Below are 72,089 nucleotides of genomic sequence, written 5' to 3' on the forward strand. Positions count from 1 at the left end.
AAAATCAACAGCTTCCCACAGTGTGAAAAAAGTGTTGGTTTTCAGTGGAAAAATGTGATGTGTCCATGTTGTTTTTGGGTCATTTCCTGTCACAGGCACTAGGCCTACCCAAACAATTGAGGTACTATTTGTATCAGAAGACTGGTGAAAGCATAGAATAGCTGAACATTTGTTATTACCAGTTGGATTTCACTGCATTTGTGCCTTTCAAATGTAAGCCAGTGTATAAGAAAGAAGACATTTTGAAACATACCCTCTAATACGGGTACCCACACATTCATTAGATGCGCAAACAACCACTGCTCCTAAACTCCATATCTTGTGCCCATTTCAGAAATACATAGTTTTCCTTGATACCATTTTTCTCTCTACATATTTCAACATATGAATTGGTCAATACTTTGTACACAATGAAAAACCATTGTACAGTGTATCTCAGTTCTTGGCTTCAGGAATCTGGGGTTCTTGGAGAACCTCAAATCCCGGATATCCCCTCAATCAAGGAAAATTGCTTTTGTAAATCGACCACTGTGACAAAAAGTTACAGATGAAAACATGGTCATAAATGGACAGAAGTATCCTGCTCACTATACAAATTTGTTTATTTCAACTCTTATTTTCCTCTGGGAAACATTGAGGGATCTACACATATGATCCCTAGCTGAATTCGGAATGCTGTCTACTTGCCAGAAATCTACAGCTTCCCTGGATCCCCAATGGGTTTTACACAGTTTTCCACCTCAAACTGGAAGTATGTTGAGAGCACACAAAATAGAAAAAATGACAAATCTGTTGTACAAAATTAGGTTTTTAATTCAGCTCTGCGTGCTCCTGAAACCTGGGAAGATGATGACTTTAGCATGGCAAACTGTTCGTTGATGCCCTCTGTATGATTTTTTTTTTTATCTGGAGCACTTTTTACCTATTTTTCTCCCAAACATAAATTGTTTGCTATATTTTGCATACTTTCTCGGGCCCTTCCAGGGGTATCCACAAACACCGGTAGCTTTAGAATCCAAGAAAGGTAGTAAAAAGGATGCAAATTTGGCATGGGTACCTTATGTGCAACAACCCAAATGGCCAAAAAAGGGCTCAGCACTGGAAGCGGGTGCAGGCCCAGCAGGTAAGGGATTAAGACTGGCACTTACAATAAAATACAAGAATGTCAACAGGTTTACAAAAAGATAGATACATTTGGTGCTTTGTTACACATATGTCATATATTGAAAATAAACATCAATGACAAGGTCACAAACTGCGAAAAAATGCAAAAATAATATGCAGTAGAAGTGATGTTGTGTATGATCAAAGCCCACACAAAGATGTATACAAATTGAGGCTAAAAGGACTGCTGCTTAGGACCTTCAAAGCCAAACTTCAAAGACATCTCTTTTTGCAAACACAAAGGATACATGGGGATATTATACTTCAACATGAAAAAGACACAAAAACGCAGCAATAAAGTATTATAGATGGTGAAAATATTCTATAGGCTAGTGTGTGGTAATATAATATTAACAGCAATCAACAAAGGCTCAGTTTGAAAGCCAGTTTGTGACAGCTTCTTGCCATGTGTTTTAGCTTCGACAAAAATGAGAGGTAAGAGCTGAAAAGGAAATCACATTTTACTTACAAAAGAGCAGTCAAAAAAGTCCAATTGCATAATAATAACAAATAGTTTTTTTATGACACGCTTTGAATCAAGGGTCTGTTGCTTCTAAATCCTGTAAATTCCAGATGCCGTCCATCACCCAATTTATTTAACAATTAATGTATTGTCCTAAGAAGGATGAAAAGGTGGGTGGCATTAGCAGCATGCTGTTCGCATCAGAGGGCAAAATAATGTAATTTGCACCTGTGACAGGCAATTTTGCACTCGTGCAGGGAAATTTTGCACCAATCTTGAAAAATATTTTCAGAAACCGACGTACAAAATACAGTTTTTGCATTGTTCAGCCACATTTTTATTCCAAACTGCAAAAGTACTGATTAGCTTACTGGTTATTCACAAACCGCACTATTGCAATTTTGAGTAGATTATCATCTTGCCGTTTTTATCTTCTCACTAATTCGAAAAGTTGCCAATCTCCCCAGAAACACCTGTACATCATTGTACAACAACTAAACTGGCTGGCTCTCTGCTATAAAATAAAGCTCCTACAATCTATTAAAATGGGTTAGCTTCGGCCAACCTCTCACAGGGGTCCCTATATATATTCTCTCAACCAACTTATGAACCGGCCACCAGCACCTTCATATAAAACTAAAGCCACCAATACAACAACGTTGCCCTTACGTGGCACATGAGTGACACACATACTAAGTAAGATTTAGGAAGCCACACAAGGCCACCTTGCATGGTCCTGCATGGCTTGATAAATCTAGAGTAACACAGCTCAAATTGTTACGTTGCATTACTCTGCCCCAGGAAAGCATTCCATGGGTGAAGAATGGGTGTTTCCAGGCATCCAACCATGGATTTTGGATCATTTCTAGATGTGCCAACACTGGTAAACCTGGAAATGAGTCAAAAAGCTACGCCTTCCCAGATGAAGGGTAACAAGGAGAAATATCTTTATTTCTCCTCATTATTTCCTCTTTGAAGAGGGAAATGCCTCAGAGGACAATCCTGCTTAGAACGCAGGAATGCAAAAACGCACATGGTGCAAGGGTGCCTATATTGGCGCTAGGCAGCACATTGTGCACCAGCGAAGGGAAAAGACCTGAATTTGCAGTATACATTTAAATGCCGCGCATTTGTGCCCTTTACCTATCACTCAGCGCAGCACGGTGGCTCACTCTGCTGCTGGATGTTTGATAACTGTGCCCATGGGTGTTTAAAATGCAAGGGTCACTCAATGCAAATATGTTTAGCTTTGTCTGTACAGTATTTCGAATGCCTGTTTATCCTTGCTCTCTTACTTTCCAAGCAAGGTATTCTTCCACATTTCAAGTTTTACCCTCATTTGTTCATGTGACTCCACCTATTGGTCTATCAAACAGATGTAATGGCTTGCCTTCTGTACAATTTTTTGTAGGGAAAGTTACTTCCCGTTTAAATGTAGAATAATATAAAAGAAAATATAAAAAATAATTGTGTACTCTGTAATGGTGCGAATGTTTCTGCTAAATTAGACTGATCCAATATAAAACTGTGTGGTAGTCACACCCGTTATGTGATATGGTCACAGATTTTAGCATAGAGCACTTTGTTCATGGAGCCATTTTTCCAGCGTCTTAACCTCTTGCAGAAAAAGATCGTATGTTTAGATGCGAACTAATTATTCTAGAATGACCTCCTGACTCTTATGCCTCATTCCGACTAATTGGAGGTAGTATGTATCAGAAGTGCCCAGTTTCAGCTGTTAAATCCACCTCAGTTACCAGCCACCAAATGTTTTCAAGCTCCGAATGGGGAATAACCATACTCCATGCAATTTTCTCTTCCTGGCAAAATATGTAATTCTGTGTGGTGATATCTCTTCCAGAGGCATCAATTCATATGATTCCTGGTCAGGCCTTTGTTTAAACTCTGATGAGGAATGTGAAAAATTCCTTAGACAGAATAAAATGTCATCATATTAAGGACGTTTTGGTAAATTGTCCATCTTCTAGTTAAAAATAAGGTGTGGAATATTTTTAAAGATATGTAGGTTACAAAACCAAGAGGTTAGGTCTGAATTAGCAAATTTTTCCTAAAATCTAAATTGTGGTGCTTGAAGATTTTTCAGTCGGTAAAAAAAAGGTTTGTTGTATCGAGAAACATGATGAGGCTAATTGTGATGTATTGGGTCATTGTGGATATTGCGGTTTTTCAAATGTTTGTAAACTGAGGGATAACTCTACTACCCAAGCCTGTACATTCTGTCTCTGTCATTGAGTCATAAAAGAAAAGACCCCTGAGGCTGTACGCATAATTTTGGAACCTTATGATAAAATGACAAATGATGGAGCTGATAGACAGCCTCCCCAAATTGGCAAATTGACAAAGGGTACTGCAGCATTCTTGGAATTGCGGCTTGGCATCAGACAGTAAAATGTGTGAAGATGGAGAGGGACTAGCTTTAGGTAGTAACCTAACAGTAACCACCAGTAACCTTTTTGGCAGAGGCCTGCTGATTCTCTCATCCTATCAGAAGGTGTCGACCGTGGTCTCCTTTTCTATGCAGAAGGAAATACCCAGCCTGGGCCTGCCTCTTCATCTCTTGCAGTGGTACTGCTGCCAAAGGGTGATGGATGCCAGGTGCAAAATCTTCATTTATTTTTATGCTCTTGCTTTGGGTGCTCCAATTTTAGACACCTTTGTCACTACCTGCTGAGGAAACCATCACCTAAAACAAAAACTGCGGGGGATATTCTCAAGAACGTGTGATAACCATTGCAAAAGTAACAACGCAACTTTCAACATCGCAATCTATCACGGGAAAATTACGCTGTGTTATCTAAGCATTCACAACATGGCGGTACCATGCGATAGTCACCAGATAACACATCAAATGAACGTGTTAAAATCAATGGGACGCCACAAAAATTTGAAACACAAACCCAAAAAAACTTGCGATGAGGACAATCGCGATACAAAAATCAGCAAAAACCAGCAACAGGCCTGCAATTCACACACGTCAGGTAGCAAAAATAACCATAAAAGTAGAAAAAAATAAAATAAACAAATGCCAAACCACAGCGAAGCACAATGGATGTTGCCGGATTAAGTACGGAGGAGAACCAGAACCCCACAAGCTCCCCGGAGGACCTGCCTGGGTCCTCGGGGTCAGGGAAGGCCAAGGAGAAGAAGAGTGTTCTGTCCACAGGAAAACATGCACCTGATAATGGAGGTGGTAGAACACCATCAACAACTGTTCGTCTCCTCCACTGTGTCATTGGCAACCAAAAATGGACCATGGCAGTCCATTATGGACAAGGTGAATGCCGCCAGAGTGCTGAAGAGGACAATGGAAGAGGTCATGAGGTGCTGGTTTGATGTCAAGCGCAAAACCAAGCTGAAACTCGCCAACAACCGAAAGGCAAAAATGCAGACTGGAGGTGGGAGTCCTGCGACACAGGAGGAGCTGGTTGATATGGAGGAAATGGTGTCCACAGTCATCAGTGGGGAGGCGGTGGCAGGAGTTGGGGGACCGGACACTGCTCAACATGACCGGACACAGCAGCACCAGGGTGAGTAACGACCAGGGACTGGGGGGACGGGGGGAGATGGGCACAATGGCATAATGGCACACATGTACAATTGAGTAAAGCACACCTGTGGACAAACAATGCCCCATCCCCCAACTCCCACCAAGAGACCAATGTACCCAAGTATTCAAAATCTCAGCACTGCATAAGCCCAGAAGTCACATTTCTTCACATTTATTTACAGAACATTTTAAACTTTGAAATTGTACATTTAGCTTCTTTATATATACTTTATGAATCTGTTAATATGATTTAATTTTCAAAGCAATCGTAGACTCCCTGTGTAGGCTTCACCGACACCCAGAGGCATCCCTGCACTTCAAAAGCATGCCTCTAGAAGTTTTTCCCTACTTCAAAGGCACAACGCTGTATAGAAGAAAGACCTCAACACCACCAACTCAGTACAACTCTGGACCTGTGGATACTCTGCCAAAGGAATAACTTCTGTGCTGCTAAAAGGACTTCCACTCTGCTGGACTGCTGCTCTAAAATAACTGCTGCCCGGCTGTGCTGACCTGCTGCCGTCTTATCTCATGACTGGGTGACAAGGACTAGACCTGCATCATTTAAAACCAGAATACAGGGAGAATCCAGGGCCTAGTTGGCTGATCTCCTGATCTGAAGCCTTAGGGACATAACAGGCTTCCAAGAAGCCTGGATCTGCACATAAAACTCTGCCACCTGTAATTGTACCCTGCCAAGCTCCCTCCGCAGCTCTCAAAATGTTGTTTATGTGCAGGTGCTGCGCAGCCCCCTTCCTCTTTTAAATAAGATATGGCCCTGAAGGATGAGGTCTCGGGGCAAGGACCCCTCCTATTTTTAATAAAATGTAACCCCGGGGATGTGGTCCCGTACAGAGCTCCTCCCCTTTTAAATAACATAGAGTTTTCTGTGGGCACCCTGGATGGGCACAAGGGCGCCACCTCTAATTAAGAAAGGTCTTGGTGGATGGGGTCTCTGCAGCCACAATGGGCTCAGGGAGAAGGGCTGTATGCCTCCTCCCCTGTTTAATTGAATTCTGTCCCGGAGATAGGGTTCTGGGGTCTATTAAGGCTTGGAGAAGGGGCTACACGCCCCTACCCTTAATATATATGTTTTAGCCCCGGGGGATGGCGAACTCTACGCCACGGGCGCCAAATGCTAGTGCCATCGTCATGCACTGGTATTTAGCCCACATATTATATCACTCATGACATCTTCTGTGCCATCATTGATAATATCACTGCAAAGAAACTATTGATGACAAAACGGTGCATAGTGTGGGTGTGAGCTATAATTACCTTTACACACAAGTTATAGATTCTAGAGATAACTATAACTATAACTTTTGAATTACTGTACTTTTTTTAGGTTAAAAGATTGTGTTGTTACTGAACATTTCACTTATATATACTGTTTCGTTAATCTTTGTTTTTTAACCACAGTGCATTTCAAGTTGTTATTTATTTTTTATTGATAAAGTTTTATGGAGAGTGAACATGACCCTAGAGGGTATCAGAACATGAACAGGAGAGGAAGGCAGGATATAGGTGTGAAAACAAAAACTCATCGCATATATGAATGAAGAACAACAGTATAGTACGTTGGCCCTCCATATAGAGTCATCAATGTAGTAGTCACAATCAATACAAGAATAATAGGCAGGTATACAGTCAATAAAACAGAAAGTGTTATCAGTAAAACATAAGGTGATTATCTTAGGGCAAAAATGTGTTAATCAGAAGTGTTTTCTCTTCTTTTTTGAAGGACGAGATTAGGCAGACATATGGCAGACATATGGTGGCAGAGAGCTCTAAATCTTTTGAGCGTCACCTGAGAAGGCTCTGTAGCACATTTCCTTTTTGTGGAAAATCTGTAGTTTCATAATCAGGGAGCTTGACTTTTGCAAGGATCTGGATCCCCCGATAATTCTATCTTTTGTACCAAATATCTAGGGGTCTTGAAATGCAGGGATTTATGGGTCATGCAAGCAATCTTTAGTTGTATTCTTGCCTCATAAGGGAGCCAGTTCAGTGGTGTTGGAGCCAGGGATATGTGATTGTTTCTTTTTGTTCCAGAGAAAAGTCTGGGAGCAGTGCTCATGGAGGCCCTTAGTGGGACCAGTTTGTATCTAAGTAGGCCGCATGTGCATCTGAAAATTCGAAACATATTCTAGAATGTGCTTTTCTTTTTTTGACATCAGTTCTTAATTAGAGCTAATGGACACAAAGGGTGCCCACCGGCACTGAGATTTGGGGACAGGCACTTATTTTTCTCATTTGACATTGACTCCGAGCAAGAGAGAGAAAAACACAAATGGGTAAAAGAAGGAGGAATAGAAATATTGGACAAAAGTGGCTTCTAAAGAAAGCAGGGGTGGAAAAGAATCTCAAGTGTGATATAAAAGGATAGGGAGTGTCTGGTAGATTAAGAAAGAAGCATGAGGTGGAATCAAGACTAGGCAGCATAGGTATTCAGAACTACAGGCATTCAAAACCTCTATGCGGGCTTCTTAAAATGTGTTTGGGCACCAGCACTTATTCTTTTACAAATTAAGCACTGATTGACACTATAGAGTACGTTTAATAAGACATATATAAAGAAAGAAAATAAATTGCAATGAGAGACAGTGTAACTTTTTGCTGGTAGGGTTTTTCCATTACACTGTTTTTTTTGTCACACACTTGGGAGGATATCTCTAGCTTAATTACTCATAATTACAGCAACATTTGAATTATGCATAATTTTTTAAGAAGCATAATCCAGCATTTAGCACTATGTTCTTAGTGCAAATGCACCCTCAAATCCAAATGGGCCAGAGGATGCATTTTACACTAATAAATAGCATAAATGCTACAGGACATAAACAGCAGCGACCGCTCACTCTCTCTTAGTTCATTGTTTCTGTGCTCCTGTGGTTTGCCCCAAATTACTCCTAACTACTCGAGCAAAAGTAATGCATAATTACTGAAATTACTCCAGCGTAATTAAAATTTCGCCAATGCTTAATGATTACATCACTGGGTGGGCATGGTTGAGCTTGTTAGCTATGCTGATGATTGCACTGAGGGCTGCACTCGCATTATATAAGCCTATTTTGCTAGCACTGAAAGAAAGGAGAAATGCTATTTTAATCATCCATTCAACATTTCTATTTGCTTAGTGAATCTGATATTCTACAAATGAATTCAGCACTGTGAATTATGGAAAATAATACACAGTGAAGATCTCTTTTATGTTAAATAAGAGCTTTAAATACACTGGCAATAATTCTATAAGAAGGCCTACCCATGTAACATTTGTAATGCAGATACGCAGAGTGTAATATTCTATTTATTACCATTCTTGAGGAAGAGGTGAGGCCTCATGTTCCACTCAAAGCTTCACCTCTCAGGGGTCATGGGTCCTCTCCACATTCAACAATGGTTACAAATAGCATATTGCACTCTGTGCTTCTGCAGATATACTATGAGCCTTATTTATGAAGCCCTGCGTCACATTTACGCCACTGTTGAGTCACTTTTTGTGACACTGCAGCGGCGTAAATAATGTGCCATGTTGAGCCATATTTGCAAAGTGATGGATCTAGCCAGAGGCATCAATTCGTAAAACCATGCACACATTAAACCTGCGTGAGGGTGGGCATTTCCCCCGCATAAAAGCCTCGTAGAAGTGGTGCGTTAAAATCTATAAGATTTCAGTGCGTCACTTCTTATTTCTTTATTTTATTTGAAAAGCTCTATAAAGCACAAACCCTTTAGGTATCAGAGCGCTGTACAGATGTGATGAAAGCATGAATAAAACCAAGAATAATGTTACAAAAGGTGTAGTAGAGTCCACACAACGACCAGCAAAGGGGGAAACAATCAAGGTCAGGGTTTGAAGAGATGGCCCGCCTCGAACATTTTCAGAATTGCCATAGAGCAACATACCCATTTAACAGACAAGCATACAATAAATCGAAACAACGGTATAAAATGAGGGGCACATTTGTAGACAGAGCCCTAAGTTGGCAGGGTATGCCCAGACGTGGGTCCCTTGCTCACTTTGCCACTGGATTCAAACTAGCCTGGCTGATGAAGGGTATTACCCAGAGACCGGTCCCAGGATGCTTTTTTTCTGGTTCAGGGAAGACCTGGATTGATTGGCAGTTCAGGCTGGACTGTTCACATGAGGCACAGGGACAAGACTGATTTGCCTATAGCTGGGTCTGAAATTAGGTGGCAAAGTGAACTAAAGAATGATGATGGATCCAGCCCAGATCTGTGACTGGGTGTGAGTGTCTGAAAAGTTTCAGCGCTCCGTCCATCATCTTGTGTTTGCTTTGCCTATATGTACATACCCACACTATACTTTATAACAATTTGTATTTTATTAAACGGAAGCTTGCTACACATTTCTTACATTTAGGTCGACAAAACCATTGATGTAGTCTATTTTTTCGGAAGCTCAAGGTTAGTACAGCTCCAGCTCTGAAATGAGGCTAGTTTGTGATAAGAGATGCTAGCGCAGTAAGTCATCTTTGAATCTAATTCCGTTTGAAACTGCTCCATACAAATCCAGATGTAAGCAACTGGAAAATGACTCAGCCGCTAGTGACCACAATCCTGCCACAAACAGCCTTACCGTCTGCTCTGATGCTGATTAGCTCGCCTGTTTTTTTTACTATATTTTTCCAATCCTGTTTTGTAATTCACTAAGCCACAGACAGCATACATTATTTTCCACTTTCTGAGCATCTGTCTGTGAGCGTCACCACAGTGACTACTTGGTTTGGGAATGTGCAAGCACAGGTACGTATGCGAGGGCTCAGAATGTACTGACTTAAACATCTTCTGGTGTGGTTTTTGGGTCAGTTGACTAAGCTACCCATGGATGTTAACGCAATCATCATTCACCAATAAACGTATGGCTGAATGAATTGCACAAAGGGTGACTTACGAAATACATACAGTGTTTATGTGCAAGCGAAAACAACTGATGTATCAGGCTTTAAATAGCAAGATACTCAGATTATGAGTATGCTATTTTTTGCTACAGTCATTTCACAGTGGTTTTTTTTGCTAGAGTGACTACAGTCACTTCACAGTGTTTTTTTGCGCTAGAGAGAGTACAGTCACTTCACACTGCTTTTTTTGCTGGAGAGAGTACAGTCACTTCCCAGTGTTTTATTTTTTTTTGCTCAGAGAGAGTACAGTCACTGCACGGTGTGTTATTTTGCTAGAGAGAGCACAGTCTCTTCCCAGTGTTTTATTTTTGGCTAGAAAGAGTACAGTCTCTTCACAGTTTTTTTTTGCTAGAGAGAGTACAGTCACTTCACACTGCTTTTTTTTTTTGCTACAGTCATTTCACCGTGTTTGTTTTGCTGGAGAGAGTACAGTCACTTCACAGTGTTTTTTTGCGCTAGAGAGAGTACAGTCACTTCACAGTGCTTTTTTTGCTAGAGAGAGCACAGTCTCTTCCCAGTGTTTTATTTTTGGCTAGAGAGAGTACAGTAACTTCACACTGCTTTTTTTTTTGCTACAGTCATTTCACCGTGTTTTTTTTGCTGGAGAGGGTACAGTCACTTCACAGTGTTTTTTGGCGCTAGAGAGAGTACAGTCACTTCACACTGTTTTTTTGCTGGAGATAGTACAGTCACTTCCCAGTGTTTTATTTTTTTTTGCTCAGAGAGAGTACAGTCACTTCACAGTGCTTTTTTTTTTGCTAGAGAGAGCACAGTCTCTTCCCAGTGTTTTATTTTTGGCTAGAGAGATTACAGTCTCTTCCCAGTTATTTTTTGCTAGATTGAGTACAGTCACTTCACACAGCTTTTTTCTTTTTGCTACAGTCATTTTACCGTGTTTTTTTGCTGGAGAGAGTACAGTCTCTTCCCAGTGTTTTATTTTTGGCTAGAGAGAGTACAGTCACTTCACACTGCTTTTTTTTTTGCTACAGTCATTTCACCGTGTTTTTTTTTGCTGGAGAGGGTACAGTCACTTCACATTGTTTTTTTGCGCTAGAGAGAGTACAGTCACTTCACACTGCTTTTTTTGCTGGAGAGAGTACAGTCACTTCCCAGTGTTTTATTTTTTTTTTGCTTAGAGAGAGTACAGTCACTTCACAGTGCTTTTTTTTTGCTAGAGAGAGCACAGTCTCTTCCCAGTGTTTTATTTTTGGCTAGAGAGAGTACAGTCTCTTCCCGTTTTTTTTGCTAGAGAGAGTACAGTCACTTCACACTGCTTTTTTTTTTGCTACAGTCATTTCACCGTGTTTTTTTTGCTGGAGAGAGTACAGTCACTTTACAGTGTTTTTTTGTGCTAGAGAGAGTACAGTCACTTCACAGTGCTTTTTTTGCTAGTCACTTCACAGTGTTTTTTTTGCTAGAGTGAGTACAGTCACTTCACAGCGCTTTTTTGCGCTAGAGAGAGTACAGTCACTTCACTGTGCTTTTTTGCGCTAGAGAGAGTACAGTCACTTCACTGTGCTTTTTTATGCAAGAGAGAGTACAGTCGCTTCCCAGTGGGTTTTTTTACTAGAGAGAGTACAGTCCCTTCCCACTGGTTTTTTTGCTATAGAGAATACAGTCACTTTACAGTGTTGTTTGTGCTAGAGAGTACAGTCACTTCACACTGCTTTTTTTGCTAGAGAAAGTACAGTTACTTCCCAGTGTTTATTTTTTGCTTAGAGAGAGTACAGTCACTGCGCAGTGTGTTATTTTGCTAGAGAGAGTACAGTCACTTCACAATGTTTTTTTTTTGCTTAGAGAGAGTACAGTCACTGCGCAGTGTGTTATTTTGCTAGAGAGAGTACAGTCACTTCACAATGTTTTTTTTTTTGCTAGAGAGAGTACAGTCACTTCACAGTGCTTTCTTTCGCTAGAGAGAGTAGAGTCACTTCACAGTGCTTTTTTTGCTAGAGAGAGTACAGTCACGTCACAGTGCTTCAACGAGCCCCACGCCATTTCTGAAGTCACCAGGCAGTCATGGAGGAAAAAGACACAGGATTCTAGGTTTCATAGTTTTGAATTACTTGCTATGCATATGGGCCTGCCAGTTAAAGCATACAAGGTGATGCTTATTAAAAAGTCAGGCACTTTGAAAAGCGTCAGATTTAACCTGCCACTTGACAGCTATGCAGCAGTGGTACCATCTTCTCTTTGGGGTATTGCTAGTGCTTTTAAATAAGAAGCAGGTGCCCCGCAATAGTATCGTCCTGAACTTTTATCTTTTCATTTCAACCAGTGACTATTCTTTCGGCATATTCTAAGAATTGAAAATGTAGGCTTGGCGACATATCCGAGCTCCAATAACCCGTTTGGAATGTGATGTAGAGCTTCTGACATTGATTAAATCATGGGTGGCCAGTGTTAGTCACCAAGGGCTGAACATATGCCATATGTTCAGAAAATCATATATTGTGCAATAGTGAGTTTGTAACAGGGAAACAATCAAACAGTATTTGCACAATGAAAGATATTACACGCATTGTATTCTCATACTTAAATAAAGAAAAACTGTGTGCTTTTCACATTTCAATGTGAAACATCGAATTTTGAAGCAGAATCAACTGAACTGGACTGAAGAAATCTCCATAACAACAGTAGGAAGATCATTGTGCTGAATTTATTTTAAAATGTTTATTTATGAACAAGGGTCTCCATGTTAAAATTCTCTGAAACACTTTAAATGAATTACAAGCAAATTCGTACATTAAGGAATGGCTCCACGATTAATTTATTTCTGGTCTGGTGCAACATTGTTTCTATTATATGGACTGGGAACATGAATCTATAACTAATCAGTAGTTTTCATTACTCTGATTCAGAAGCTCTTCATCCCAATCCTAACAATTGAGGCATTGTCTCTCTGTCAGTGTCTCGCAGAATAATAGACCTAGGTCATTTCTTAGTTTTTATTAATTCCCTCTAAAGCCCTTTCCTGCCCACAGCACTTCATTTATTTACACGCCAGTTTATATGTGTCATGCTAGGTAGGGAGAGTTTGGGAAACTGACTGGGATGAGGAGCTTATGGTTCGGATTAATGAAAATTACTAGTAAATAATTGATTCATTGCCTCCTCATCAGTGCTCCTTGTCCTAGTCCTAACTACTGAAGATATACATAAGCTGCACGAATACAGATAAACTTTCTGATAAGTCTTTTTTGGACCATGCAGGTAAACACAGTCCACACAGCATAGGAACACATCACATTTAGTTGTTTTTGGCCTTAAAAACTCTTCTGGTAATATTGATATAATAATCATTATTTAGACCCAATCTGTGGCAGAAACGTATCAGGTGCGAACTAAGTATTACTAGCTCTACAAATTTCTTGCTGAGCCTGAGACCCTCCTGCAGATTCTGCCCAAAATTTGCACACTGTCCTTATAGACCCCCTTTCGAGAACCTCATGATCCTCACACTCAGCAGAGAAGTATGCCTGAGAGATGGCATGCTTCACCCTCCTGCTCAGAGTTTCAGTGGTTACCTTTCTTACCGCTGGTTGGGCAATGAACAAAGCCTTAGATAACCGGAAATCCTTTGTCCTGGCTAGATAAACCACCAAAGCCCTTCTGACATCGAGGGATTCAGGCAAGCCCCTTCTACATTATCTGCTACCATTGGTAACACAACCTGTTGTGAACAATAAAACTGCTTCTGCAATTTCGCCTTGAACCAAGGGGCAGGTCTTAAAAGTGTTCTATCAACAGTGAATTTCAAGTAAAGTAAATTATTAACCTACACCCCAAGTTCCCTCAACCTCTTCACAGAAGTGATGGCCAAAAGAAAAGCTACCTTTTCCGAGACCCAGGCCATGTCTGCCGACTCTAACTGCTCAAACAATTTCTCCTGAAATTAGTGATACTGAAAATGAGCCAGGACTGCCACACACAGCCCTCACACTTTTGCAGAACCCGTCTCTCACTGCTCCCCACTGCAGTCCAGCACATGAGCGGGGAGTGCGACTGGATCCTGCAAGCTGAGTATATGGCACCTGCACTGCAGGCCGCGTTCCAAGTAAGCACATGAGGAAATAAAAGCTACATACATAATCTCCACACCTTACCTTAATTTAAACCACTGTGGCTCATTGTGTAAGATGCCAACAAGCCGACAAGCAAGCAGGAAGGGCCGTGGGACAGGGAGGGGCATTATGAGGAATTCATAAAAACTAAGAAAGGACTTAGACCTATTCTCTTTTTAGAGCGTTGGCAAGGAGGCAATGCCTCAATAGTTAGGATTTGAATGAGGACCAGTAATGAGGTGGTAATGGATTTGCTCCACTAACACTTCGAGAACCAGCACATTTGTTCAAAATGGGCTTGCTATGTTTAGTCACCACTACAAAGTTTGGTAATATGGCCCATGGCATCTGACCCCCCCAAATTTTTTTTTACCAATGCATTTCTGCTGAGAAAGAAACATTTTTCACAGGCTTGAAAAATACTTGGACCACAAAAGCGGAAAAGTGCAAGATGCACTTATTGACATTTGTCAATATAGGGCGGAATTGCAAAAAAAGCACAATGCAGCACAACTACAAAGTATAGAATCATATGCTTAGACAATATTTTTTGACATTTAAGTAAACCTTCAGGAGAAATTCAGACATTTGAAATGTTAGGCACATGTAATACATCTGTCTAACTTTGCAAGTCGGCTCCACCCCCTCGGCCTGGGACGACTCCTGGAGGCCGACCGCACTGGGAGAAGCACCGACACCCACCGACCACGCATGCAACCTGGGGTTCATACTCGACTCAACACTCTCCATGACCAAGCAAGTCAATGCCCTCTCATTCTCCTGCTTCAACACCCTCTGCATGCTCCGCAAGATCTACGGGTGGATCCCCACAAAAACAAGAAGAACGGTCACCCAGGCCCTCATCAGCAGCAGGCTGGACTACAGAAACGCCCTCTACGCAGGAGCCTCGACCAAACTCCTGAAACGACTACAACGCATATAGAACGCCTCTGCATGCTTGATCCTCGACATCCCTCGCCACAGCCACATCACACCTCACCTGAAAGACGTGCATTGGCTTCCCATCAATAAGAGCATCACCTTTAAGCTCCTCACCTATGCACACAAGGCACTCCACAACACCGGATCGGCATACCTCAACAGACGACTCACCTTATACACCCCGAACCGCCAGCTCTATTCCGCCGACCTCGCCCTCGCCACCGCCCCCCGCATCTGAAGAGCGACCACCGGTGGCAGATCGTTCTCCCACCTCCACCAAAACCTGGAACACCATCCCCATCCTCCTACGGCAGACCCAGGACCTACTAGCCTTCAGGAGGCTACTCAAGACCTGGCTATTCGAGCAGTAGCAGCACCCCACTACCCACGTGCCTTGAGACCCTCATGGGCGAGTAGTGCACTTTACAAATGTTCTGACTGATTGATTGCAACTGCCGCAAGAAGAAGTTAATATTCAGTAAAAGCCTAGTCTGGTAATCTCTTAAATCTGGTTCTGCATGAAAAAACATGGGTGGTATAGTTGGAACTGCCAACTCTACCACCCCAAAAACTCATTCGGAACTCTAGGAAAATTGATCGAGGGAGCAGTGAAACTGTCATATTGCCCCTTTTAAAAATGTAATTGTTTCAAAAGCACCCAAAGCAATGTACTGACAAACATGGAGTAAGAAAAAAAAGTGTTTCACAGAATTGGAGGATAGTGTTTTTTCCATGGTTTTCTGTTTGGAAACTGCCACAATCCCAGGTCTGTCTGAAGCAGTAGGGCTAGCTCATGGTGCACCTGAGATTTTCTCACCAATTGTTATACTGCATTAATTGGTAACATTTAATTTAGACTTTGGATAACAGCTAGCTACAATCCAAGAACTAGAAATATCACAAAGGAAAGCGCATCAATAGGTAATCCATGCTAGAAAATCTAAAGAAAATAAGCAAAATATAAAAAGTAGGGTATATAAACATTTTCCATGAAAGCTCAAACCAAATCAAATTGTGGACACTAAAGAGTCACAACACTAAAGGAAACTGAACCTGGATCATGCACCTCATACCAAAACTATGGCATGAACTTCCTAGATCACTTCTCAGGAAGTATTGGAATTGTATGATAATATTCTAGACACTGCAACTGACTCACCCCTAACACAGATCACTGATGCCTGTGATGCTTTACCACCTGCTTGATAGAGATGTTCCTCGGATACTGCAGTCGAGCTTTTTGCCATTGGGGACTCTTACATTTGCACCTGTTAGTGATAGGAAAAGCAAAGAAGCCTGCATTACAATCTATCTGATGTACCTGACTTAAACCCATTGCAGGGAGCGAAAGATGACACTGGCCGCATACCAAGGACCCATTCAAGTGATGAACAAAACTGGAAGACAAAGAGGCACTTACAGAAACATTTTTCTGATGAATGGTAACTTGAGGATATTGAGCAACAGGCAGCTGTTCTGTGGCAGAGGGGCTAAAAAATCAAGGATTTAAAGAGAGACAGTAGCAGAAGAGCAGCTTAATCTGTACCAGTAAGTTAAAAAAGTGCTTAGATACATACACATGGGCCAAATCACAAAGGCATTTAGGGTCTCATTTATGAGAAATGACGCATCGCTGCGTGAAAGCAGCGATGCGTCACTTCTCAGTGCGCCCTCCTTGCGCCATGATTGATGCGTCATATTTACTGTATGACGCATCTTGTTGCAAGGAGTTACAGATACAGCAGTATTTCTGATGTATCTGTATGCCGCCAAAGTGACGCATTGCTGGAGTGTGTCACGAAAGTGACGCAACTCCAGCAATGTATCCTTTCACATGGGGCAAGCCCCATGTGAAAGGTCCTGTGTCAGTCTTACGCCTGCTGTGAGGCAGGCGTAAGATATTGACCCATTTGCATCCTAGAAGTGGCGCAGTGAAATCTTATAGATTTCACTGCGTCACTTCTATGACACTTTCTTGCACCAGAATGCCCCTCCCCTGCATACATTATACCTGGCGCAGGTATATTGTGGCACAGGGGTTTACAAAGTGACGCATCTACCTAGATGCGTCACTTTGGCGATGTAAAAGTGACGCACAGCCTCATAAATAAGGCCCACAGAGTCAATAAAGAGTCCTACTGGAATACTGTTGTATGTACTCTTTCATGCCTTTGTGAACCTGTTCTGAAATGTGCAACAAGCTATTAGTAAAAGTAGAAGGATGACACATTTCTCTCCCTTTCTGTTGTACTATTTGTATATGAATGTGACCCAAATATTCTCACATCATTCCAACTTTCGATGATTTGAGGAATATTCAAAAGGCATGTAATAGCACTACTCTATGTACTTTAAAGTGCTTTTATGAATAGGCTTCAGGATGTGTTGATGCCCCTCAGTTATTTAACAGTAGTAAAATAAACTGTACTGTGCTTTTGCTGCAGGAGTGGAGTGACCAGTGCTTATTTCGACCTGGCTGTTGCAGGTGGAGCCAATTAACACTCATTTAGGTGGAGTGGCACTTATTTTCCATATCTGACTTTGACCAAGAACAAGATAATAAAAAAAACACAAAAGGGGGATAAATGGAAAGGGGAAGTGTAAGATGTGAGGACATTGAGAAAGAAAGAAAGCAGGAATTAAAAAGACGTTGAAAGAGTGGGTTAAAGGGACAGGCATTGGCAGGTGGTGGGTGAAGGGAGGATGACTTAAGGGCTTTAAGTGGGATATAAAAGTGGGGGGGTCTCTTAAAGGGGCCTGGCTTGAGAAACATAAACAGGAATTCTTTCCAAGAGGTGCGGCCAATGTAATTAAGGACATGACCTAAAACATCATGTAACCTAACATCCATGCCACCCGACCATTGTTTTTGTGCCTCTCTCAGGTTTTTGCCTATTGCATCTAGACATAGCACACAATAACAGACATATAAGTAATACAAATCCGGCCTACTGGCTCTATGTTTATTAGCAGTATACGACAGGTGAGTTACAGCAATGATTTTGTTGAGAATAATTAGAATGAAAAATGTTTCAATCCTGAAAATATGAAATTGTGAAATAAACATTACAGATATGTACCATCTTCAAACACTTTTAGATAGAATCACAATTACCATTGGCACACATGACTATTGCTCTGTGTGCTCTGCATAGAAGCCAAAAATTGGATGAGCATGTGTTCTGAACGCCTTTATCACCCACTGACAGGAACTATGAGAAACTCGCTCTGCCTTCAGCCTCAACTCCAATGCTCTCAATCCTAGCTTATGATAAGCATCCCTCCACAACCAGGACTCGGCTCTCACTCACTTACAGGTGGCTCAGTTCACGGTACACAGTCTTTTACTTCACAAATGCAAATATAGAAACACAATATACTGGAAAAAGTAAACACTCTTGGTGAATGGAACATTAAGTAAAACTTTAAATATGTAAAAAACAACTATATCATTGACATAAATCATCTTAAATGTTTTTATAATCATTGTTCCAAAACGGCCTAGTGTTTTTCCGATAAAGTGAGGGACATGAAAATGGGGCCGATAGGGTCCAGCCCTGCCAAGATTCCCAGGTCCATGAGTGATGGGTTGCTCTAGTCTGCATTTTTTCTTTGAAATTCAGGGAATTGTAGTCTAGTTTATTGCATTATAAAAGAGGACTACAAGTGCCACAAAAAACTGAGCTGAAGCAGCACATCACGCATGGACTTGCAAACTTGCTGAGTCCTTCTATTGCAATATGTCTGGTCAATATCCCATTCACAATGATTCTCACAGTCAGCTCTCCAAAAAATGGATTGAATTGCTCTTGAAAAAACCTCAACCAAGTAATTGTGTTTGATCACTTTATTCAAGAAGAATTAGCTCACTCTGTCAAATGCCTTTGTGGTATCAAAAGTAAAAATTGTCAGCTGTATTTTCCCATCTATGTACAGCTCATTAGGGAGACCATCGGGCCGGTGGCCTTCCCTTTTTTCAGCTGCCTGATTGCCTCCCCCACCTTTTCTTGTGTTATTTTGTGATTTAAAGCTACTTTTGAGGTGCGTTCAAGCTTAGGGATCAACATCTCCCATAACCAATTCTTGAATTCTTGATCCAGCACCTCAAACTCCTCAGTATTTAACCTCTGATAAAAAAGTAAATGCCTGCCCTATATCAGACTCTTCAGTGTATCATTCCTCTGGGTCTCCATCTTTACTCCCCCTGATAACATTCCTTGTGTTATCCACATTCGTTTTCCAAGCTAGTAATTTACTGCACTCTTCCCCATACTCATAGTGGGCTAACTTACTGACATCCCATTTCCTGTGCAAAATGCCATCCAGACGGTTAGAGAGCTCTTCCCTTGCCTTCATAATCTTGATATTAAGTATAGTTGGGTCTTGCACTTAACCCTGGATATTTGATTACTTCTAGGCTCTAGCAATTTTCCCCGCCAAGTCAGCAATTTTATGTTTAGACTCTCTACATTTCCAGGCGTTAAACTTACAATCGTCCCTCTAATGAAGGACTTGATGGTGTCACAAATTATGTGCAGAGGAGCTGACCCCATTTCAAAATAGACCTTTGTTATTGTGTCTCAACTGGATGATTATCCTTGTGTCACTCAATAATTAATCCAAGGTCCATCTCAGAGGCTGCAAGTCTAGACTAACTGCTGAGTGATTGGACAAGTGCTCAGGGAGGTGATTCATCATCTTCACTCTATTGACCATTCTCACGCCTAAAAGTAAGAAATAGATTCTGGAGAAATAGGCATATTTTTGCTATGGAAAGTGAAAACCTGGTCACTACCCACCCTCTTCCTCCACACATCACATAAGTCTATTTCCTTCATCAGAGGACTCACTTGTGCTACCATCCTTCGGAAGTTAACTGTTTTCTTTGAGGTGGATTTATGCAAAACACACAATTGAGTATTACAGTGAAATCTCCCCCTATCTCCTTATGCACTGGGAGCTCCAACAGTTGCCACGTAAAGCCTGGAGAGGTTAAGGATCATTAGTGTTCAGGCCATAAAATCCTATTACTGCATACCAGATGCTATCTTAATTTTTTCTATCAGCCACCACCCGCTGGGGTTTGCTATCTATTCTCCCAAGCCAGTCGGCGCTGATCTTTCAATGAAGATAGCCACTCCCTTAACACAGCACAACTGACCCACACAGGCAAAATCACTAATACATTTTTTACCCTGTAGTAGTTGTTTGCACTCAGTCTTTTCTCAGTAGGTGAGTCTCCTATATGATTATTCTATTGGCTTTTGAGAACCTTAATTGCTCAAAGATCTTCCTCCTTCTACTTTTGCTCTCAGCTCATTCACATTCCATGATAAGAGCTTCAAGGTGACTGCTCTATCACTCCCGTAACTTTACTCCCATAAGTCTTGGAGACTGAGGTATAATTCTTGAGTGTTCGTCCACCACCATCTTCTCTTAATTTCTTTGTAGTCATTAGCTGCACATGAGGACCTAATTTTGTATTTTCCCCCTAATGGTGCCATCCAGGGTATCATCTACCTCACACTACTTGATTGTGCCCCCTCTACCTATTAACCCTGGGGAACTCTTCCATCTAGTGTATTGGGTACTCTCATTATGACCATTTGAGTTCTCCCTCTGCCATCCTTACTACTTTTATGTTTTGATGTATTTAATTCAGTTGTACAACTCCCTTGGTTCTCTGAGGTTCAGGATGCAATTTTCCCACATGATTTAAAAATTGCAGGAAACCTCAGCTGGGCTGTAGCTCCTGAATGTCATGTGTATGTTTCCCCAGCTCCCATTGCCAGTCCTGTGTGGCCCTTGAAATGTCTGACCTGATCTAGAAGGACCAATTTTCTGTCTTAAAGCTATCTACTTTTCCAGCCACTGCAAGAATCCGTTAGGGTGTAGAATTGAAAGTTGAGCAAAATCTTCCTAGCATTTTTCATATTTAGATTCTTCCTGAAAGGGTTTCTATGTACACTCATTCATTGGAGTCTAATGATGAAATAAACTATAAGACTAGGTTTGCCACAAAGCCTTTTATATCTTCCCCCCTCTGCTCCCTCCGGAATGTTCAGCAATCTTATATTACTGTGCCTAGAATTGTTCACTAAAATCTCCAGTCTATCACGGAGAACGTGCTCACTTTTTTGCAGTGTACTGATCTCTTCTCGGTTTACCTTCACTTTTCCCTTAATTGCCCTTAGAGAAATCTCTAACATGTCCATCCTTTGTATTAACATCCATTTTCCCCTCTAGTGTCTCACATATACCTTGTATACTCGCTTGATTCTTCTCAGACATTGCAAATTTAGATTTGACATCTTGGATAAGACCTGCTTGCAACCTCTCAATCCCTGCCTGTCCTACAGGGTTTTGTGATGTCTCCTTCAGGGCTTGCGGATTGATTGTCCTGTTCCAACTCTGCTAAACTCTGAAATCAGTTTTCAGTGTTTAACCCCTCTATGGCCTCCTCTACATTTACAGGCTCTCACACTCGCCCGTCTCCCATCTCCATGGTGGGTGTGTTCTTATACCTCACACTGGATAGGTTTCGTGAGTCTGAAGCTAGGTAGCTTGACTCCTTTGTGGATTGGAATTTAAAAAAAGTTCTTAGGGAAGTGGTGATTTTTGCACTATGCAGGGTTTTTTTCTGTGCACCCCTCCAAACCCCAAATTGCTTTGCCTGCTCTTTTTCTGACTCTGGTAGCGGTTGAAAGATAGATGGGTTAACTCTGGATTTTCTGCATCTCAGATACTCATGCTACCAGCTGTACTATCGGCCACTGCAGCAATTTCTAAAGAAATAGGGAGAGTAAGCAATCACCTACTTTGAGTGTTTGCTAAAGACCCAGACCTTGTTTTAAAGTTTCATAACAAATATCTGTTCCTTGCCCCTCCTTGCATTCCATACACTGCCACAGTATTCACGGATCTTTTTCCTTTTGAATTATTTTGCTCCATTAGATTTGGAGGCACCTCCCTTGTCCCCTCAATGCTACTGACTATTGTGGACTCCTGCGCTGAAGTCAAGTGTAGCTCAACATATTTTCCTTTGTTTGTCCACACTCGCTCCATTCTTGGTGCTTCCAGCAGCTCTCATGCAGCTACATGCAGCCGCCAGTTTGTGCTGTCACTTCTACTGTTCCACTGCCTCTCCCTCCATATAAGGGAGTTTGTGCCAAGGCCCAACGACTCTTGCAGAGCCCTTGTGCTACTTCCCTCCAGGGCACAACGCCACTGCCGCCAAAACATTCATTCCCTGGAGGAGCTCTGCTGAACCTCAGCGATGCTTCTCACCGGTCTCCACTTGCACGTTCACACCTGCTGAACACAATTACGTGTTTCCCTACATCTACACCGCTCATATTAGAGGGCATTAGAGGGAGAGTGCCAGGCCAGAAAGCTCAGCTAGCCTCCATGTTCCCCTATGGGAGATTGACCAGAAAAATTGCAATAAAGAGAGGTACTCTGCAAAGTTGACCGCAGTCACCTTTGCTGATTGACCTGCACATCCAACCATTAGCGATAAGGATGAGGGAGAACTTAGGCATTATACCTTTTGAATGTAATGGCTGGAAGAGGAAGGTGGCACTATACACCGATTATTTATGGTCTGTACGCCTAACTTAGCAATTTCATACTCTAACATTCAGCAAACTCTGAAGTACTTTATCAAGGTTTCGGGCTACTCAGTGTACCGGTAAAATACTGAGATCCTGACTGGGAACACTCTGTGTCTGCCCTTTCTCAAGAAAGGAAGTCAAACACTTAGGGATAATGGTGGTATAAGATCTGGACAAGATGACTCAAGTAAATCTTAAGAAAGTAATGATGAATAGTAAGAGGCTCCTGAGGACATGGACATGCCTCCCACTAACGATCTTTGGGAGGGCTAACATCATAAAGATGTTGATCCAGTCGAAATTTACATTTCTCTTGATTGATTGATTGATTGATTGATTGATTGATTGATTTAAAAACTTGTATAGCGCTTACTGTCACCCCACGGGTATCCTGGCGCTTTCGACTAAAAACGGAGTCACGATTAAATAGGTTACATCAGCCCTTACCTGAAAAGAGGATTCCTGCTAGGCTTTGGGGAAAAGCCAGGTTTTCAGGTTCCTGCGAAATTCTAGCAGGGCGCTAATCTGTCTAAGGCTCTGGGGAAGTCCGTTCCACAGCCGAGCGCCAGCTACACTAAATGCTCTACCTCCTAACCTGGCCCGTTTGAACCTAGGCACCGTGAGTAGTGAGGCACTAGATAATCGCAGCTGCCTGGGAGGTTGATACCTCGAGAACCTTTCCTGCATAGGGACTGGCCCTAACTCATGTATCGCTTTAAAAACCAGGCACAGGGACTTGAAGCGAATACGTTCCGTCACCGGTAGCCAGTGCAGCTCCCTCAATGCCATTGTTGTCGAGGAGCAGCGTTGCCAACCAAGAGCAAGTTTAGCTGCCGCAGACTGGATTCTTTGGAGCCCTTGTAGAATGTATAACGGGGCCCCTAGATACAACGAGTTGCAGTAATCCAGTCTGCTACCCACTATGCTACTAACTACCAGTGGGCGAGTCTCTTTAGGCAGCAAGGGCAGAATTTTACGCAGCATGCGAAGCAACGCAAAACAGACATTGGCGGTCTTATTGGCCTGTGATTCCAACTGGAGGTCCTTGTCAATTAGCACCCCCAGGTTACGTACTTTGCTCACTGGAATCAGTGGTTCCTCCTCTGGGGTCAGCCTAAATTCAGATGGAAATTGTCTAGGTGGCCTACCCGAGGAGCAGTAAACCACCTCGGTCTTTCCTGCGTTAAACTGTAGGGAATTCCATCTAAGCCAATTGGCTGTCTTCCGCATGCATTTCTGGAACCGATCAAGGGATACAGCGTTGGCACCCTCCAAGGAGAATGCCAATTGTGCATCGTCCGCGTAATTAACTGTGCAGACTCCGGCAAACTTTATGATGAGGAGCAAGGCCTGCAAATAAATATGGGTGACCGATGTTTTCCTGGCAGTGAAAGGAGCTAGTGTTACCACCTGATGACGTCCTGCCAGGTAGGATTTTAACCATTGCAGTGTCTGCCCCCCCACTACCAAATTCTGTAGTCTTTCCAACAGGATTAGATGGTTCACCGTCTCGAATGCGGCCGACATATCGAGAAGCACTAACACAGTCGCATTCCCGTTGTCGGCACGCATCCGCAGGTTGTCCAGCATAGTGACCAGAGCCGTCTCCGTTCCGTGACCAGGGCGGAAGCTGAACTGGTCTTTATCAAGCAAGGAGTTTTCCTCCAGGAAGTGCGACAGTTCCCTACTAACTGTTTTCTCCAGAATCTTCACTGGGTAAGGTAGGAGAGAAATAGGTCTAAAATTGGCCGGTACCGAAGGATCCAGGGAAGGCTTTTTAATCAGAGGAGTCACCGTTGCCAGTTTCCATTCCTCTGGGACCTCTCCTTTCTCAAGGGATTGGTTACAAATCTGTCTCAGCCAAGGGAGCGTGTCTCGGCCAGATGACTTCCATATTCTGGAGGGGAAAGGGTCATTTGGAGAGCCTGAGGATACACTCTCTGCCAGACTATCAAAAGCCTCTTTTGGCAGGGTTTGGAATTTATTCAGGGAGACTGCTGGCAATTGAGCTTCCGCTCCCATCTGTACCGAGGTAAGTTTGTCCGCCGTATTGTTAACAGTAAGACTGTCAACGATCTTAATGATTTTGTCTTGGAAATGTGAGGCAATCGCATCACAAAGTTCTTGCGATGCTGCCACTTTATTGTCCAGACATTTAGGGGCGGACAGCGCTTTAATGATTTCGAAGAGGGCTTTTGTCCCGTTAGATGCATGGGTAATTGAGCTAGCGTAGAAGTCAGCCTTAGCCTTAAGGACACCTTCCTTATAATGCAGCTGTCTCCGTCTTAGTTCTGTTTTATCTCCCTCCCCATACCCATTCCTCCACTTCCTTTCCGCCTTCTTGTGAAATAGCTGGAGCTGTTTCAGCTTCTCATTGAACCAGGGCGCCAAAGCCATCCTCTTATTTTTTATCCTCTTGAAAGGGATTACCTGATCTAAGATGGCAGAAATGTGGTTTGTATAGGTTGAATAGTTCTCTTCTACCGATATCATGGGGTCGAAGTGCATGTCCTCCGGGTCAAAAACTGGGGATCTGCAATGGTCCAACTTCGCCCATTCCCTGCCTATTCTATAGGACCTGTGCTGATCTTCCCTGTCCTTAGTGTGCATCGTCCTGATGCTAAACAGGACTAGGTGGTTGTCTGACTAGCTCTGAGGTATTATATCTAGTATCCTTGTTATAGCTTGATTAGAGAATAGTAAATCAAGGACGTGCCCCCCTTGTGCGTCGGGCCTTCCACCATCTGGATGAGATCCAGATTGGTACAGGTATGTCTTAAATCCCGTAAGTAGTGTTTAGCCTTCCCATCCTCCCAGAGATTAAAGTCTCCAAGAATAATCATTCTGGAGTGAGCCAGCGTAAAATTAGTAATCAAATCAAAGAGACTCTGATAGTCTGTAGAGACCCCCGGGGGCCTATAACATAGAAGTCCGGTAAATAAATTCCCGCAAGAGGAGTGTAGTGCAAACCCCATAATTTCTATGCCCTTCACTTCATTAGTTGGTAGGAGTCTAAAATCCAGTTCTTCCTTAAAGTTTACTCCCACACCTCCCCCTCTGCCCTTGGTCCTAGGCTTATGTAAAAATGTATAGCCACTAGGGCAGGCAAATCCTAGAACAGCGGTGGACTGTGAATTCAGCCATGTTTCTGTTAGGAATAATATGTCGAGGCGCAGGTCCTCAATCAGATCTGAGACCTCTGTGGCATGTTTTGCAATTGATCGGCTATTAATCAGCCCTCCCCTGAGAGTCTTCTCCTCATCTTTCACCACGGCCCCAGTCCTACCTAACTCCAGAAGTCGGTCTTTATCATATTGTATCCGCCTTTGATCGACTCCCCGTCGGGCAGAGAATCCTGCGCCGTGCGTCTCCGGGGCGCGGACGGGCGCAGATGGGCTTGCCTCTGTCGCGCCATCGGCGCGCCCGCTGCGCACGCGCGCTGCGCACTTGCATTTCCCCCTTTTTATCTGCTGGGCCATGTACTCCGCTGAGCAGCACCGACTAGAGCACCTCCCAAGATGGCGCCTGCCGATGGTCGTGCCCCTGCCTCTCCCTCACTCAAGATGGCACGGTATCTACCTAAGGGTTTCAATTCACGCAAAAATAGCGTGTGAATGGTAGGTTTCTTTTAATGTGCAAGTAAGCAGGTACAACACCACAATCAATCCACAATTAAAATTGGCAATATCACATAATGTTAAAAAACGGCGATTTTCGGAAAGTGCAAATTACTTCTTTTTAAAATGATGTGCCCTGCGAGATCGTTCTGCAGTTAGAGTCTAGGACTGCGCGCTCGCTTTTCCCCCTTTTTATCTGCTGGGCCGTGTACTCCGCCGAGCAGCACCGACTAGAGCGCCTCCCAAGATTGCACCTGCCGATGGTCGTGCCCCTGCCTCTCCCTCACTCAAGATGGCGCGGTATCTACCTAAGGGTTTCAATTCACGCAAAAATAGCGTGTGAATGGTAGGTTTCTTTTAATGTGCAAGTAAGCGGGTACAACACCACAATCAATCCACAATTAAAATTGGTAATATCACGTAATGTTAAAAAAACGGCGATTTTCGGAAAGTGCAGATTACTTCTTTTTAAAATGATGTGCCCTGCGAGATCGTGCTGCAGTTAGAGTCTAAATTGAATGCAATACCATTTTCATTCAGTAATGTTTGGATCAGGAAGTTACAGGGATAAGTGAGTCGTTTTATCCCGGCTTCTAGGGGAGTAAGAATTTCCTGGAAAGAACTCAGTTACAAAAAATAAACGAGGGTGGTACTTTCCAGTTTAAGAACACTAGAATGCTGCTACGGGGAGTGGACCACTCACAGACTGGGCTCATGTTCCAAACTATGCTAAAAAAGCAGGTTTATGGGTTCAGGCACTTTTTATATAAGTTTGTGAAAACACTAGATTCTTCAACAAAATCAGGCTAGCGACGCTGAATGCAGCATGTAGACTTTGGGTGAGAATTTGACGATTATTTAGAATATTCCATTTTAGCGAAGTTGCCCCTATCTGGAACTCTCCCGGATCTCCAGATTATCTACAAGACATCTTAGCAAGACCTTTGAAAGAAGCGGGCATAAGCAGATGGGGTCAGATCATTAAGGGAGGTAGACTGATATCTTGGGAAGATCTATCACAAATAACAGCAGGTAGCCTATCCAGATTCAAAAGCTATTAACGGCCCAGCTGGGCGTGTGATTTGCAACAAGTCAGCAGGGGGGATGCTGAGTGGGAGGATCTACTACAGGAAAGCTCCCCATAATGAAACAGTTGGCCAAATGGTACTGGAGAATGGTGCAAGGCTATGAGGAAGATTTCACCCTAAGTTAATGGGTCGTGCACCGCTCCTTAGTGCTTTATTTGATGCTTTGGCCGTGCTCTGGGGTATCACCTCCCTCCAAGGTGTGTACGAAACTCTACTGGTTGCACCCCTGTTCACTCACAGGAGTGTCACCCTAGGCACAAGCTTTAAACGCTGAGTTCCAGCAATAATAAACAATGACATTCATGCTGTGATTTGATTGGTGATTTTTTATTCTTTCATCATTATTTGCACCAATGTTTTCACTTTAGATTCAAATCATTTCGTATACGGCGTTCATGTCAATTATTTCAATGCATTTCGGTGCTTTCGGCACCTTCATCAGGAAACACGCCTGTAAATTAAACATATAAAAAAATTTTTTGTAATCAAACGATTTCATTACCCTCTTAAATTCAAGATAACATATTCATTCATCATATACTTTGTTGCCCTCAAGTTGACACATTATATAGCGCGGTCTGAGCTGTTTTCGTTTCAACGCGTCTTATCGTGTGAATCACTCGTGACGTGCTCAAAAGTGTTCTAAACATAGGCTCATGTATCATTCTACGCTTACTGCCGCCCATCTAGGCTTTCAAACGTTGCATTCCCCGTTTTATCTATCGGTAAAGGGCATTCCCTAACCTCGTATCTCACCTTAGTTCAAACGAGGTTCGTTTCCGTGGCAAGCAGCGTCTCTACGTCTTGCTGCGCTGTAAATTCAAACGTGATTCTGGCGCATGCGCACCTGTTAAGAGGTGCCGAGTTTTTTTTAATAATCACTCAATTCTAACTTTATCAACTAAAGGGGATATACTCTACTACAGCGGAATTACTAATGGAGGCCATTATCGCGAGTCCTACGCTTAAGACATAATAAATTTCAAAGCAATTATACGATCTATTCTGTACATTGATGTATAATGGCAGGTACCAGATAAATAGTTACAAGAGCAGTAGTCTGTTATAGGTAACAAGTAAACTCCATTCGTTCATTGAGCCCATGGGGCTTGAGACTACACAAATGGTAAATCCAGTAATTTTCTCTCTGTAAAAGAATTTTCTTATTTAACGGTCCATCTTTTTTTGGTACTATTTCTAGCACACATGCCTTTAATTGGCTGATGTTATGCTTCTTGGACAAGAAGCATAACATCCATTCTTGGACAAGATAACATCAGCCAATTAAAGGCCTCTGTGCTAGAAATAGTACCAAAAAAAGATGGACCGTTAAATAAAAAAATTCTTTTACAGAGAGAAAATTACTGGATTTACCATTTGTGTAGTCTCAAGCCCCATGGGCTCAATGAACGAATGGAGTTTACTTGTTACCTATAACAGACTACTGCTCTTGTAACTATTTATCTGGTACCTGCCATTATACATCAATGTACAGAATAGATCGTATAATTGCTTTGAAATTTATTATGTGTGAAGCGTAGGACTCGCGATAATGGCCTCCATTAGTAATTCCGCTGTAGTAGAGTATATCCCCTTTAGTTGATAAAGTTAGAATTGAGTGATTATTAAAAAAAACTCGGCACCTCTTAACAGGTGCGCATGCGCCAGAATCACGTTTGAATTTACAGCGCAGCAAGACGTAGAGACGCTGCTTGCCACGGAAACGAACCTCGTTTGAACTAAGGTGAGATACGAGGTTAGGGAATGCCCTTTACCGATAGATAGAACGGGGAATGCAACGTTTGAAAGCCTAGATGGGCGGCAGTAAGCGTAGAATGATACATGAGCCTATGTTTAGAACACTGTTGAGCACGTCACGAGTGATTCACACGATAAGACGCGTTAAAATGAAAACAGCTCAGACCGCGCTATATAATGTGTCAACTTGAGGGCAACAAAGTATATGATGAATGAATATGTTATCTTGAATTTAAGAGGGTAATGAAATCGTTTGATTACAAAAAAATTTTTTATATGTTTAATTTACAGGCGTGTTTCCTGATGAAGGTGCCGAAAGCACCGAAATGCATTGAAATAATTGACATGTACGCCGTATACGAAATGATTTGAATCTAAAGTGAAAACATTGGTGCAAATAATGATGAAAGAATTAAAAATCACCAATCAAATCACAGCATGAATGTCATTGTTTATTATTGCTGGGACTCAGCGTTTAAAGCTTGTGCCTAGGGTGACACTCCTGTGAGTGAACAGGGGTGCAACCAGAAGATTTCACCCTGCCAGAGGAGTTGTGGAAAATAGGTCTGCCATCACTGGAATTAACACATCTCTGACAATTATCTATGTCTACTTTACGTGAATCTGTGAAATCTGTATCTTTCAGGAAAAAAAACATTTGTTGAGCATGCACATAGTTTACTGGACACCAAAAAAACATATAAGGTTGGGAAAACAACCAGTGAAGTCCTGTCCTAAACGTGATATAGAGTTGGCAGACGATTTACACATGTTCATGCAATGTCCTGTGATTCAAGCCTTCTGGCAAGATGTGGGTGAAGCACTATCCGAGATGCTTGGTAAAGAAGTCAAAGTAAGCCTTGATTTGATTATTTCTGGCATTTCAGTGGATAAAGTATCAAATTGCTTAAAAAACAAAGATTACTCGTATTTGTGCTGATTCTATTAGCAATAAGGGAGATCTGCATGAAATGGTTAGCCTCTACCTCCCCGAACCTTACTGACTGGGTCTTTTCTGCTGAGCGACTTGGCTAGTTAGACAGTGACTGTTCTACACTAAACAGGGTGAATACTGGAAGGTGATGTTTGATTACTCAAAAGGAGTCCAATGATTTAAGACCTATGTTCCAATCTTGGGATAGACCAGGGTCTGTAAGAATGAAGGAACCTAGTCCTGGAAAGATCTTACTCAGGGTGAGACACATAGGTAGAGGGTTAGCAGCTCCTGTGATTCTTCTCCCAGGAAACTCTAACCTGCTGCATAATGAGGACACACAAAAAGAAAGATAAACCTGGGAAACTTTGCAGCTATGAGCGAATCGTTTCAAGGTCCGTTTTTTTTTGCAACTGGGTACCCGCCCCACTGAAAGCCTTGGATGACTTGGAATCAAGACTGAGCCATGATATTCGGTACCCCCAAAATTCCACAGCATCAACCACGAGTTTCTGAGGAAACTGGGAGGCCCAACACTTATTTATTTATTTTTACAATTAAAGCAAAGGGATTAACACGTCATAAATGGCATTGTTTGTCACACCATTAGACTGCATAGTGTTGCTGAAGTTCTCTGTCATTTGAATTTTGGTGCAGATTTACGAGCCCCTTGTGCAGCCGGTGCATCACAATGTGCGACGCACCATCAACGCCACCTGCTGCCTGATATTTACAAGCACACATAAAGCCACCCTGCGTGGCTTTACCTCTGCTTGTAAATATCGCCCCTTTTCACACAACACTTTGCATGTGAGGGGCTTGACATGGGTGTTGCTGTGGGTATTCCAGGGCAACACCATGGCCACTGATGCATTTCTAGATTTACAAGCAATCGTAAATCAGGAAATATGTCAGAATGCTACGCCACCCCAGGGGTGGCATAGTGAGGTGCAACAAGGATCCATTTTTACATTTCTCCCCGTTGTTTTCCTCTCTACAGCATGCATTCGAAGAGGAAAACACCTCAATTGATTGTTTTTGTGCAGGAGGCTGCTCCTTTCTGCACAAAAACAATCTGCCCACAACACAGGCATCCTTGCACCATGGTGCTAGGGTGCCTGTTCCAGCGCATGGCAGCAGTGTGTGTGCAAGAGCAGGGAGAAGCACAGAAATACAACATATTGTTGTAAAGATGTCGCATTGCTGTGCTTCGAAATTAACGCAGCGCAGCAAAATGACTTGCTACACTGTGCTTTGTTAGTTTCTTGTAAATCTGCCCCAACATTTTTAGGGGCAGATTTATATGAAACTGACGCATCTGTAGCGATGTGTCAGTTTTCTCACACCAGCCTGCAATGCCCTTGCGCCACCATAGATGCGCCGTTTTCACAATATGGCACACCATGGCGCAAGGATTGACAGATGTGTCAGTAATTCTGACTCATTTGTAGGACCAAAAGTCACGCATTGCTGGAGTTGTGTTGCAAGCATGAGGCAAATCCAGCAATGCACGTTGAGACCTACACTTATTGTACTCTGTCACTCCTTATGCCTGCTTCAAGCAGGTGTACAGTTTTGTCGCAGTAGCGCAGTGAAATCTTGTAGATTTCACTGTGGCACTTTTACAAGGAATAGCCACCCTAAATACATTATACCTGATGCAGGTATAATATGACACATGGCTTTACAACGTGACACATCTTATTAGATGCATCACGTTGTACAAGTGCAGCAACGGCGGCGCAAAAGTGGCCAAGGGGCTTGTAAATCTGCCCCTTAATGCGTCACCATTTAGAAATCCAAGATAGTACTAAATTACACTTAAGTAAATTTCTGCAGTTTGGTCTCAGGAAAACCTAGAAATAATGTAGACATCTTTACACTTTCTAGGCTAACCTTACCGATTATTTTAGAGAAACTTGACCCTGTTGAACTTCTTTGACAGACTGAAAAAGAATGTCTATAAATTTGGCTTATCTGGGGTCCAGCGCACCACGTCAAAGACGAGCAGCTGCTCCCATAAGCTTGTCACGCTGCAGGTCCTCCTTGGCACAATTACAGCTCTCGCGTCACGCCGGCCGCTCGTGCCTTTCTAACCAGACGCGACGACGGGGTGTCTGTTAAGCCAATTCAGAAAAAATGTACACACGCCACATATTCAGTTAGGGAAGTATGGCCGATCGCCAGGAATCGTAAAGAGCATTAGAGTTTAGCTGGGGAAGCCCAGTAGTATTACAGTATGGAATCTGCATCATGCCGAAATTGTATCTGACAGACCACAGGCAATATTTTACTACCTCACATTCCATGCCTTCCTGGAATTACCACTGGTGATGACTTCATCAGAAAAATCTTTCCAAAAACAGATTAAAAAGTCATTATTTTCTCGCTTTCTCTGCTACAGACAGAAATATGAGTCTGTGCAGCACAATGCTTTTTTTTCCAGTCGCTCATACTCATTCTCGAGGGCATGCAGTAGCAGTCAGAGACACGCTTTGAGACAGAAGGGATAGGGTCAGACCTATAAACATATATGAGACACGGTTTTAAAATTAATATATCTGCGGTTGAAGCTTGTCGCCAGAGTGTTTCAAATGAATATTTACCAGAGCTAATTATATTGCTTTCTCCTTCAAATTAAGGGACTGTTTTATGTCTGTTTTAACTGAAATAGCATTAGCCACGTTGTTTCCTTCAGCCTGTTTGTGGTGCTCTCAGGATCAGTGGCTCTCAGACTACAGGAGCAGTAAAACTGCAAGTTACACACACAGTCACACTAAAGAAAACCATGGGCATCATTTATGAAGCCGTGCGTCACTTTTACGCCGCCGGTGCGTCACTTTTTGTGACGCACCAGCAGCGTAAAAAATGTGCCTTGTTGCACCAAATTTACAAAGTGACGCATCTAGGTAGATGCGTCACTTTGTAAACCCCTGCGCTACATTATACCTGCGCCAGGTATAATGTATGCAGGGGGGCGTTCTGACGCAAGAAAAGGTCATAGAAGTAACGCAGTGAAATCTATAAAATTTCACTGCGCCACTTCTAGGACTCAAATTCGTCCATTTCTTACGCCTGCCTCATCAGGCCCTTTCACATGGGGCTTGCCCCATGTGAAAGGATTCATTGCTGGAGTTCTGTCACTTTTGTGACACACTCCAGCAATGCGTCACTTTTGCGCCATACAGATACGTCAGAAATACTGACGTATCTGTAACTCCTTGCACCATGATGCGTCATACTGTAAATATGACGCATCATTGGTGTCGCAATGAGGGCGCAGTGAAAAGTGACGCACCGCTGATTTCACGCAGCGATGCGTCACTTTTCCTAAATGAGGCCCCATGTTTCCCTCTGCACAATTCCAAGGCCTTCCTTGGGTTTCAGAACTCAATCAAATGCTCCTCCTGCCCCGGGTTCCGATTGCCGTGGAAGAAACAGAAAGTAACCGATTAAACTTCAGGAAGGGACTACTTTCAGGACCAGGTGGGCTGAGAGAAATCAATTCTCAATGAGGAGAAACAATCTTTATAAAGGCATTTACCAGCCTCGGCCGGCAGTGGGAGTACATGCAGGGCGGTGACGTGGGGACGGGGAGGGGGAGGGGGAGGGGCAGGGTGGGGGGTGGTAATGTATGGATTACTGAGTTTTACAGGTAAGTAAACATTTAAATAAATAAAACAAATTTCGTTGCGCGCACTGCATCGCATTTTGGGATGCAGTGCACTCAACGAAATTCGTTTTATTTATTTAAATGTTTACTTACCTGGGAAGCTCCGTAATCAATATATTACTACCCCCCCACCCTGCCCCTCCCCCTTCCCACGTCACCGCCCTGCAGGTACTCCCACTGCTGGCCGCGGCTGGCATTTACATAAATTGCTCTTAAAGAGAAGTACTACTCCCAAATACTCCGCCAGTTGTGGAATTATTGGAATAATTAATAGGTTTCTTTTCAAAACTGCCTATATTTGGTGAATTGTGAATGAAATTATATATTTTTAACAAAAGAGGATCCTTGGGGGGGAAACCTCCACACGCCCTGTGCCTAGTATAGTGTAGCTCACTTGCTATCCCTGCTTACACAGTATAATAGTGTACAACTTCTAAATATGTATTTTTTGGGGCTAATATTAGCACTCAATCCAGCCCTTCCAGCTAATTTTTAGGTATAGTAACAGTCAGCACATGCAAAGTCTGTCGCAAGACATTTTGTTAGCTTGCATGGGGCTTACAGCCCCCCATTGCTTCTCCTCTGGTTGGACTCAGTGTTACTATCATTTGCTTGTTTATTATTTGATGGCTTGAATGGCTTTTATTTCCCTTACATGAGTTTGTTTATCAGCTGGAGCATGGCCACATTACTGTATCTTTACACTGGCCTTTTTCTTAGGTGCTCTTTTTTTCTTTTTAGTTTGGCACTGTATGAGAGTGCATGTGTTTCCAGCTGCCTCCCTTGTGTGCTCCTCTCCCCTCTGTGTTGCTCTATCTGGCTGTGTGCTTCTCTGGCGTCCATCTCTGTGTTGCTCTGTCTAGCTGTGACCTTCCGAATCTCCCCTTTCTGCATTGCTCTGTTGTGTCGAGTTCTTCTCTGTCCCTCGGCCCCAGTCTTTATGTTGCTCTGTATTGCTGTGTGCTTCTGGGCTCTCCTGACCCATGGATCTTTGTGTCGCTCTGTCACACTGTGTAATTTTAATCTCCCTCTGTCTCATCGATCACAAGGTACAGACTTGACCTGCCGGACACAGTAGCAATCCTCCGGTAAGGGCAACAACCGAACTATTGGCCACAGTGATCCCTGCAGATCCTCCTGGCATAAGGGATTGCCACATTACTCATGGTCTGGGAGCAGACTCTTCGGGTGTGATCACATTCTCTACAGCAGTCCTTCCTGGCATACTGTGTTGCTGATATCAGCTGTCACAAGTCTCATGCTCCTTGAACAAATAAGTTACACTGTGGCCCACTCAAGTATATGGAGTCACGGTTGGGAGGCCGTGCAGGCCTGTTGGTTTCCCTACGGCGCTCCTTGCATGGCTCAGATCACAGCGGCACTGTACTGCTTTAAGGGGGTGGTCAGGTCTTTCCTGCCTGGACAAACACCTAATCAGCCATTCTTCTCACTACTCGCTTCAGAAGTCCTCTTGTTAAGGTTCCCCGCTGGATCTCGCTCCCTCCAACGCTCCCCTCTTCCTCGCAGGACACACTGGTTTTGGCAAGCAGGCAGATGCTTTGGATCCAAGCTCCAGGGCAGTTGATCTTGGGTCTGGGTGATGTCCCCTCAACCAGCATAAAGGCTGGCAGGCCTTGGCCCCCAGTACTGGTCACAAGCAGATGTCTGCAGAGCTTCAACTTGCCTCACAGCCTGTCTGGCTGCTTGGCAGATGTTAAAGTTTGGGGTCTTATCCTCTCCTTCTTATAGTCCATTTCCAGACACAACAATGTGATTTTGGGTCAGAGTCTTAAAAGTTTTATGTTGGGGTTCAGTTTCTCTTGAAGTTCTCTTTTATTTCTTTCTCCTTGAAAGCATGTCGGTCGAAGCAGGCAGAATTTTGAAGCTGATTGACCCACAACAGAATTCATAGGCGTGGCCAGAGTTCACACCTGAATGTCAGCCACAGTGATTGATATGTGCATCAAAATGTTAATACCAGGGTCCCAGCCCTACTCTTTATGATTGCCTTATCAGCTCTCTCTCCTTCCTGGGATGTGTCCTGGCCCCTTCCTTGTGATCTACCACTGAACCAAACAGCAACCTTTTGAAGTGTCGAGAGAGACTCCCTTCAACCTTTCCTCCATTATGTATCCCATCCAAGTCACAGGAATGCCGTAATACATTGGTCTGGTGGGGATTCCTCTACTCCTCATGGCATGCCAGGCAGGCTTGGGCTTCCCCAAATGGAACCAAGCATGCACCGTATAATGTAACCTTGCAGGTACACTTGTACTCACTATACACTCACAGCACTCTTATTGCCAAGCATTGTTACCTGCATGCATTACGCCATAACAGAAACACATACATTTAGTCTGCGTGCACTGTTCAGTATTATACCTTTATTGTATAGTTCAAGGGTGTGCTGCTTACAATCACACACACTGCCAGCACACATACTGACCCTATGCTTGCTGCACAGCACTTCACCATTCAAGTAATGTGCTTCATGCAAGCACACATAAACCAAGCACATGCTTTCATTGTGAGCGCACTGTACAGCAATACATCTCTCATGTATTGTTTTCCCTGCAGGCAAACATACATCAAGTACATGCACTAAGCACAGATGTACTGCACTGTACTGTTGTATCCTGGTACTGTACCTTCCCAGGGACACATACATCCAGTGCAGAGTCACTACGCCTGCACTGCACAGCACTCTACATCTACCTGATGTAGGCCTGGGATGAGTTAAGCATACACTAGCTAAACTCTTAAAAAGGTAATTGAGCCTGTAGACCTCACTCCAGTGAGATAGGGTAAAATGGACCTGCTCATACTGCTCATCACTACACGGTATGGTACTACCACTGTGCTCGTACAGCTTAACACTTGGTGATGAGTAGAGCTTTGGGTGCCCCTTCCAGTCCAACGACACTGCAATCTGCCAGACAGTCCTATGCCACTGCACACACACACGATCTGTGCTTACCTATGAAAAAAAATCAGCATTAGGGATCAGTGGCGGCTGGTGACATTTGAAAGTGGTGTGGCGTAAAAGTTCATGATGAGTGCCCTGTGGCAAGCAAGCGTAGTGAGTGAGCCTGACTGTCATTACAAGGGTTCCAGGGATTCTCCCCTGGGAACATTTTGTAAAATATGTGGGCAAATGGTGCATTTTCAAGTACAATTTAGAAAGCAAGAAGAGTCATAAAGCAATTGTGAAACTGTAGTTATGATATCAATAAAAATATTTCCTATGATAATGTCGCTGGTAAATGCTTATTCTGTATAATCAGAGAACTGCTATGCAAACTCACAGGCCTGTTTACGAGAACACAGTGCATGCTTTCTTTTTCAAATTGCCACTAGTGAGGCACAGGGTTGGAAAGCACTGGAAAGTGAAGGTTAGGGCTCTGGAGCTGGCATGATACTGGCAGCAGTGCTTCCCTGTGCCTCGCCCACACCAAGGTCAATATTACCATCCTGTTTCAAGCCGCACTAAACATAAACAACACAAAACAGAACAATCCTGCCTAGGTCAGTACTTGGTACAGTGCAAACATAAATAAACTGAAAACCGAACATTCCCACAAAAAGATAGGCAAAAGCATAATTGGCTTGCTTCCTGCTGAACCGTGTTGTCATAATCATGTGCACACTTTCTTTCCTGACCTGAGGTTTGCTCCAAATAAACTAAATGAGCGATTGTCATGAAATTAGAACTCCGAAATGGTGAGCAGGAGGTAGAACTGGCCTGTACCTGCCTTCAAGGTGCCCAATTCTTCCCCAGTACCTGCCTTTACACGTGACCCATCCTGCCCTGTCTACGGGGATGCAAGCTTCCGGCAGAAGTTCCCCTTGCTGACGGCGGTCACACTCATAGCAGCTGAGCTGATCTAACACAGCCTATATGTCAGTAAGTTAGACCCGGGGTTCCTTTAAGCCCAGCATGGTACTCTAAGCTTTCAATGAAGCACATTTAGTATCAGCAATAAATTGATGGATGGGGTTTTCATTAGGGCCCCGGGGGCTATAGATGAGCAATGATTGGTTAAGGCTACAGGGTGCTGGGGATATGAGTCTGCCAGTGCCCAGGACGGTGACACCACCTACCGCGAGCTGTTGACTGATGCACAAGTTCAATAAATAAACTAAATAGCCTTCCTTGGAAGATGGAAACGTGTTTACGGGCAGCATTTAATTTCAGAAGAAAGTACTTTTTTAAATATACAGTTGCATTAAATATTACACAATTCAGTTTACTATACAAGTTGCAGTCCATGGGCGCACTTTTTCTTTGAGGTGCAACAAATAAATAAACCAAATAGCCCTTCTTTGAAAAAGCAAATGTGTTTACGGGCAGCATTTAATTTCAGAATAAAGAGGTGTGGTTGTCAGTCTCCCTGGATATGATGATGATTGCATTAGATCGCGTTGCTTTGATTTCCTCTGAAAATTATCTTGCACCCCACATACTCTTCTGGCTTCTGTGCGGCACAAACCCATTCAGACTACCTCTCCTGAGCCAGCACTAGGCCTGCTGTGCAAAGCACTCAACCACGCGCCGCTGGCAAATACCGCAAGAAGCTGCTGTTGTCTTAAACCATGAAGTGCTACTGTCCAACAAACTGAGCAAAGCACTGTGTTGTCCCCACAAACTAAACGCTTCTGTCCAACACCATTTGCTATACACTGCGGTCTGACTCCAAAACCATAAATCAAGCGCTGCTCTTCAACATCATGAACAAATTCTGTCGAACACCATGAGCACTGGGGTCCAAAAAACCACAAACCGCTAACACCATGAATAAGGTGACCATAATTTGAGAACCAAAAACAGTGAAGTAGACATAGAAGTAGGGTTAGCCATCAGCTCACACTTATGTTCTGGGCTCTTCCCACTTACATTTTTTCTACTCGTCTCTCCAAAACAGCTGGACTGGAGTAGCATTGGTCCAATGCTGGTTAGGGATGGCAATGCAGAGGTCCGTCAGAGTGACTCAGAGGAGGCCTGGTGGCACAGTAAAAAACGTACGTGGACGCGGTGGTGACCGTGACGAAGTCGACTTCTACTCTATGTCTTCCGACTTCCGACCGACGACGCAGAGTCGCAGACTCAGTGGTAGTGCAGACAGTGAGTGGTGCACACATTCACAACAAAGCACCAGGCGGTCCGGACCGTCCGGACTCCGTAGTAGGCACACAACAACAACGACAAACTGGCCTGGGGTCACGCTCTCTCAGACTCTGACTCGTCATCTACTTACTTCTTCTACTTTCACTTTAGTTGTTGTGTTGGCAGTGGGCGCCACGCGCGGTGACGTAGGAAATGGCCAATTACCTCGACATGGCTGGATATAGCCATATGTGATTGGCCATACAGTGCGGCCCCTCAGCAGAGCAACCAACACCCACGCGCGGCACCATCCTGCTGCAGCAGCCAATCCTGATGCAGCGTTAACAGCGCCACTGCGCCAGGATTGGCTACGAGCAGGATACTATCTGCCCATGTTGAGACCGGGGCCAGGGGTCCCTGCCTGACAGAGCCTGAAGGTCTACCACTGTGCGCATGTGCGGGCCAGTCTAAATACCGAGTACTCCTGGATTTTACATGCGCAGTGAAGTCTACTACTCCTCCGCTATTCTGCTCTGCCTGTGCGCTGCCTGTAACTCTCTGCCGCAGCCCCGCCCCCCACGGCCCACTTCCTATGCGATGCGCGAGTCTGTCGGGCTTGTCCCGGGGCCGGTAGCGCGCAGTGCGCTCAGATTTATTTTACTCAGATTTATTTTTTAAAAATCCTTTTTATTTGCATGTGTTGGCAGTGCGGTCGTCCATGGCTAGTGGGGCAACGCCCCAACGTCCCCAATGGACGCACCGCCACTGTTAGGGATCTAGACAATAATGCAGTTGGGACACTCAGGACAGGAGTACGCATCTTTAACCATGCAGAGGACGTTTCTGTCCCAGCAGTTTTGATCCACCTCGGATGGATTCATAAAAAACACAATAAAAACAAAGCATCCGCATAATGTTGCAGGAGCACCCATGTGCACTGCGCCCATCTACAAAGTGACACGTTCCAAAATGATGTGCCCGTCCACATCAAAAAAATTATTTTTTAATTCTTTCGTCATGCTGCACAGCATTAGGAATGCTGTGTAGCATGGCTAAGACATATTTACAAAGCCAATAGGTCCCAAAGGTGAGACCTACTGGCTATACCAATGCTTGTTAGACGTGTGTGAGTGACATCTCGGTCAATATTTGTGTTCAGAGGATGCCTCTAAATATATTAAAATATGAAATTAAACTAACCCTTCTTTCAGCCTGATATGTTAGGGAGAAGGTACACAGCTCTTCTTTATTGTCGTAAATATCATATTTTCCAGTATTGAAGCTTCCGTTTTCCCACATCTACCTTTTTGTACCATGCACAAACGTCTGTTCTTTTTAGTCTTTCAGTCACTTGGCTCACTGGCTCACTGTTCCACTCATCTAATCAGATTAGTTCCAGTAAGAAGAGATAAAAATAATTCATTCTGACACTACCTCTGAGATTAGCTCGCGCAGGAAGACTTGGTATGCATTTTCTGAGAATCTTCCATCAGATCTTCAGATGGGATGTTACATTTCTCCTAAAGCGAACTAGATCTCAGAGTCCTAGGACAGAGGCTGCTGCTCTGCAAGAAGGCACTTTGAAATAAAGAGTTTCACGTTTGCACCACACAGCACTTCTAGAGTGCATCTGACAACTCAGAGGAAAGAAAAGAAGCATTCTATTTTAATTAACTAAATCAGACTTATATAGCGTTGTCATCCGAACAAGATATAATGCTTAAGGTAATCAGTTGACTGACTCTCAGTCACCTGGATCACTAGAACCCAATGAGTTTTTTTTTTACCAAGCAACTTAAACTGGAAAAACAATCATCATAAAAATAAATACTAATGATAATAGTCATAACAAAAACATTAACTGTTATTAGTAATACTATTCCTGCTCTGCTACTACTATTACTACTAATAATGCGAATTATGATCATAATTATTGTTATAATGCAAAAGAACAAGCAAATCCCTCAATTTATTCTATAGAGAGAAACCAGGGCAACTACACTGAGAAACAGGTGGACATTAAAATGAATTCCCTGCATTGGAACTAGGGGGGCCATTAGGATGTCTGGCGAATCGCCACTACCGTGCGGGTGGTAGCGATCCGCCAGACATCCATACCCGCCCGCCACCCATTTCCCCCCGCCATATTACTATGGCGGGGGGGGGGGACCGTGGCGGACGGAAAGACCATCCCCGTTTTTCCGCCCCGGTCGCCTTGCGGCCGGGGCAGAAAAGGTTTAATATTACCATGGGCCAAAACAGATGCCTTTCCGTGGTGGCGATGCCCCCACGGAAAGGCATGCGGTCTTCACTACGGAGGCCCCCTACATGTCCCCGGAGTGAAGGAGAGGTGGGAGGTGCACACGGGGGTACCTGTGGTACCCCCCTGCATGTGCATAAACAAAGCGGCAGGCACCGCACAGTGCCTTACGCTTTGTTTATTCAAATGCAAACGTGCATTTTTAGCATTGTGGTGGGCGGTGCTGAGAGCACCGCCCGACACAATGCTAAAAATGCAGGATGCGTCCGCCACAGTGGCGGGCGCATCCTAATACCCCCCACGAGACCCCCGCTCTCATGGCGGACGGTCCCTATCACCGATAGGATGGCGGGCGGACTAAGTCCACCCGCCATCCTAATGACCCACTAGGTGTTCCTGTTGATATCAAGAAGTATGGGAAATTTATTTTAATGTGGGTACACAAAATTCCTTGGTGGGCAGGGTTTCCACCCCGCTAACCGCAGCTAAAGTTCCCAGACTCGGAATGCTGAAGAAAATTGCTGGCACAGCATTGGCAGAGGAGAAGGTTTTTTTGGATGTATAACCTTAAAGGAAACGTCCTCCCAGGGATTGCCAAGCCAAGGGACACACATCAACCTTCAAAGGATGTTCAGATGAAAAACGACAAGCTGTCCCTGGTGCTTTGAGAACAGTTGTGATTAGCCATATGGTTGCACCAATTCAAATAGACTTTAGTGTGGTATGACGTGAAGCGCAGCCCTTAAGATTTTACTACTGACTCTGCTTCAGGTTGCACAGTTAAGGGCAGGATACATTACATAAGAAATCTGTCTGAACCTAGGTATATCCTAATATTAGATGTGGTTTAAACACAGCTTTAGCTGTTTCACTAGATCCATGTATCTAAAAATATATTTAAATATATGTACATATGTACATACAGTGAGGGCTCCTCATCCAGTATTCTGTTCAACTGTAGTCAACTTTTTTCCTCTGACCCCCACAATATGAAATATTGGGAATGGGTCGTCCCATCAGATCCACTGACTCTCTTTCACCGTGATCATAAAACCTTCACCTGGTCATATGTGCATATCCATCTAAAAAGAATGAAACATAAATGCTGAAGAGAATCATTTTTTGGTCAACTTTATGCATATCAACTTCAGGTTACAGTAATTCAAAGTCAAGAGTATCTTTATTCCTGCCTCAATTATAATTATATTTTGCTGTGATACACATTAAAACTAAAAAGTGGGTTGAATCCTGTTCTGAGTGCAGATGTCTCTAGGAAGGATGTATGTCGTTACAACGCGATGTTTTACATCGCAGTACTTTACGACGCATGTTTTACAACGCAAGTTGTTACCACGACTTGCGTTGTTGGGGTCTGGATAGTGAATAGTTTAATTTACTATTCCAACTCCAGTCCCCATGGATAGTAGGGAAGGAGTTGGATAGTAAATTAAACTATTTACTATCCTGGAGCGCCCCCCAGCGCAATTCGTTGTTACAACTTGCGTTGTAAAAGTTGCGTCGTAAGGGAACTGCGGTGTACCATCCGTGTTGTAAAGGATGTTCCCCTCTAGGAAGCACCCATATTGATCTGCGACGATTAATATTTTCTAACTTAATATTTTTATTGTAGTCATATGACTGCCACGTTTAAGTGGCGGTATGCTTTACCTGTTTGTTTTCGTGAAATATCGTTGCAATAACATGAAAAACGTAACCATCACACTTGTTTTTCAATTTATCCCAACTGGATAATGCATCGCTCTTCATGGAAAGAAGTTCAGGGTTGAGGTATCTGCAAAGCAGCAGGAAAGGAAAAATAAAGTGGTAATAATCACAGTTTATTATTTTATTTTCCCTTTCCTGCTGAGTCTTGAAGGCAGGGCCAAGGGGATGACATGCACAGGTGGAGTGGTAGTGCACTGTTGTCAGTGCACATGATGGTTGGGTCACCTATCTCGGGCTGGCCAAACCGTCATGTGCACTGAAGCTCTCCCCAACCGAGCTGAGTTGCTAGGTTGGTGAGAGCAGGCCCAGTCTCCATGGGAATGCAAATTTGGAGCGCTCAAGCCAATCCTGATACTGCTCTCCCGCATGAGAGCAGCGTCAGGATTGGCCGCAGGGGAGGCTGGGAGCCAGTGCCTGAGAGAAAAGGAGAATAATAGTGAAAAGCGGGCAGCTGCAGGTAAGTTTTTAAAAATGGATTAATTTTTTTATTTTGTCCAATGATCCCCCCACTTCACGCCTGCTCGCCGGCCCGCCCCACCACTCCTACTCATTACCATCTGTTACTGGTTGCAGTTCTCCATTTACCAAGATGAAATAGAAATGCAAGTTCCAGAATGGAGAGTGCTGTAGACAGAAGACACTGTGTCAGCTGGCTCGATTACTTCTAACATTAGACTGCTTGACATTGAGGAAGGAGTGTTAAACAAAAGAATAAATATACACAAAATGTTACTGTACCACAAAATGTACTGTAGCACTCTCGAATTAAAGTGTAATTAACCCTCAACATTGTTTTAAACTAGATGATTTACAAAAAAATTATATTATTTGTATATCCACATCACCAACTTAATTATTCTTGGATCATATGTGTCTTTTAACAAACTCATCGATGCTCAGGGATGGAATGAGATTCATTCTGGTCAATACAATATGTAAAGTAGGTGGTATAACCGCTTTTTTAGTGTAATACATTTGTAATATATAATACATGAGATCCTACAAAGCCCTGATTAAAACCTCATTTCTAATTTTCATATTAAAGGTTTTAAACCTGACAGCCAAGGGGTGGTTTTCCCCCCAACTTTTTGCCTACCTCCTCCACTTTTCTGACCTCTTTTTTACTGGCTTTAGGACGCTGTGCACTTTACCACTGCTATTCAGCGCAAAAGTGATAGTGCTCACTTCCCTAAGCATAGTTACATTGGCTTATACCCAAATCGCATATTTAATTTACCTAAATGTCCCTAGTAAAGTGCACTACATGTGTCCAGGGCCGGTAAATTAAATGCTACTAGTGGGCCTGCCACTCACCTAAGTAGCAATCAATCCATTTCTTAGGATTGCCATTGCAGAGCCTGTGTGTGCAGTTCCCCCCACCATTTAGACCTGTCAAGATAAACCTCTTGCCAGAGCCAAACCCTCCCTTTTATACATATAAGTCATCTTTAAGAGAAGCCCTGGAACACCAAGTGGGCAGGGTGCAAAGTATTTAAAAGGCAGGACGTGCACTTTCAAATTCTATATGTCCTGGTAGTGAAAAACTCTCAAATGTGTTTTTCACTACTGCAAGGCATATCTCTTCCATAGGATAACATTGGGATTATCTCATTGTCTAAGTGTAATTCCCAATTGTGAAGAGATAGACTTTCCAAGTATGGTGTCGCTAAAATCCAAATTTAAAATGTTCTTACTTAAGCCATTTGGTGCCTGCTGCCTGTCTCTAATACACGTCCAGGGAGTGTGTCAACTGTACTTTGTGTATTCCCACTAGACTTCAACACACAATGGGAGCTTAGATGTTACTTGATGAGCCATCCTGGCAGGATGGGTGGAAGGAGCTGGACCCAGCTTCACTTATAGCTGACTAGTCTGTGTCATGTCCCCACACAAAGGGTTGCATACCCCCTGTAGTGAGCCTGGAGCCAGGGCGGGAAGGGAGTAATTCTATGCACTTCAAAGGCATGTCTTTGAAGTCTTTCCCACTTCAAAGGAACAAATGGGTATATGTACTTGACCTCAGACACCACCACTTCAGTGCATGTAAAGACTCTTTTTAACAACAAAGCAATCTGGTGGTCTGAAAGGAAACAACAAATGCTACAAAGAAAAGATGTGGAACCAGAGAGAGTCACAATGGTTTGTAAAGCCAATGTAATGTACAGTTCTAAATCTTAAAAACCTGCAAGATAGAAAGAGCCCTGAGTCGGGGAGGAAAAAGAAGGATTTCCATCAACTGCCCTTTGTGGCCAGTGTCATCATTTGGAACTCCAAAGTGCCCCTGTCACCTCAGTTCTTCTGACATCGAGCTTGAAGCTTGTGAACTGGGAGCAATGATACAACACTAGAGCACCAGGAGAAACAATGAGAAAAGGACTGATAGTCTGAAAGTCCAAAGATACACAGACCCAGTCAACCAAAATGCAGTGCAACGAAAATTTCTTAGTGAAAAAGTGAGGTTAAAAAAGACTTGACAGCAATCCCAACAATTTTATTAATGATTGCTGCAAAGTACACAGTATCGGCTAGTAAGAAATACGCCGAAGTTCTATGGTCTACTAGTTTCAGCCAAAATGGGCCAAAGAGCCCAGCTTTCTTCCAGACCTTCTGAATATAGCTACTGCAGTAAGTGCAATTTGAAAAAATAATCATATCGGGTATTGGTTCGGGCTTGGAACCCTTATCTACTTTTGTAGATTTTTTCTTGAGACCGATTGTACAAAGCATGCCCACTTATTTACAAGATATGAAGGATGTACTGAGACTCCTTCCAACGGTGGATTTGGTTGACTGGGTCTGTGTATCTTTGGACTTTCAGACTATCAGTCCTTTTCTCATTGTTTCTCCTGGTGCTCTAGTGTTGTATCATTGCTCCCAGTTCACAAACTTCAAGCTCGATGTCAGAAGAGCTGAGGTGACAGGGGCACTTTGGAGTTCCAAATGATGACACTGGCCACAAAGGGCAGTTGATGGAAATCCTTCTTTTTCCTCCCCGACTCAGGGCTCTTTCTATCTTGCAGGTTTTAAGATTTAGAACTGTACATTACATTGGCTTTAGAAACCATTGTGACTCTCTCTGGTTCCACTTCTTTTCTTTGGAGCATTTGTTGTTTCCTTTTAGACCACCAGATTGCTTTGTTATTAAAAAGTATAGGATTTGGGGATTCAATCTGCTGATTGGTCTATAAATATTTTCCCTTTGACCCTTGCTTCCTTGTGGAGAGGTGTTTGCATGTAAAGACTCTGCCAGGAAGAAGGACTTCTGTGCTGCTGAAGAACTGCCACTCTGCTGGACTGCTGCTTTGCCGGACTCCTGCCTTGCTGTGTTGGTCTGCTCTGTGTTGGTCCCCTGATAGATGAGAAGGACTGGGCTGGTATCACTTGAACCCAGAGTGACTCCAAGGACTACCTGGTTTGCCTCCTGATCTGAAGTTTCAAGGACATAAAAGACTTCCAACTTACCTACTTCTGCACCAGGATTCTGCCATCTGTGCTACTGCACTGCCAAATGGTGTCACCCTGTCGTGGACCCTTGGGAGTTGGCCTCAGGTTCTTGATTCAACAAAACTCATGCATCTTCTGTCAAACAGGTGCATAACTGCCATTGCGTCGATCAGAACTGGCGAATTACCCCTGTTGCATGGACCAGAACCGGTACATCATCTCTGCTGCGTGGATCGGTGAATGCATCTCCTTCAAAACCACCACTATGTGACGTTCTCTCTGGAGCAAGGCTTCGCATCCCTGTTGATGGCATCCTCTACGATTATGATGAGTCTCCGCATCACAGCTCTTTTCTCATCATAGCTGACGTACATCGCTGCTGCTTGAATCAAGATCTTTGAATAGTCGCCACTGTGTGGATCGACACCAACGCATTTCTTTGGCTACACCCTTCATCTTTGACGTCGACACAACCAGGATCAAGGTATTTTTGTTAAACGAGCCTCACAGCCCACGATCCATCGTGGTCATCCTGAATTTCTTACCTTGTCCCAGTCCGGCGCGGCCAGATATGTAAAGTATACACTTATTGCTTCTAAGTGCTAGTTTACAATGTATTCTTTAAAAAATCACATCTCAAGTTCTACTTATTGGAGTTTTGTTGTTTTCATCTTGTTTTATTTATTAAATTAAGTTCTATTTTTCTAACCTGTTATCATTTTGTGTGGTGTTTCACCTGTTTTACTGTTTGAAGCGTTGCACAAATACTTTACAGATTACCACTAAGTTAAGGCTGACTGCTCAGTGCCAAGCTACCAGAGGGTGAGCACATGTTAATTTAGAGTTTACCTGCTCCCTACCTTGACTAGGATTATAGTTGCTGCTTCACTAGAGCTCATACCCCAGTCAACCTAAAACCCAATTTCTAACACAGCTGACTTGTTGACATCTCTTGTTGTCTGTAATAAAGAAATAACATAGTCACTGAACTGTAGTAACTTATTACAGTTGGGCTCTGATGTTACAACACCTGCTGGCACAACGAGCAGACAAAGGGAAAAGCAAAATAAGGAGCATAATTAAAGCTTCAGTTAAAAAAAACAAAATAAATCTAACCTGGGGGTTCCTTCTTCTTCTCCATATTTTTAGATGAACAGTGATAGAAGGTATGAGATATTTATGTCAACATGTTTATTTTTCCACGCTGTAGATAATTATAGGAAAGATAGAATATCTCTTGCTTCTATGCTTCTACACATTCTAAGCTACAACCTATTTTTAGATCTAATGTGCATTTAATCCAATTTTAACTATTAACTAAACCATTAACTAAACACTTTGGAAAACGAAACCCTGGTGTGCGAGTCTCTTTCCTACTAGCCAAACTGCGTGTTGGATTTCCAGACATTAATCCAATTTTAATATACTTTTCCAACAAATATCTAACTGCTTTTTGGTGGTCTAAATTTGCACTAAAGACTTTGCTTGTATATTTCATGTTTACTACAATCCTATCTCTTTTATAGGAAAGAACACACACCGAGGATTTACGGTATTAGTGGAAAAGGTGATGGCTTGGCCATCTAATATAAGGAATATACCCCATGCAATACATTATAAGGATATTGTAATTAACCTCAGAGTTCTATGACTTTAAAAAGAAACTTGGCCTTCAGCTTCCTTTCCTTAAAAAGTCATTGAACTTTTTGGTTGCTTGCAATATCCTTATACTATACGACAGGGATACATTATCCCATAGATCTTAGATTTATATTCTATCTCAAACCCTCAAAGTCTAAAACAAGGCACTGTGTCCATATGTTTTAATGGCATCATCATCCTAGCTAACCTGCCTTTCCCTCCCAGCAGTGGTTGGTACATCCCAATTAACTTCTGTGCCATCACCATCCCAACAATAGGTCACTTCAGTGGCATTGCTCTTCAATGGGGTAGCATAGTCAAGCCATCAATGGTTCACTTCCAGGACTGCAATGAAATCAAATCTCTGCATCATTCTTTCAATAATAATCATTTATACAGACCTCCCGGTTTGACACAGCCACGTATAGGTATGTGTTATTTCCACGATGAAACCGCACCCTCAGGTCACCCTGATTTTTTGTTGCCTTGCACTAAATGTATGAATGAGTTGATCACAACTAGCTGCACTCTTTTGCACAATAACTTACTCAGGACTTTTATACTAGACTTCTATATTTTATGAGGAGACACTGACTACGCCGTGGTGTAATCAAGGAGTCTTCTCCTAGATTCTCCTTACCCGGATCCCTTTCACTTTGTTACACAAAACACCACCGGCACAAACCGTGAGTCGTGCAGTATATGCACGATCGCCACGTATACGTTTGGGTGCACTGATTTGCCAATAAAATGTATGTTACACACCAGTGGAAGCCACGATATGTTTTCAAACACCATGAGATGTTGTAATTACTATTACTGCACAACTACACATGGGATGCTCCATTGTGACTTATTTGATATTTCAGCCCTGAGGATTCGCATAGGCGATGAAACACGTGTCGGCTGGCTGTCTAACACAATAAAGGAGTTCATCGGACTACTCTCCCACAGGAGATCCCTGAAATATTCTGTTGCTTTGTTTCTTTGTACACTGTATACTGATTGTTACATAACTTATGATTGATTTCTTATGTGTGCATAGGGTACTTCCGTTATTCTTTCAATAATGGTCTAGTGCCATTGATTTAAATGGCATTTCTGTCTCACAAATATGTATCACACTTCCTCTGGTGCACCTCCACTGACTTCAATTGGATTAGACTTAAGCATCACTCTGCCCAATAATGTTTCACCTTCATTGACTTTAGTGTTATGACCCCCCACAATCCTACATTACCCTCCACCTTCATACATCAATATTTGGCTATGCCTTCTCAACACGGCTTCTCCTCTAACTTCAATGGTATGACGCAACAGCCGAGCTGAGCTCCTCATAATGGCTGCAACGCTCGCACGCGGGGCTAATTCCCCCGTTGTGCTGAACGTTCTACAAAAACGGGTGTGGCCGTGACGAGCTCAGCTCGTCATGAGCACACGGCCACCGTGGCTCATGATGAGCTGAGCTCGTCATGAGCACCGGGGGGCTGTGCGTGCCCCGCCCTCCTCCCAGCACAGCGGGGGAATTAGCCCCGCAGGCAAGGGGTTAACAGGCTATCTGTATGGACTCTTTGCTTGCTCCTGAGGCCCATGAATGTATGGGTACCTGAATGCAGATACATTTTAAGAAGACCTTTGTCTTGCTGAAAAAGAATTTCTTCTAGAAAGTCCTACAGAGAATAAACTTTGGCCCCCACCTTTCTGTCTTTCACTCACAAGTTATTTAATGGAATGTGGGTCTATGTCTCTGAGAATTGTGTCTTATCTTACCCTATCCCGATTGAGAGGGATTCTAGGCAAGTGTGCCTGCTCTTGCCATTGCTCTTTTCATTAACAATTAAGTCGTTGACAGCCTGTATCAGAAAGGATGGCTTTTGTACTGAGCATCCCAGAAAATTGGGTGTCACTTTATGGAGGTGATATACTGCTCTTTCTTGGCTATGCTGTGGTGGACAGGTGGAATTCTGATGTGGATCATTGATCTCTAATGGAAGGCCGCTTGTCTGATTGTGAACTGGTACAAATATTCTATTGCCCTAGTGTGGAATGGGGACCTGCAGAGTGCTAGGAGCCGTGGCTGCAAACACTGATCCAAAGTTTCCTGTACTTAGGGATGCACTTTTTAACAATGATGTATGGGGGCAGGGCTACTTAAAATTCTTCAAAATGCCAAGTCACTAATCTTCATGCCCAATCAGTTTGCAGTGCTGCAGGCCTACTGGGAGTAGGAGAGATATGCCCTGGAGGGTGAAGAATGGGCCGAGGCCAAAATGGCACCTCGCAAACCCTTTAAGTCATTCAATTCAAATGTTTACTCTTTTACTCAGATTCTATTACCCCAGTTGACAACAGTGTAAAATCAGCAACTTCTTCCGTATGCTTGTGGCAGATAATAGGTTCAACTCCTGACAATGTCCTTGGGTGTTCTGTTGATATTTTGCTGAAACTGGAATTTCTGGGTGTTGGAGTTCCAGCATCCGATAAGGCCTTGAGTGACACCTGTCCAAAGGGATATCACACACTATTTTCGCTCCAACATGGCTCCAATCCACTTGGAATGGCTCCAGGGGAAAGACGCTTGTTCATACATAGAAAAGGCTATATACCAGGAAAGGGATGTGCATAAACACAGAAAGATATGGGCCCAATTGTGGAATAATTTTGGACTCAATGTACCATTATCACTGAGCTCTGACTACTGCCCATTCTGATGTGCCTATATGGTGATATCATTGCACAACATTGATGTATGTATTGCCTTTTTGTAATCTACAATACAATAAAAAGTGTTTAGAAAAAGTAAAACATATTATCTTGGAGGACAACATCAGTCATCTTTGCTTTCATGTATCAACTATCGAGACTGCTTCTATATCTATGCTTGTAAGCCCCTGCCCACTTTGGAAGTATGAACATATGTTCATTTGCACTAATAGCTCTGAGATTATGTATTACACTGCCAGTTTTTGTTTGAGTGTATCATTATCAGTGTCATCTCTAACATACTGTAATAAGAAGTTCGTGTACTTTAAGGAATTTACCATCTTCTTTGTAAATATTTTTCGGAATTTCTGTATTTCATCTTTAATCTCTAAACTCAAGTGGCACGGGGAGTAATTACCCGTGGCTGAGATTCGTCCAAGCATTTCATCCATCACTTTTTGTTTTCTTCATTCATACAGCATCATGGCAGGAGCGGGTGCCTTCATCACTGACCACTCACTTTATTTTTAAGGCGGTATAATTTCCCCTCTGCATCGTTTTAAATCGTAGCTCGGACTCAGAATATTGGAAAGACTGCCAGTTGAGCAAACCATTACATTTAAGTTCTGTATCTTCGAACTCACAGCCACACAGAAACAAGAGAAAAAGCACCTTTGAAAGTTGGATATTAATAGTGACATGAAAGTCTTTGCTTACAATTATTGTTGAATACCAACGGATACACACATTGGATTATTTTCCTTTAAATGTACATATTTTGCACGGATGTTTGATTTATTTTAGCTTCTATGAGCGCTGCCAGCATTCTGTAGTGAAGGCAAATCATGATAGAAAATGCATTTTCACTCTGTGTAAATGTGCTCTGTCTGAACTTCATAGACATGCATAAATAATGTAAGCACTGCGTCCCTGTCATGACCTTTACCGACCTAGAAAAACCCCTCTGCATGAGGGAATCACCCCTGTGCACAGCGTCTCCGGAGACGTCTTAATTAAAGAGCACCACATCGCACTTTCCTGGGGGCATTGATGCATTGCCAGGGTTCCCTCCACGTGTGGGTTACGCCTGAAACATCAGAACAAATTACTTCACGTGGATCAGACAATCTAAGCCACAGTTTCTCGCAAGTATCATCACCGAAACAACCCGTCTAGCTCATTTATACCAATAATACTACTAGTTTTAATATCGACATCAATGGAAATACTTTATGAAAAAATATGTGGATAACATCTTTTGCTTGCAGTAGAAAAAAAAGGCAGGCCATATTTAACTCTGGTGAAATTCATAAAACCTCCAATCGTTTGGGACTGAAAAAAAACCTCTACTTTTACTGCTCGAGGTTTACTGTAATGCAAGTTGTATCTGTAAACAGTTTCAGAAGCTGCACTCGGGAGAGAACCATAAACAGAGAAATATCATAAAAGTTAAAGCACTTTGGAAGCAAAACAGAATACATATATATATATATATATATTGCCCACAGTACTCCCTCGGTCAGGAAGAATTATCACGGACACCTCGAATGGGTTTGCAGGTAATTTATTCACACAACAGACTGCACAGCAACACGTTTCGACTTTCGTCTTGGTCACGCTAAGAAGCATAACAGTTTGCACATTCTTATACACTTATCATGCTAAACATGAAAAAGGGACTTAACCACCGTGATACATAACAGTGAAAAATAAAATAAACGGTGAGTAATGGTGCCGCCATTTTAACCTAGTCAATAACGCTGATAGGTTCAGGTCTAAAGCTAACACGTGTTTTCTAATACATCTCAAATTCAACTTATTTAAAAGATCAAATATCAAACATGACGCAATACGTGTTATCGTACCATTTACAATGCAAGTTTGATTCAAAGACACCCCGCCCAAGTGGGCTGATATATCCACAATGAATCTTATGTCCCCAAACGAAGACCATCCTTTGCATTAGGGTGCAAAGTAAACATACATGTTCTCAGTATATACATGATAGCACCTCATGAAACAGGGTATAATCGAGCCCAAGTGGGCTACCGAGTAAAGACGTGTTTTCCGCCCCAATGGGCACAATGCATCACGGTATAACATGATATATATTTACAAATAGTCTTGTTTCTGGTAAGATCCAAAGGCAACAGCCGCCCACACCATAAAATGTGCCACAACCTAAAATAAAACAGAATAATAAAATCAGCTAATTGTATCACCTGATACACTGATGAATATTAAAATTTAAACGACAGCAGATATATATACATAATATACATGTAAACTGCACCACAAGCACCTATACATAAATCAGTTTCTCATCTCACAACTACAGCACATTGCATCTTATTTCATTATTGCAGTACCGAATTAATGTAGGTGTATGGATAACTCCTCATTGGAATTTAATCCAAGTGGAATCATTGTTTCTAGGTCAATGATGTATTTAGACTCTAGTTTACGCAGTAAGAGTTTCCGATTGCCCCCACGCGTACTTATGGGAACATCGTCAATGACTACCATCCGTAGTAATTTCTCATCCTGAAAGTGTTGTTCGTAGAAATGTCTCGCGACAGGATACTGTCTATTATTGTGCCTGATGGCCCTTACATGTTCTAAGACACGTTTCTTCGCACAATGAATCGTACTGCCTATGTATGCCTTATTACATGGACATAATAGTGCATACACACAATACGTGGTATTGCAACTCAGTTTCTTCTTGATGATAATCTCTCTCTTGGTGCCCGCAATGGATAAAATCTTACAGTCAACGCTATGGCTGCAGGCCTTGCATTTTCTACACCTTATGAATCCCCCCTGTGCAGTTTTACTGGTCTTCCCTGTTACAGTGACCAAACTGGGACTCAGCTCATCTCTGAGTGACTTACACTTTTGAAATGTAATCTGGGGATTTGTGTCTGTCAATAATACATGCCAGTGCTTCTGTAGGATCTTACGTAGTTGTGATGCTTGTCCAGAGTACCTCGTAATAAAACGTACAGTATTCTTTTCAGGAACCTCAACATTGGGATAGAGCAATTTGGTACGAGTCACCGCATCCACCTTAGCACAAGCCTCGGTGATAATTTTGTTACTGTACCCCCTTTCCCGGAACCGTCCTATCATGGTTTTTTTTCTAGCAGATAATTCTCATCAGAACTGCAGTTGCGTCTCGCCCGTAACAGCTCCCCATATGGGATGCTGTATACTAACTGTCTAGGGTGAGAGCTGGCTGCATTAAGAATGCTATTGCCCGCAGTACTCTTGCGGAATAATCTCGTCTGCATTGAGTTATCAACTATCTCCACTAGAACGTCCAAGAATTCAATTTTTCTTTCACTCATGTGTTCTGTGAAACGTAAGTTGTATTCATTGTCATTTAACTGTTTCACAAAACTCTGGGCAGATTCTATGTCACCATTCCATATAAAAAAAATTTCGTCTATAAAACGCAACCACAGGACACAGCGATCGTAATTTTCCACATGGGCGGCCACCCGCTCCTCCCACCAGCCCATCACCAAATTGGCGTAGCTGGGTGCGAAGCAGGTGCCCATAGCTGTGCCCTGTGATTGGTGATAGACAACATCATTAAAAAGAAAAAAAATATTTTCCAAACAAAATTTCATCATAGTAAGGATCATCTTGGAATGGGATAAAAAAGCAATGGAGCGTCTGTTGAGAAAGTGTTCAACTGCTTGTAAGCCTAGATCATGTCGTATGCACGTATACAAACTGCATACGTCCAAGGTAATCATGATGTAACCAGGTTCCCAATGGATGCCCTCAATGATGGTAAGAAAGTGAGTGGTGTATTTGAGATATGCAGGTAAACTGACAACATAAGGTCTCAGGTAATGGTCAATAACCCTAGATGTCATTTCAAGTAAGGATCCAATGGACGACACTATAGGTCTCCCTGGTGGGTTCATGGGATCCTTGTGTACTTTAGGTAACAAGTATAGAACGGGGATACAGGGATATAGGCATTTAAGATAGTTTAGTTCCTCCCACTCAAGTAGCCCCTGTTCTTGCCACTCAATCAACATTTCCCTGTAAATTTTGTTGGATTGCATAATAGACAGTTTATCAGATTTAGCATAACATGTGACATCCGACAGTTGTCTAAGCCCTTCATTCAAATAGGCATCTTTATCAAGGACAACTACGTTCCCCCCTTTATCTGATGGACGTATGATAATGGATATGTCAGATTTCAAATTGTCCAGAGCCTCACATTGTCCGGGGGTAAGATTCTTGTCACATCTACCTATTCTGCAATATCTCATCCTTTTCAGGTCCTTGAGTACCCCTCTCTCAAAGACATCGATTGCATCACATTCTACCAAAGGTAAAAATACCGATTTAGGTCTAAATCCACTGCCTGGATTGCTATCTCGCCTTAGGTTATACTGTGCTAAATCAGGAACATCCTCATTAGTCTGATTGTTCTGCGACGTCAATACATTAAGTAATTCAACATCATTCATATTCAGGTTACTATGCACCTCAGTCTCCCTGACCACGTTTGATTGATCTTTAGTATCAAACCATTTTTTTTAGCTTTAATTTGCGGGAAAAGTAAAACAAATCAATACGTGTTTGAGGAAAATCAAAGTTAGAGGTAGGGCAAAATGACAAACCTAGTCCCAGTAGTCCAATCTCCTCTGCCGACAGATCGCGTTTAGAGAGATTCCTCACAGTCATACTTGGTCTTTCTTGCCCCTTGTTACCATTCCCACTGGGGTTGCCACCTCTTTTCTTGCTTCTTGCTTTGGCTTGTTTGTTCCTCTGTTTCTGCCTCTGCCTCCTCGTCCTCCCCCTCTCTGGGGGGTCTGGCCCTGTTGTTGGGAATGCTGTTCTGTCCTTCCCTGATAAATCATTTGGAATTGATCTAAAAAATTCGCCGTTTTCTTTTGCTTGGAGATTATTGGATTCGATTTTGCAGAGGTTTCAGAAACATTGCCATCCGAGATGTCACTTTCAGAGACAGTAACGGTTTCATCCCTGGAAAATGGTTTCTTTAGTCCTCCTCCATTTTTATCAAAGAGATGGTCGTATCTTTTATTCCTGACTCATAGTCCTTATAGTCTCTCATAAATTTTGTTTGCTTTTTAGCCGTAATTTCTGCTTCCAGGACTTCCAAGCGTTTTGTCAAATTTGTCATAAAATCTTCAATTACCTCCTTAGTTGTCAATTTCTCCAAGTCATTTATTAGCTCATAAATTGCCAATAATAATTTCTTCCTGTCCTTGAGGGCATATTTCACCAGTATTTGCATCATAGTTAATGAGCACGCATTGGAGTTCATGGACCAGTCATCCAACATTTCGGGATCAGGGTCCTCATATGTAGGAATCGTAAAGATTCTCAACCCGCGTGGTACTCGAGATGCTTCAATGTAACTCTGAAGAGATTCAGCTTCCCACCATTTTGAGAGTTCCTTGCGGTGGAGTTTTTCCAATTGCATAAAGAGTTCTTGTATTTTAATCTCTTCCGAGATGTTCCCGTTGGTGCTGGATACCGTGATGTTTTCAGTATTTGCACCTCCTTGTGCAAAAAATAGTTTATCCGCTGTCGTTTTTCTCTTAGCTTCCAAAGCTGCAGCCATTGTTGAGTATAATCCCCGCAAACACCATGCAATACCACCTTCAGAACTATATCGTCCAGAATGCACCGGTGGCTCCCTTCGCGTAATGCCAAGCCGACACTGGGAACCGGTGTACACGGACCCAGGAATACCAGTAACCCGCCGCGGTCTGTTAATATTCATCAGTGTATCAGGTGATACAATTAGCTGATTTTATTATTCTATTTTATTTTAGGTTGTGGCACATTTTATGGTGTGGGCGGCTGTTGCCTTTGGATCTTACCAGAAACAAGACTATTTGTAAATATATATCATGTTATACCGTGATGCATTGTGCCCACTGGGGCGGAAAACACGTCTTTACTCGGTAGACCACTTGGGCTCGATTATACCCTGTTTCATGAGGTGCTATCATGTATATACTGAGAACATATATGTTTACTTTGCACCCTAATGCAAAGGATGGTCTTCGTTTGGGGACATATGATTCATTGTGGATATATCAGCCCACTTGGGCGGGGTGTCTTTGAATCAAACTTGCATTGTAAATGGTACGATAACACGTATTGCGTCATGTTTGATATTTGATCTTTTAAATAAGATGAATATGAGATGTATTAGAAAGCACGTGTTAGCTTTAGACCTGAACATATCAGCATTATTGACTAGGTTAAAATGGCGGCACCGCTACTCACCGTTTATTTTATTTTTCACTGTTATGTATCACGGTGGTTAAGACCCTTTTTCATGTTTAGCATGATATGTGTATAAGAATGTGCAAACTGTTATGCTTCTTAGCGTGACCAAGACGAAAGTCGAAACGCGTTGCTGTGCAGTCTGTTGTGTGAATAAATTACCTGCAAACCCATTCGAGGTGTCCGTGATAATTCTTCCTGACCGAGGGAGTACTGTGGGCAATATTGTACAGGGCTGCCGGTGCCCTGACCATGGACCGCCCTGCGAGACGGCCTCTTTCAAGACCGGAGACGTTGCTGTTCATATATATATATATATATATATATATATATATATATTACCTACTGGCGGTCGCCAGTAGGTATATATAGTTAGGATTTTTTCTCTATGGGATTTTTGAAAATTCTATGTCTAATAACTTTGGCGTTTGTGGACGGAATTGGCTGAAATTTTCAGGAAAATGGCACATTTTGTTTCTGAGCAGCCCCTGAAAATTGGGGGGGGGTTCGTCCAGGGGGGGTCGAGAAAAAAGGGGGGTCCCAAAACGTGTTTTTAACATTGAGTTTTCCATAGGGCGGTTGGCCTCACTTTTAGCCCGAATGGCTGAATGGATTTGCACGAAACTTGGCAAAATTGTAGGGACTGGTAGCCTGATGTGCCTTTTGTAGGTCTCAATATATGTGCTACAGTGGATTTTGAGAAATTAACGTTTAAAAAAAGATATATATCTGTAACAGCGGACCAGGCAGCGCTCCAGGACGCGTACTTTTCGCGCAACGGAGCTTTGTGAAGCGAAGCTGATTGGTTCTCCGGCGTCTGTCAACATTCCAAACAGTCCGTAGCGGCCGCCATCTTGTCTCTCGGTAGGATCGAGAGACAAGAGGAGGCCAAAGCGAAGGGGCAAATGACCATAAGGGGGAATAGTAGATCCTCGCTGACCCCCTAGGTTTGATGTGGAGGTTTTAAAAGGGCCCCGCGGGGCAAAAAAAAAATAATAATAATAATCCAACGGCTGAATGGATTTGCACGAAACTTGGCAAAATTGTAGGGACTGGTAGCCCGATGTGCCTTTGCTAGGTCTCAATATATGTGCTTCAGTGGATTTTGAGAAATTAACGTTCAAAAAAAGATATATATCTGTAACAGCGCACCACTTCGCGTACTTTTCGCGTTACGGAGCTTTGCGAAGCGAAGCTGATTGGCTCTCCGGTGTCTGTAAACATTCCAAACAGTACGTAGCGGCCGCCATCTTGTCTCTCGGTAGGATCGAGAGACAAGAGGAGGCCAAAGCGAAGGGGCAAATGACCATAAGGGGGCATAGTAGATCCTCGCTGACCCCCTAGGTTTGATGTGGAGGTTTTAAAAGGGCCCCGCGGGGCAAAAAAAAAAAATAATAATAATAATCGAACGGCTGAATGGATTTGCACGAAACTTGGTAAAATATTAGGGACTGGTAGCCCGATGTGCCTTTGCTAGGTCTCAATATGTGTGCTTCAGTGCATTTTGAGAAATTAACGTTCAAAAACAAGATATATATCTGTAACAGCGCTCCGCTTCGCGGAGATAAAATTATATCTGTATTACCTAGCTGTTGCTAACACCAGTTAGCGACGGCTAGTAGGAGATAGCGACCATCTTGGGCCCCACTTTGCATGTGAGTGATATTTATCACTAATGACATGCAAAGTGGGCATGCCAAGATGTTAGCGACTGGAAACAGTCGCTAACATCGCTATCTCCTATTATCAACTTTTGGAAATATTCGAGATAAGCGCGAATATCTCCAAAAAGTAACAGCTGCCCTGAGCAGTTCTTAGCCATGTTATCCAATGGGAGGTGGATAACATGGCTAAGAGCATTAGCTCGGTAATGCATGAATATCGCTGAGTTTTCAGCGATATTAATGCATTGCGGTCGTTTTTTATCGTATTTGCGATAAACCTTGATAATAGCAAGGTTTATCTGCGATAATTTCTGACGGTAAAAAAATCGTTGCTAAGCATCGTTAGGGATAAATATCGCTTAACTTTGGTAATATGCCCCAACGTCTGTTAACGTTCGATTCGAAGGAAATCAGGAAGTGTTGAAAAACATTGTCTGCGCCATCTTGTCTTTTTTCAAATGCCACACTTTTGTCGTGCACGGCAGCCATTTTAGATGCCTTGACCAGACCCACTCTGTGCACGCTGTCGATCCTTAGCATGGCTCCCCACCCTCGCAAGCATCTCACCCAGGCAGTGGTCACCCCCGCTCTCTGTCTTATGCATGGGTAATAAACCTCCCCCCAACTGCGCTGCTCTTCCCTGAGAATCACACCCTGTGCCCGCCCGACACCTCCCTTTCGCCCTATTCACTACCGCACCCTCTGACACTCCTTTTCCTCTGTGTCCGATTGTCCAGGCCGGTCCTAGGCTATCAGCTAGCCCTGCAGATGTAGTTTATGGCCACAGCTGTAAAGAATCACCCCTCTTCAAAGGAGTTATAGTAGATCAAGGCCCACACTCGATGAGATCCGTCACAGCAGAAGCGTTGCTATTATCTGAAAACCATCCTGTATTGTGATTGGGGAGGGGACCGAGCGTGAAGCGGAAGATTCCAGGGATGACTCTTTGTACATCAAAGTTTTTACAATTATGTGTCACATTAAAAATATATAGCACTCCGACAAAGTAGTAAGATTATAAAACTTTAATAATTTATAAATATATACAAGAAAACAAAAATAGTAATAACATATAAACATTTTTAGGGAAAAACAACGAAGTAGCGGTCGGCTGTGCGAATAGTCCCAACGCAGCACAACGTCCAGATTTCCGGCGTGGGGCGTCGCGGGGGGTGGGTCATCAGTAGCAAACTGTTGTGCGAATAGTTCCAAGGCAGCAGAACGCGCCGAAATCTAGATGACACGAAAGTGATGTCTAGTAAGTTGCCACCCAGCAAATAACGGCGTGGGGCGTCGCGGGGGGTGGGTCATCAGTAGCAAACTGTTGTGCGAATAGTTCCAAGGCAGCAGATCGATGGCACCAAGGTGATGTCCAGTAAGTTGCCGCACTGGTTTTGGTATCCTACAATGCTGCTCCGAATAACGGCGTGGGGCGCCCCGGGGGAGGCGGCGTGAACGGGCCTCTCCAGGTGGAGTGTCATCTGTTGTGGTGGGGCGCCCCTTTACCGTTTCAGTTGCCATTCCGTCCGTTTTTGGTCCACTGTGTCAAAAGCCGCAATTCAGCTGAGTTGCGCCCACTCTTGCGGTGCAGCGATAGGCGGCTGTCACAGGACTCTCAAAATGGCGGCAGGCTCTTTCCTTTTTGGGCCTGGTCCACTGAAATGGCCCTGGGGCACCTTGGAAATCGGACGCTTGTCTGCTAGGTCTTGGACCCCATTCTCGAAAGCGTCCCCTCCGCCTTGAGAATTCATCAAAAGTTTTGGGGGCCCCGACTCCTGCAGGCTTCTGGTGGGGAGCGGCTGCCATGATTGCTCGCGGAATGACCACGACGGAGCTACGAGATGGTGGTGCTCTCATGCTGACGCCAGTTTAGTCTGAAACATCCAGAAACAAGGTGGGGCTTTCATCGTTTGGGAAAAAAAAAAAGTTTTCATCCAATGAAAAGTGTTGTTTTTAGGTCATATGATCAAGCCTTCCATCATTAGGAAACCAAAAGTAAAATGAACCAATGAAAAGTTTTATAAACAAGTCACATGACCTGTTATGCGGCATAGGGTATAAAATGCGGAGAAAATACGTTGGCACGTGAGGCGGCGTCAGTAGCGGACCGATGTGCGAATAGGCCGAAGGCAATACAACGCGCCAAGATCCGGATGGCACCGAGGTGGTGTCCAGCAAGTTGCAGCACTGGTGTGGCCATCCTACAATGCTGAAAGTCGGCGTGGGGCGCCCCGTTGGCCTGTGAGTTTGCGTCAGTAGCGGACCGATGTGCGAATAGGCCGAAGGCAGCACAACGCGCCAAGATCCGGATGGCACCGAGGTGGTGTCTAGTAAGTTGCCGCACTGGTGTGGCCATCCAACAATGCTGAAAGTCGGCATGGGGCGCCCCGTTGGCCTGTGAGATGGCGTCAGTAGCGGACCGATGTGCGAATAGGCCGAAGGCAGCACAACGCGCCAAGATCCGGATGGCACCGAGGTGGTGTCTAGTAAGTTGTCGCACTTCTGTGGCCATCCTACAATGTTGAAAGTCGGCGTGGGGCGCCCCGTTGGCCTGTGAGATGGCGTCAGTAGCGGACCGATGTGCGAATGGGGCCAAAGGCAGCGCAACAATATTTTCTGACTGACACCACAAGGCGCTGAGATGCCAAGATCCGGATGGCACCGAGGTGATGTCTAAGTTGCGGACTGATGTGCGAATGGGGCCAAAGGCAGCGTAACAATATTTTTTGTATGGAAGATACCACTAGGCGTTGAGATGCCAAGATTCGGATGGCACCGAGGTGATGTCTAGCAAGTTGCTGTACTGGTGTGGTCATCCTACAATGCTGAAACTCGGCGTGGGTCGCCCCATTAGCCTGTGAGATGGCGTCAGTAGCGGACCGATGTGCGAATAGGCCGAAGGCAGCACAACGTGCCAAGATCCGGATGTCACCGTGGTGGTTTCATAGTTGAGAGGCACTTCATCTGCAGTGGGGCGCCGAGATCCGGATGGCACCGAGGTGATGTCTAGCAAGTTGCTGTACTGGTGTGGTCATTCTACAATGCTGAAAGTCGGCGTGGGGCGCCCCATTAGCCTGTGAGATGGCGTCAGTAGCGGACTGATGTGCGAATGGGGCCAAAGGCAGCGTAACAATATTTTCTGAAGAGAAGACACCAAAAGGTGCTGACATTCCAAGATCCGGATGGCACCGAGGTGGTGTCTAGCAAGCTATGCAGTTAAGTTGTGTGCGCACTTGCGGCGAATAGGTCGAAGGCAGCATAACAATGTTTTTTGAATAGAAGACACCACAAGGCGTTGAGATTCGGTTACCACCGAGGTGATGTCTAGCAAGTTGCCGCACTGGTGTGGCCATCCTACAATACTGCTCCGAATAACGGCGTGGGGTGCCCGAAGGGGGGGGGAGCCGGCGTGAATGGGCCTTCCTAGGTGGAGGCTCGTCTGCTGTAGTGGGGCGCCCCTTTACCGTTTCAGTTGCCATTCAGCTGAGTTTCGGCTGCTCTTGATGCTACAGCGACAGGCGGCTGCAAGAGGACTCTCAAAATGGCGGCCTGTTCTTTGGATTTGGGCCTGGTCCACTAAAATGGCCCTGGGACACCTTAGAACTCGGACGCTCTATTTTTTTTTCCTTTCCTGTACATGCAAAAAAAGGTAAATGCCCGGTACGTTACACGCTTCATCTGCCACGATGAACTCTCCAGAGGAACCGAAAAAAAATATAGTTGTGGTAACTATACCATGCATCGTCATATGGAGAGGTGGCACCAATTAATTATAGTGCTGCATAAAAGAGAGATTTGGAGGAGAACCCCTGACCTGCTAGTACATTCATCAAAGAAGTGGCACTGAGAGCTTCAGAGGCAAGGGAAACGGTCCCAAATATTTAGAAGAACTTTGGAAAGATTAAAATGACATGTTTAGATTGTGGCAAATTAATTTCATGTGGACAGATGAGTGTTACTCTAATAAATACAGCATATGAACATCATCATAGTCGATGGTAGGTAGAGACATTTTGACTATATCCTGGACCTGCCCGTCCTCGCCCAAAATGGCGCCGGAATAAATGGGACTCGTAACTCCTTGTTGTGTACTGGTTGCAGAACCTTGAAATCACGAGATACGTATGCAGTTTTTAAGCACATGGCGGGCGGGGACGAGAATTGATTGACTATTTCGACATCCCTATTGATATTAAGTTCTGATGTGTTATTGATTACTGTACTGTTGAAAGTTCGAATTAACGTCACCCATGGTACTTGCCCGCAAATGTATATCTAGATAATTTTATTGTAACTGGCCCTGTCGTATTTTAATTATAAAATGTACGTCCACCGATTCCGTAACTGTTAGACACCTTAGTTCTTGCAACCTAATGGCCCGCCCGTTACGTTCCTCTACAGTGTAAATGTCTATTCATCATATACGATTACAGTTTGCTCTGTGGCAGGCCCACGTGGTTATAGGCTCGTATTTGTATAATGAAATTTTCACAATAAAGGTTTTTAAAAGAAAACATGGTAGTAGTATATACATTGGTAAAGTTTTTAATAATAGTGACTGTTTTAGAATCATTAAAAGGCAAGTGAAATAAAGCAGACCAATTACATGAAGGGTAAAAGGTATAATACGAAGGAACGCAGTAAAGATAAATGGTCAAGGGCTGTTGTGTTTTCTATTCCTGCAACATAAAGTGATCGATAAGAATCTCATATTCAGGCGTATCGGCGACTAAGACAGCAGGTCGACCCTCTTTTGCTCAACGGCTCCGTCATGGGACGAAGAAACGCTCTTTTTCTCGAAAAAAGTATATATTTTACTTGCAGGACAGTTGTAAAATTTCCGGGAAAGTACATTAGCCTGGAACATTATAACATATATTTAAGAAAAAATAATGTTCGGAAGTAATGAAAAGCGTAATTTTTAGGTCATATGACCAAGCCTTTCATCATTACAATAAGAAAAGTAAAATGAACCAATGAAAAGTTTTATTAACAAGTCACATGACTTGTTATGCTTACGTTACGCGCTGCGCGCCCCGGATGACTTCCGGATGCGCTAACGCGGCGCGTCATATGACGCATTACGCGACAACGCAGGTACAGAATATAGTCAAAATGTCTCCACCAACCAGCGGTCGGAACACAACCCCTTTCAGCAAGCTAAATAGTTCTGTTAAATGACAACAGAAGGGTCAGGCAACAAGAACCATCAGTCAAAGAGGGGAGGGCTAGTTCTTCTCTACCGGGTTACATTGGGGCGCTACCGGAACTGATCGAATTGGTAGTCTACAGTGTTTCTGGATGTTTCAGACTGAAGCTGGGGTTAGCATGAGAGCAGCACCATTTCGTAGCTCCGTCGTGGTCATTCCGCAACCAATCATGGCAGCCGTTCTTTATCGTTATTTTGGGCGGGGTGGGTGGCGGAGCCGAGCTGTTTTGCAGCCATCATTGTGTGGAGTTCAGTTCATCTCACTAGTTTTGTATTTGTCATGAGGGGTTGTTCCTAATGTTTCTATTTTAGCGAGGTCAAAAAGAGATCCCATTAGTGGCCTACTGATTTTGCTCGATTCCTTTTCTTTTTTTTACACGATTTTTCGTTATCTGCAAAGACTAAACAGAGTATTGCGACTCTGTGTTTGTTTGTAAATAGAGAATGAACCAAAGAGAACTAATTCTAAAACAGTAAATACTTGGATAACAATCAATGAAATGGAGAGAGAAGCAGGCACGACGGATTACAACGGGGGCAAAGGCCTGCGTTAACTACCTTTCACTATCTGCAAAGAGAGAGTACTCCTAATAGAAATGAGGGGGGGGGGCACCATTCAAAGCAGATCAGTGTGCATAAACACGAAAATGTTTTCACTTACCACGTACTTGACATTCGACAGCTTATGATATTTGCTATTAAAAAACCATTGAAATTCACTGAAAAAACCATAGGTTATAGACCATATATAGTTAGGAATTAGCATTTACAAAACCTTAAAAATTCACTGAAAAAACCATAGGTTATAGACCATATATAGTTAGGAATTAGCATTTAAAAAACCTTATTTTACTCACACAAAACCATTGAAATTCCATATATAGTTAGTTGCACTAACTATATATCGCGCACCCGCAATCCACTGCTGATCATGTCACATATTACATCATTCATGACATGGTCAGTGACATCACTGATGACATCACTGATGACATCTCAAATGACATCACTGATGACATCACTGATGACATCTCATTTGACATCATTCTTGTGCTAATACGATAAACCTCTTCAGACTCTAATATAACCTTAGATACACTCAGTGTATACAGACACTCACACACTGCCACTCATCCATGGAGTTACTCACACACCCAGTCAGTCATGCAAAGAAACAATCTCACCTCCATTTCTTCAACTATACAGTTAAACACACCTTACTTATTGAAACATATACTAACACATATTTACTCTCTTATACAATCCCTGATACAAGTTCACAATGATCGATACAACCACTCACTCATTCAGTGGCTCTCATGCACAGTTATTTATATATGCCAACTCTCACATGTACTGTGTTTTACATATGTACTTACTATGACATGTAGCATTGAGATATCCATTCACTCATCAATACACTCATGCACACAGTCAACTGCCCATGTAGCTGTTTCCACATGCACTCTTGAACTCATACACCTAGTGAATAAACTGCTCACACATCTATGCATAGAGTCACACACCTTCCAGCCACCCCCACACAAACTCAATCTCCCATAGAAATACTTGGGCAACCAATTAATAACACATATAGCCTCTCGTATAGCTAATGATCAACACATGCAGCAGTTTACAGAACAACAGACATAATGATGCACAAATTAAGACAGTTTAGTCACTAACCCATGCATTCAGTGAGACACATTTAATCACTCACTCATACAGTCAGTCACGCACCTACTAAATCCTTCATCCAGACACTTATACATCCACTCATTCTTCAATATGTAAGACATATTTTAACTTTACAGAAACATACAGTCACTGGATGTTGTCATCAGTGATGTCATCAGTGATGTCATTTGAGATGTCATCAGTGATGTCATCAGTGATGTCACTGACCATGTCATGAATGATGTAATATGTGACATGATCAGCAGTGGATTGCTTGTGCGCGATATATAGTTAGTGCAACTAACTATATATGGAATTTCAATGGTTTTGTGTGAGTAAAATAAGGTTTTCTAAATGCTAATTCCTAACTATATATGGTCTATAACCTATGGTTTTTTCAGTGAATTTTCAAGGTTTTGTAAATGCTAATTCCTAACTATATATGGTCTATAACCTATGGTTTTTTCAGTGAATTTCATTGGTTTTTTAACAGCTAATATCTGTAGCTGTAAAATGTATTCTTCTTTAAATCCAAAAATATATTTTATATGTTTATTAATAACTTTTTTTTAATATTTTTTTTTCTTCGTTCCCGCTTCGCGAATCGGGAAGCTTCCCGTTAGCTGACCTTGATGCCGCGAAATAGACCGCGAGCCGGTAAACGTTTCTTTACCGCAACTGCCGCGTTAGAAAACAACATCGTGACGCCTCCCGTCCGCATGACGTTTCGCGTTGTCGCGTGATACGTCATATGACGTGCTACGTTAGCGAACTGGTACGCTTACCGAGTCGCAAAGCACAGGTTTCTGGAAGCAAACCGGGAGGCCCTGCAAAGCGCGTAACGTAAACACAGCAGGTCATGTGACTTGGTAATAACACTTTTCATTGGTTCATTTCACTTTTGGTTTCCTAATGATGTAAGACTAGGTCATATAATCTAAAATGAACACTTTTCATTGGTTGAGAACTATTGTTTTTCCCAAATGATGAAAATCCCTCCTTCTTTCCTCACTCTGACTTTCATCATTGTGAGAGAAAGACCCTTTGTTACCAGTGAGCAATGGCTTCTTTAGTAGCTTCAGCTGGTGCTTCCCCACCACCTCCACCACATCCAAGGAAGAGTGGACCACCTGCTAAAGTTATAATTCAGCAAGAAGAGGAAGAAGAGGAACAGGACGACCTAGATAATCTCCCTATTATGGCCAGAAGATCTGTTGTACCGGAAGTAACGGGACCAGAGGGCAGGGAGATGGTGCCAAATATACAAACGAGATTTCGTGAAGTAAAACAAGTCTGCGTACATTGCAGTGGATTCATTTGCTACGGAGAAAGTAGCATCACTCTGATCAACAGAGCTATTGACAATCATGCTCATGTTTGTCCGAAACGCCCCAAACAATAAATTCTTTTTTTTTGTTTTGTTGCTCCTGTTGAGCCCTTCACAATGAATCGTTTTCGTTGCCCCCTCCGAAAAAAAACCAAAAAAAATATAAAACTGTTCAGAAAAATTCAAAAAAAGTAAAAAAAATTTCAGAAAAATAATAAAAAAAATATAAAACAACAAAAACAATTAAAAAAAAGTTCTTTTCAGAACTACCTCCCCGTTATTAAAAAATTGGTACAATATTTGGAACTGTGCCAACCTCTATTTCTCTTAGTTCGCTTCCCAGTTCGCTCCCCGGTACGCGAACCGGAAGCGAACCAAAATTTTTTTTTTTTTTAAAAAGAACAGTAAGTATAAGGGAAGGAAACAGACAGTTATGTTAAAAGAAAGACAGCTATAGGGGAGTAAACTAGAGATACTATTACCCGTAATCCACTGCTGATGATGTCACATATTACATCATTCATGACATGCTCAGTGACATCATCAGCAGAGGATTGCGGGTAACAGTATCCCTAGTTTATTCCCTATAGCTGTGTTTCTTTTAACATAACTGTCTGTTTCCTTCCCTTATACTTACTGTTCTTTTTAAAAAAAAAAAATTAGATCAGTCAGAAACAGTGAAAGTAATGAAATATAAAAGACTACGTAGAATATGAGCACTGTATGCAACAACTTTGACACTTACAGAAGCCTCACCTTCTCCATGCCTCCTACACAGTTCTACATGTACATCATAAATGCAAACAGAACAGAATTAATTATACATGTTAAATGGTTTATTTTTGCTGTTCTCAGAATGTATCAAATTTCACTAAAACAGTGACTTGAAGGTATTCATCATATAACAGCGGGGAAAAAAAAACACAATCAAAATGATTGTGTTTAAAAAACCCATACAACATAACAAATCAGAATTCAGAACTCCTTAAAGTTAACTTACTTTCCATGACGGCCAAGGATGTCCTATGAACAGCTTACACTCTGTTGTGCTGTTATTACTTTCAACCCGCCACTTTCTGAAAGAAAACCTCCATCGTTTTCAAAAACATGTTACATACAATAAATGACTTCTCGCTCTCTACCACACGTTTCCACAAGGCCAAATCGTGTCTGAGCCATTTATAACTCTTAGAATTCTTTTAAGCCAATCCCGTCATGTTGTATTTCCGCAACTTTCACAATTAAAATGTTGAAGATCATTTTCACAATCCTGGACTAGTAATATCTCCCCCTTCTTGCTCAATCATGTTCTACATTTCCTATCACACTGATACTGCTTACTATGAAGCAGACTTACACTACCTTTATGACTAGTACAATTATTTAATTCTCTACATCACTTTTAATGACAAAGCAATGTAAAACAGTAGACAGCATTGCAGACTTACATTCCCTCTACTCCATGTTTTGATTGGCTGCTTCAATTAGCTTATAAAAAGAAACAGTTTTTCTGAACTCATTCAAAGTGCACGTATTTCTCCATGACGTCCAGTGTTATGGTAAGAAGTTATGTCTCTGTACTACACTTATCCTCAAGGCCAAATTGTGTACGAGCCATTAGAACTTCTTGAAATTCCTCAGAGCACATCCCGAGATTCTTTCCCTAAAATGTTGGTTTTAAAAACACCAGGTAAGAGTTTTTAAGGTCATACGGCAATTTTCTTTTTGAAAATTAAAACAGAATCATTGCAGAATGACCAGCCATTTCTACACTTTAAATAAGCTGTATAATGTCCTGATGTTATTGAAGGACCATCATGATATATAATTGCTACAGTTACAAAAGTCCTTCCTGATATTGACAACTGTGAAGCCACAAAATTTTTAATTAAAGTTGTCAATTTTGTTCCATCAGGCCTACATCGTTGGAACATTAAAATGACATACTGGCCATATGTTCGTATAAATAATGTGGACATCATTTCAGATTTACATTGGCTACACTCCATGTTGTGATCAGCTGCTTTTACTAGCTTATTAAAAGAGAATGATTTACTGTCTGGCAAAGTTAAATATATAAATCTTTCTGAGTCTACACTAGTAGTACTTGATACCCTACAGTTCTCGCAGTCATGCTGCCATTGATAAGAAAGCCCAAACAGGTGATCTACATCTACACCTTCATCATGCAATACATCAAGCATATACATTAAAAACTCCTGACAATCTTGCTGACTATTTTGAGAGAATTGTGTTTGGCCTGAACATCTGTCTAACAGATTTCGAATTTCAGACACACTTTCTATGTTTGTTCTATCAGTGCTACATTTCTCTAACACAGAATTTAACAAACTGCAAAATCTTTGATCAGAATTGACCACAATCTCTTCTTTTACATTTTCTAGAGAAAACAAAACATTAACCACTACATTAGCATAGCAGTTGACACCAGAACTGTTTTCAAATTGAAAACCAACAACATCTTCAACAGAATCCTTTTTGTTTCTGCTTATAATTTCAGGTTCATCGACTTTTCGTCTTTTTGCTACAACCTCCCCAGTATTGGTCACATTTCTTCGTTTCCGGCCTACCACACGTTTCTCAAACAAAGGATACTGAGGCAAATGTGGCGCATACTCTCTTCTTAACCTATTGTATTCCTTAACACAATCTAGATCCGCACAAATGTTTGTGACATCACACTCAATCAAGTACAATCCCGATAAAGTTCTAACTCGTGACAATGCCACATATGCCATACCCTCCTTGAACACAGAACTGCCAATATTCACCAATGCACAGTCTACACTTAAACCTTGCGATTTATGGATTGTCACCGTATATGCCAAGCAAACAGGAAACTGCTTACGACGAACATATAAGTCTTTTACAAGCAAAAATCTAGCAGAAGAACGAGCAATTAGCTGTACTTCCTCAATGCCATCAAATTTAATTTTTAAAAATTCAATTCCATCTCTATTTCTGTATTTCACAAAATCAACAACATTACCCATTGATCCATTTACCAGACCTCTTTCAACATGTAAATTCCTTCTTAAAATTATACGGCAGTTCAAGCACACATTCAGAGTCTTTTCAAAACCTACAGTTTTAGATATACTCTTCTCTAATGAATCCAATTTTGTTTTCAGATTCTCAGACAAAATAATTGTTGATCCCATATGCTCTACTCTGTCAATAGCTTCCAGTTTCACAATCTCTTGCTTTTCTAAATGCAACATTTTGTTGTTGAATTTGGCACATTCTGCAAGAGTTGGCATCAAACATATTCCAGATTTTTTCTCAGTAACTTTCTGAAAAATATTCTCAGGCACAACATCTTCGTCTGGATATAAATTTGTCAGTAATCGTGCATGTAAAGCTTCTTTCCCATGCTCGGTCACTTTTCCAATTCTAACATCTTGTAGAATAGTCTTGTAAACTTCATCCTTTGCCTGACGCATATTTTCATGCAGTTCAGCATAATTGAAGTTTAACCATATATTGACGTTGCCAATGCTCCCTAAGCACTTCCTGGTATCTTCATGCGTGAGCATTTTGAACACAGGTTGCCCTTTCACTGGTGTCAGCTGCAGAAGATCTCCGAAAACAATGATGTGTTTGCCACCAAATAACACATCATACTCTGTTTTGAGAACTTCTTGCATTCTCAAATGCACAAAGGCAAGCATGACATTGGAAACCATGCTTACTTCGTCAATGATAAGAAGTTTCATTTTCCTCAAGACTCTTGAAACTTCAAAACAAGCATCTCCAGATAGCTTGTGATATTCTAATTTGTTGTCATGCTCCACTGGCAGCATCAGTAAACGATGTAAAGTAATCCCTTTAATGTTATGTGCTGCCAGTCCAGTTGGAGCGGTGACAACACAAGACAACGATGACTCTGTCCTTTCCTGCAAATTACATGAAATTGCTTTAATAAGGAAACTTTTTCCAGTTCCTGCTTCTCCACTCACATACAGTCGGACAGGCTTCAACGACGTACATGAGCACTCTTTCTTGTCATGACTTAATCCATGATCAATTTGCATGGTAAGTTCGTCATATATTTTCCTCTGCTCAACGTTGAGTTGTCTTTCCAACTCTTCTAAGTTAACCGCATCCTCCTGAGCATGTGCCATGGCTCTTTCCACTTCATTCATAGCAGTGGCAGCTTCATTTTCGATAAGAGGTCCTCCTAGTGGATCCTGACTCAATGAAGCAGAACTCTGACTGTCCTGAGAACTGTCTCTGGCAATCTCGGCTGCAATCGTTGCTTCCTGCTCAATTTCCACATTCAACATTTCTACATATTTGGGAAAAGCAGGACATTCTATGGTCTCCTTGGCAGCATTGAATGAGTCTTCGTAACAAAGGAAATCTCCAAGCAGTTCCTCTTCTGCACGCCATGGCTTAAAAAGTTGCAAAAGTGCTAAATAGAAAAACTCCTTTTTTTCAGGAGATTCGCCACTCAATTTTCGATGGTTTATCAAGTGGCATTTTCTTTGCTTGACCAGACATCCCTCACTTCCTATTACAGCATACACTCCATTCTCAGTATCTTCTTTGATGTTCCTCTTGAATATGTAATTTTGCAGAACCTCATACAGACAAACATTCTCGAGGTGACTGCTTCGATTTGGATAATATGTATCCAACATGTTGCTCTTCAAAATGTCGGTACTGTTTGGCTCCTTTTCCGCCAAATACTCAATTTCCCGCACAGGTTTCAGAACTCGATTACGCGTTGCAGCAAGACCAACACTCGCCCAAACGATACTCCTGGACTTGGCATAGAGACTTGCTGAAGACAACCGGTCAGAACATTCGTAAGCTCCGATTTCTCGATGCGACAACATCTTCAGACTGAAACTGTACAACTTCTTGCTGAGGCTCTTTTCATGGGAAATGTCCTCCCACATATCCTTCAATTCTGTCTTCTCTTTTTTGGTGATGTAAGATGTCACATACCGAGCCACAGCCATACAGTTATCAGCCACAAACTGTATATCCATGTTAGCATTCCACATGGACAAAATCACCGGGTTGTAGTCGTTGATGTACTTGGACTCTTCATTCCTCTTCAAATTGTATGTGTTTTTAGGTGATTTCTTCATCACATTATGTCGCAGCGAAGACATCAAACTGTTTACTCTTCCTTTAGAAATCACCGGTCGTGGAAAGCCGAAACGACATTTGGTGTAGAACTTGTCCTTGTTTCGGAATTTACGACGG

This window comes from Lissotriton helveticus, chromosome 1_1, assembly GCF_964261635.1.
Source record: "Lissotriton helveticus chromosome 1_1, aLisHel1.1, whole genome shotgun sequence".
Taxonomy (NCBI): domain Eukaryota; kingdom Metazoa; phylum Chordata; class Amphibia; order Caudata; family Salamandridae; genus Lissotriton; species Lissotriton helveticus.